At 46.8% G+C, this 71701-nt stretch overlaps 2 protein-coding genes, 1 long non-coding RNA gene and 2 other non-coding genes across 6 annotated transcripts in view; 4 read left to right on the forward strand and 1 right to left on the reverse strand.

Moving 5' to 3' along the window:
- The first annotated feature begins 6151 nt into the window (after positions 1-6151).
- On the forward strand, positions 6152-23578 carry stx11 (syntaxin 11). Its single transcript, XM_033025081.1, has 2 exons — positions 6152-6489; positions 22432-23578. The coding sequence occupies exon 2, from the start codon at positions 22437-22439 to the stop codon at positions 23292-23294; it is 858 nt and encodes a 285-aa protein (XP_032880972.1). The 5' UTR covers positions 6152-6489; positions 22432-22436; the 3' UTR covers positions 23295-23578.
- Positions 23579-27576: 3998 nt separating this feature from the next.
- On the forward strand, positions 27577-38006 carry LOC116975828. Its single transcript, XR_004412792.1, has 3 exons — positions 27577-27698; positions 27837-27839; positions 37997-38006. It is a non-coding gene; the product is annotated as an uncharacterized LOC116975828 (long non-coding RNA).
- Positions 38007-40237: 2231 nt separating this feature from the next.
- On the forward strand, positions 40238-40320 carry trnal-uaa. Its single transcript has one exon. It is a non-coding gene; the product is annotated as a tRNA-Leu (tRNA).
- A 1928-nt stretch (positions 40321-42248) lies between these two features.
- trnal-uaa lies at positions 42249-42331 on the reverse strand. Its single transcript has one exon. It is a non-coding gene; the product is annotated as a tRNA-Leu (tRNA).
- A 27856-nt stretch (positions 42332-70187) lies between these two features.
- utrn (utrophin) overlaps positions 70188-71701 on the forward strand; it is a 395823-nt gene continuing 394309 nt past the window's right edge. Inside the window, exon 1 of one of the 2 annotated variants that reach the window (XM_033025073.1) lies at positions 70188-70356. The gene's annotated coding sequence lies outside the window, so the exon portion shown is untranslated. Of the gene's footprint in view, positions 70357-71017; positions 71245-71701 lie in introns of those variants that run through there. The other variant, XM_033025072.1, reaches the window with a different exon arrangement.

Raw genomic sequence — 71701 nt, forward strand, 5'->3', positions numbered from 1 at the left:
ATTTTCCTTAATCCGACTCACCAAAGACAACTCATGGCCCCTTTCGGCACAACTAATCCTGGAGTTCGCACCTACTCGCTTTATGTTCCTCATAAGTCCTGAATGATGCCACCTTCTGTAATCTAACACACGCTGCCTTTTGTGTAGGAAGGAACTGCAGATGCTGGTTTACACCAAAGATAGACACAAATGCTGGAGTAATTCAGGGGGTCAGGCAGCATCTCTGGAGAATTCCTTCCCATGCATTTTCTTTTTCTTCCTGGCTATGTTTACAACCTCCTTGGTGATCCAAGGCTCCCTTACATTGCCGTTCTTATCCCTCCTTAAAGTTCACTAAAGAAGCCTTGGCCCTCAGTGTCCCAACCCCCCTCCATCTCTTTAACTGGGAATCTATTCCTCCCTATGGGGAAAAATCTGATGTGAAAATATGTTGAAATTCATAAAACAATTCAAGAATAGCGCACGCTTGTATTTTTAATTCTAATTATTTTACAGACTCCCTCCTTCCCGCATGCTCAGGTCTTCTGATGCTGGCCTGTTATGGGCCTTTCCCACTTGGGCGATTTTTTTGTTGACTGCCGGCGGCTGTCATGCTCGTAGCAGGCCGCCGAAAAATCGGCGACTGGACCCCCCCTACGACAATGTCTACGACAACCTACCACCTAGTCGAAGTCCAGCTACGGCAAGCTACCGACAACCGGCGACCCATTAGGACGTCCACCTGCGACCACACCTACGACAACCAACGTCCAGCCGCGACAAGCTACGACAAGGTAAGACAATTCAGTCACAGGTACCTGTCGCCGGTTGACGTAGGTAGTCGCCAATGGAATTCATCGAAGTCAGCACCGGCGACAACCTACGTCATCCTGGCGACAACCTACGACAGCACCTACGTCAGGAGAAGTCAAGCTACGCTCATTGGCGTCAAGCCCACTGTCGCTGACAGTCGCCGAAAAGTTTCAAGCATTTCAAAATCCAGTGGCCACCAGAAAAACGCTACGATCCTTTGGGCGACAGAGGAGACGACTCACGACCATACAGGCAACACCCCGGCGACCATGTGGCGACAGCCTAGTCACCTGTAGTCGCCTGAAAAATCATCTAAGTGGGACAAGGGGCATTAGCCTCACAATGCTGCAGCAATAAGAAAATTGGTGAAGCAGCCTTTTTCAATGACGCCCCCAAGTTGTGGAATACCCTACCCAGGGCCATGAGAGACGGCCACTCAGTTGACATTTTTAAACGACTTATCTTTTTAATCAAGCTTTTAACTGATTTGACTCTGTATTTGACCTCGGTATTTTTGTTTTTTATACTTCATATTTTTAATATTTATATAAATCTGTGTATTTTTATGCTATTAACTGACTATGACCTTACCGTTTTAAATTGTATTTTACTTCTGTTTCGTTCTATTAATCTCTTTGATCTCATATTCTTTCTATGGCTCTCCCAATACATTGAATGCTTTATCTGTTATTTGTTCTGATACCCTTTGAAGGGGGCATGGTGGCGCAGCGGGTAGAGCTGCTGTCTTACAGCGCCAGAGCCCCGGGTTCGATCCTGACTACAGATGCTTGTCCGAACAGAGTTTGTACGTTCTCCCCGTGACCTGTGTGGGTTTTCTCCGAGATCTTCGGTTTCCTCCCACACTCCAAAAACTTACAGGTTTGTAAGTTAATTGTCTTGGTATAAATGTAAATTGTCCCTAGTGTGCGTAGGATAGTGTTAGTGTGGTCCGAAGGGCCTGTCTCCATGCTGTATCTCTAAACTAAACTAAACTAAACCCTCTCCTATACTATTTGGTTACACCATCTGATTCTTTGCCACATCCTATCTTTGACCTGTATTCTGGCCCATTTGCTCTCTGAAAACCTCGCTGCAAATCTCTAATACTCTGTTACCTGAGCAATTTCTGGCAGTCTTTCCGAACCTCATTTTATTACTTCCACTCATGCACTTACTGTTACCCAGCGCTGATTCTTACATGTTTTCATATGCTTCTAGTAATTCTGATACTCTCACTGACATTTGTAATCTCTGATTTTATGTTACTCTTGAATACTGTCACTAATATACTTGTCAAATACTCTGACATGACCCACCTGATCACCCGGTTGCCAAACACTTTAACTCACCCTCCCATTCCCACACTGACCTTTCTGTCCTGGGCCTCCTCCATTGTTGGAATGAGGCCCAGCGCAAATTGAAGAAACAGCACCTCATATTTCACTTGGGCAGCTTACACCCCAGCGGTATGATGATGATTTCTCGAACTTCAAGTATCCCTTGCTTCCCCTCTCTCTCCATCCCTCCTCCACCCAAGTTGTTGTACCATCTTCAAAGTCGTCTTGTTCAGTCTCATTGTCTGCAACTCGTTTTCACCGAGCCCACAGCTAACAATGGCCTGTTTCCTTTATCATCGATACTTTTTTGCGTATTTTTCATTCATTTGTTCTATATCTCTCTACATCACCATCTAAATCTCTTGTTTCCCTTTCCCCTGACTCTCAGTCTGACGAAGGGTCTCGACCCGAAACATCACTCGTTCCTTCTCTCCAAAGATGCTGTCTGACCCACTGAGTTAATCCCGCTCTTTGTATCTATCTTCTTATATTGTGTTGTTCTAGATGAATTGCTCTCTAATGCCCCTCCTGAGGGCCTTCCTGATATGCTGCCTAATACTCGGCCTACTATTTTCTCTCCAGATTAATGAGTCAATTATATTTTGTTGTCACATGTACCTAAGTATGGTGAAACACTTTGTAAACCAGTAAAACCATACAGCAGACCTCACCTAGGCAGTGGCCCCATAGCAGAAGCGTCCACATCGCGGGGCTGGAAACTGGAAGTATCCTGAGCTAATTCCGCTACCACCAACATCTACTGCAACAAGTGATGGCTCCCACTGATTGTCACCGTAAGCCTGCGTCCATTTCAGGACGGACAATGACAGCGATGTCAACCTTTGAAACATGGAAGGTGGACACGAAAGAAGAAGACCTAGTCAGTACACACAATTGGCCACGTTCCTGGTGCCATTAAAGTAGTGATAAGTGTTGGAAGGAACTGCGGATGCTGGTTTACACCGAAGATAGACACAACATGCTATATGAAAGATATGCAAAAAAAATGATGATAAAGGAAACAGGCAGCATCTCTGGTGAGGAATTGGTGATGTTTCGGGTCAATAGACAATAGACAATAGGTACAGGAGAAGGTCATTCGGCCCTTCGAGCCAGCACCGCCATTCACTGTGATCATGGCTGATCATCCCCAATCAGTACCCCGTTCCTGCCTTCTCCCCAGCTGTTGCTGGGCAAAAAATTGTTGGCCTGGCCAGTATCTCAAGAATCTATACTATTACTAAAACTCTCATCTTGACCACTTCCGGTCTGCGTTGTAATTAAATTTGCGCAAAAACGCTACCCTATATTGCTAGATTTTTTTTGCCACCTTCCTCACCGTTCTCCTCTAATCCAAGACACCAAGTTTTGGTCCAATTGGTGAAATATTAGAAAAGTTATGAAGGTTTAATAAATCGTGAGATCAGCAGATTGGTCTTCTCGCCCGTCAGTCACCATGAAGGTAACGCCCCTTCCGGCACCCACTGGAGAATAAAGTCTCAGAGGCAGGGCTGAGTAAACAAGCCGTGCTGATTGAGTCCGCAAGAGTGGAGCCGGGAAAGCTGATGTGTGTAGTCGGGAAAGCCACTGTGTGGAATCGGGCAAGATGCTGTGTGGAGTCTGGAGGCTGCCACGGCCGGTGGCTGCTGTGGAGTCCCTCCCCCCCCACACACCCGCACTCCCCCCCCCACACCCCCCCCCCTTCCCCCCTCCCTCCCAACCCATCCTCCCCACACACCCATACCCCCTTTACCCATCCCCGTTCCTCCCCCCACCCCCACACACCACCCCCCCCCCCCCCCCCCCCACACCAGCCCCTCCCCCACACCACCTCCTCTCCCACACCATGGTGGAATATTGCATTGGGGAAAGGGTTGCATTGGGGGACCAGGCCTGTGTGACTCCCTCCCTCACCCCTACTCCTCTACATGTTGCTCGGTGTTGTAAACTTTATTCCTGCCCGTCATCGATGTAGCAAGATTGGAAAGTCGTGTGTGAACATGCCCAAAATATTTTGGTTTCGCTGCTCCTTCCTCTACTGTTTTGCACAATTTTCACAAATTCAAGAACACGCTGGTTGTTGAGAAACGACATTGAATTTACATTATTCCTGGGAAATTTCTTAATTGATTGAAGCAATTGAACTAGTACAGCCTGGAATTTCAAGACACAGCGAACGGGATACTGGAGTTCCGATGTAAAATTCAGCAGCAAGACTACTGTATTCGTCGTTCAGTGTTGTGTAGGTTAAGGCAATAATAAATACATTTTAACATTTAACACCATCTGTCGAGAGAAGGAATTCTGAAGAAGGATCTCAACCTGAAACGTCGCCTATTCCTTTTCTCTAGAGATGCTGTCTAACCCACTGAGTTACTCCAGAGGGATGGGAGATTGCAACCTTCACGTGGTCCACCCTGTTTTGACTAATGCAATCAACCTGACGTGCACAAACAAATAGATTTAGTGTTTTGTTAGGCTGTGCACGCCATAAGCAAGAAAAGTTACTCCAGCTTTTTGTGTCTGTATTCTGAATAAACAAGGTTAATTTAATACAATGAGCTGCTTATCATGGGAGCTTCCCTTTCCCCTGCTAGTCGTCTCAAAGCACTCACAGGAAATGAAAAACATTCTGTATGTTGGTCTTATCATCTTCCCTGCCATCGGGAGCCTGAAAATTGTAACGTCCAGGTTCAGGAACAGCTTCTTCCCTACAGCCATCAATCTATTAAACACTACAACCTCCAATAAGCTCTGAACTACACAGACTATTGCTGTTATTGTGTAGGAAAGCACTGCAGATGCTGGTTTAAATCGAAAGTAGGCACATAAAGCTGGTGTAACTAGCAGGGGACTGGCAGCATCTCTACAGAGAAGGAATGGGTGATGTTTTGTCCGTCCGTCCGGCTGCCTTTCTGCCTTTTGATTCATTCCATCGTGTGATGTCACAATGCCCAAAGACATTGTTGCCATAGAGGGAGTACAGAGAAGGTTCATCAGACTGATTCCTGGGATGTCAGGAATTTCATATGAAGAAAGACTGGATAGACTCGGTTTGTACGCGCTAGAATTTAGAAGATTGAGGGGGGATCTTATAGAATCTTATGTTTCTATGTATCCCTCTCCTCACCCCTCTCCCTCTCCCACCCATCCCTCTCACCCCCCCATCCCTCTCTCCCCCATCCCCCTTCACTCTCCACCCCACCCCCTTCCCTCTCCCCCGCCCCTTCCCATCTGTCCCTCTTCCACCACTCCCCCTACCCCTCCCTCCCCACTCTTCCACTTCTCTCCCCCCTTCCCCCTCCACTCTCCCTCCCCACTCTTTCCCCTCTCTCCCCCCCCCCCTCTCCCCCCCCCCCCCCCCCCCCTCTCCCACCTCTCTCCACATCGTCTCTGCCCCATCCCCCTCTCTCACCCCCTACCCCCGCTCTCCTTTCCCTCCCAAATCTGTCCCGTTTCCTCCTCCTCCTCTCCCCCCCCCCCCCTCTTCTCCCCCCCCCCCCCCCCCCCCCTGTGTTTTTGGGGGGTGGTTAATGTGTGTGTGATGCCGCCCCCCCCCCCCCCCCCCCCCCCCCCCGCAAACGCCGTTGGGGAAACAGACCCAACGGGTCTGCACTTGGTCTAGTATATAGACCATGGTATATGGTATATGGACACTTTTATCTGTTTTGTAGTAAATGCCTACTATTTTCTGTGTGCTTAAGCAAAGCAAGAATTTCATTGTCCTATACAGGGACACATGACAATAAACTCACTTGAACTTGAACTATATATATATACACACACACACTAAACTTTTTTTACTGGTTCATTATACAGTTTACAATGTATTATGTTTACATATTCCGTTGTGCTGCTGCAAGTAAGAATGTCATTGTTCTATCTGAGACAGATGACAATAAATCACCATTGACAGTCTCTCTCTTGACACTTCCTGGAACGATGGTCAGAAAGAACAGAATCACATGGTGCTGCGAATAGCACCTTCCGATGTGGGGCGCAGCGTTCTTGTCACAGTGATTCGTGTTGATCGCAGCTTGTTCAACCCCTTCCTCTCCTCGGCTAAAACTTCCACAGAGACTTGTGACCATCACAGAGGGCTGTGACTGAACCGCGCTAGTGACTCGAGAGGCTGCACGGTTCTCCGCTGGTCTGGACGCCAAACGCGGAAGAAGCACCGGGGAGAGACAGTGAATGTGAATGTGAATGATACTCTGGATGTGAGCAGTTGTGGAGAAGCGAGCAAGGTGCCCCTAACTCTGCAGTAACTTGCTCAACCAACCCACTCTTCGTGGAGAGGCTCTGTTCCGGGAAGTCCACCTTGTTTTCTCGCCTCAACGAGCGCTTCTCGCTTATCTCGGTGAGTAACAAGTGTTTCCTGTTTATCGAAACTCGTTCGGAAGAAACTGATTATTGATAATGGAGTTTCGCCCCTAGCTAGAAATCGCTCTACACTTTAATTGTCGACTGGAAATGTCTATGCAATGTGGAGGGGAAAGCATACGAAATGAAATAATGGCCAACTACTTAAATCGTTGGTGCAAAAGATTATTTTTTCATGGGCAATAAAATGAAATGGATCCTTTTGAGTGTCATGGAAACATAGACAATAACCAGGTGCAGGAGGAGGCCATTCAGCCCTTCGAGCCAGCACCGCCATTCAATGTGATCATGGCTGATCATCCAGAATCAGTACCCCGTTCCTGCCTTCTCCCCATATCCCTAGATTCCGTTCAGAGTCAAGTGTTTAGTTATATGCACCCTAGAATGGAAACGCCCCCCAATTAAAATGTTTACTAACTGCCGCCCTCCAGGCCCATAAATACAACAATAACACAGCAGTTATTAATAATACAATGATATTAGGTAATCAGACCACAACAGTGCAACGCTGAAGTAGCAATGTCAGCTAAACAAAGCCCATGGTTGCTGATAGGGTTGTGGTTATAACATACAGAGAGGGTCAAGAGTTTAATGGTGCTGGGATGGTTGCAGGGAGGTCACAGTTCGTGAATCGGGAGGTCATAGTTCACAGTCTCCTGTATCTTTCTTCCCAACAGTAATATGAGTGTGGGTAGACAAAAGTGCTGGAGAAACTCAGCGGGTGCAGCAGCATCTATGGAGCGAAGGAAATAGGCAACGTTTCGGGCCGAACCCCTTCTTCAGACAACCCTTGAGACTGTGGCCTGGGTGGTGTGGAGGTTTGATATTAGCTGCCTTTTTGAGGCAACACTTTCTGTACGTCCCTTTAGTGGTGAGGTCAATATCCATGATGGAATCGACAGTGTCAACCATTTTCTGTAGCTTCCTTCATTCCTGGACGTTCAGTCTGTGGTCTGAAGAAGGGTCTCGACCCGAAACATTACCCATAACTTCTATCCAGAGATGCTGCCGGTCCCGCTGAGTTACTCTAGCTTTTTGTGTCTATCTTCGGTTTAAACCAGCATCTGCAGTTCCTTCCTACACGTGGTACAACTGTTCAGTGTGCTCTCGACTGTGCACCTGTAGACGTTTGATGGAGTATACGGTAGCTTGCCAGTAGCTGAACAGGATCGGTTTAACGAACTGAATCGGGGGTTAAGACGTCTGAGGATTGCCCGCTCAAGGATTCAGTTCTGTTTAGTTTACTGTCACGTGTACCAAGGTACAGTGAAAAGCTTTTGTTGTCAATCAGCAGAAAGACAATACATGATTACAATCGAGCCATTTACAGTGTACAGATACATGATACGGGAATCATGTTTAGTGCTAGATAAAGCCAGTAAGGCCAATCGAAGATAGTCCTAAGGTCACCAATGAGGTAGATAGTAGTTCAGCACTGCTCTCTGGTTGTGGTAGGATGATTCAGTTGCCTGATAACAGCTGGGAAGAAACTGTCCCTGAATCTGGAGGTGTGCGTTTTGACACTTCTACACCTTTTGCCTGATGGGAGAGGGGAGAAGAGTGAGTGACCAGGGTGCGACTCGCCTTGATTATGCTGCTGGCCTTGCCGAGGCAGCGTGAGGTGTAGAAGGAGTCAATGGAAGGGAGGTTGGTTTGTGTGATGGTCTGGGCTGCGTCCACAATTCACTGCAATTTCTTGCGGTCTTGGATGGAGCTGTTCCCAAACCAAGCTGTGATGCATCCTGATAAAATGCTTTCTATGGTGCATCTGTAGAAGTTGGTGAGAGTTGTTGGGGCCATGCCGACCTTCCTAAGCCTTCTAAGGAAGTAGAGGCGTGGTGTGCTTTCTTGATCGTTGCTTCTATATACAGTAGGTAGTCAAGGAGATGTTTTAGTAATATTTATGACTAGGAATGTGAAGCTTTCAATCATCTCTACTTCAGCACCGTCAATGCAAACCGGGGTGTGTGTACACTTCACTTCCTGAAGTCGATCACTATCTCTTTTGTCTTGTTGACATTGAGAGAAAGGTTGTTGTCTCCACACCAGGACATGAGGTTCTCAATCTCCTTGTGCAAGAAGGAACGGCAGATGCTGGTTTATACCGAAGATAGACACAAAATGCTGGAGTAATTCCAGCGGGGACAGTAATTCAACATCTGTGGAGAGAAGGAATGGGTGACAAATCTGCTTCCTGTACTCCGTCTCATCATTGTTTGATATCCGACCCACAACGCTGGTGTCGTCTGCAAATTTGTAAAGTGAATTAGATTTGTACATGGCCACACAGTCGTGGGTGTACAAGGAGTAAAGAAGGGGGCTGAGAACGCAGCTAAAATTCGAGAAGCCAACAATATCGGTGGCAGTTAAAACTATGAGGAAGCAGTAGGTCTTTCCACATTCTCGTGGTTGCAGTAAGACACGTTCACAGATTGAATTGAGGTGGGGCTTGTGGGCAAGGGTGAGTGGGATGCATTCACAGCCCATACTTAAGCCAGCGTCTTCAGTTTAAACCAGCATCTGCAGTTCCCTCCTGCACCCTTCATCCATAGATACCCTGGGTGATGATGGGATTTCTTCCATTAACCACTTTCATCAGAATGATCAATACAATACAAATTTATTGTCATTTGAGCCCCAGTGAGACTCAAACGAAATTTTGTTTCCACAGCCATACAAACAAAAACAATGTCCTACAGACATACACACAATTAAGTTCACACAGACATCCATCACAGTGAACCCACTGTGATGGAAGGCAAAGTCTTTTCTCTCCCCTGCTCTCAATTTCTCTCCCGATGTCCAAGCCCCAGGCGGGTGATGATAAGTCCCACGGCCATTTTAGGCCGCGCGGGGCGATTTACGGCCCCGCTCCCGGTCTGAAAGTACAAGGTCGGAGCCCCCGGCAGGCGCTGGAATGTCCCACGGCCATGAAGCCGTGCCGGGCGATGTATGACCCCGCTCCGGGTCGTTCCAACCCCGCGACACGGGCTGGAGAAGTCGCGTTGCGGGAGCTCCAGGAAGCGGTCTCTCTCTCCCCCCGGACCCGCGAGCTCCCGATGTCCCAGTCCACCGGACCTGCGGCTGCGTTGCTGGAGCCTCCGAGCCCCAGGAGTCGAGTCGCAGCAGCGAGTCACCACCGCTCCCCACGCTCCGAGGCCGGCCAGCCCCACGATGGTGAGTAGTCCGCAGCTCCGCAGTCTCCCGAGCCCCCGGGTCGTTCAGGTTGGAGACCGCTCCACGGTGCTAGGCCCCAACGACAACGGAGACCCGACAGGAAAAGGTCGGGTCTCCCGAACAGGGAAGAGATTTAAAACGGTTTCCCCCTCCCCCGCCCCCCACATATACACATTTAAAACCAAGCTTAAAAAAACACAAACACTACATTTAACTAGACAAAAATAAAAAAAAAGACAGACAGGCTGTAGGAGCCGCTGCAACGAGTCGCGCCGCCACCAGGAACCATAATGGTTTTAGGAGAATCATAATGGTTTTAGGAGAATTTTTATAATAAAGATTAAATACTGGGTTTGATCTAAGCCAACATGATGTGTGATACTGAGAAGATGCTGTCCCCTGAAATCACTTTGATTTTTTTTTTCAGTCAGCATTTAATTTATTTTATTCTCGCTCATTAATGGCATTCACGGATTATGTGATAGAATATTTGAGATAAGATTGTTATTTTTGAAACTGTTTCAATGATGACACCCTATAGGTTTCCATACAGTTAGTCATAGTGATACAGTGTGGAAACAGGCCCTTCGCCCAAACTTGCCCACACCGACCAACATGTCTCATCTACCTGCCTGCGTTTGACCCTCTAAGCCTGTCTTATCCATGTACCTGCCTAAATGTTTCTTAAACATTCTTGCTATTGAGGGAGTGCAGCGCAGGTTTACAAGGTTAATTCCCGGGATGGCGGGACGATCATATGCTGAGAGAATGGAGCAGCTGGGCTTGTACACTCTGGAATTTAGAAGGATGAGAGGGTATCTCATTGAAACATATAATATTGTTAAGGGTTTGGACACGCAAGAGGCAGGAAACATGTTCCCGACTTGGTGGAGTCCAGAACCAGGGGCCACAGTTTAAGATAAGAAGTAGGCCATTTAGAACGGAGACGAGGAAGCACTTTTTCTCACAGAGAGTTGTGAATCTATGGAATTCTCTGCCTCAGAGGGTGGTGGAGGAATGTTCTCTGGATGCTTTCAAGAGAGCTAGATAGGGCTCTTAAAAATAGCGGAGTCAGGGGATATGGGGAGAAGGCAGGAACGGGGTACTGATTGTGGATGATCAGCCATGATCACATTGAATGGCGGTGCTGGCTCGAAGGGCCAAATGGCCTACTCCTGCACCTATTGTCTATTGTTTAAACGTTGAAATAGTACCTGCCTCAACTACCTTCTCTGGAAGCTGGTTCCATACACCTACCACCGTTTGTGTGAAAAAGTTGCCCCTCGGGTTCCTATTAAATCTCCACTCCCCCCTCACCTTAAACCTATGTCCTCTGACTCTCTGGTAAAATATCTATTGACTCTGAGGCTCTATAAGGAGCTGGTCAGGCCGCATTTGTAATAATGTGAGGAATTTTGGGCACCATATCTGAGGAAGGATGTGCTGACCCTGGAGAGGGTCCAGAGGAGGTTTACAAGAATGATCCCAGGAATGAGTGGGTTAGCATATGATGAGCATTAGTCGACACTGGGCCTGTACTCACTGGAGTTTAGAAGGATGAGGGGGGGACCTCATTGAAACATACAGAATAGTGAAAGGCTTGGATAGAGTGGATGTGGAGAGGATGTTTCCACTAGTGGGAGAGTCTAGGACTAGAGGTCACAGCCTCAGAATTAAATAATTTCCTTTAGGAAGGGGATGAGGAGGAATTTCCCTAGTCAGAGGGTGGTGAATCTGTGGAATTATTTGCCACAGAAGGCTATGGAGGCCAGGTCAATGGATATTTTTAAGGCAGAGATAGAGATTCTTGATTAGTACGGGTGTCAGGGGTTATGGGGAGAAGGCAGGAGAATGGGGTTAGGAGGGAGAGATAGATCAGCCATGATTAAATGGTGTAGACTTGATAGACCAAATGGCCCAATTCTTCTCCTATCCCTTATAACCTTATGACTCTATTAATTCCGCTGAGTCCCTCGAGTCCTGGCAACATCCTTGTAAATCTTCACTATGCCCTTTCCAACATAACAACATCTTTCCTATAACATGGTGTCCAGAACAGGACACAATACTCTAAATGCGGCGAGGATTCTAGGATCACAAAGGTGGGTGTATGGAGTGAGCTGCCAGAGGAGGTAGTTGAGGCATCACAACATGTGAGAGGCATTTACACAGGTATGTGAACAGGATAGTTTTAGAGAGATATTGGCCAAACACAGGCCACAGACTAGTGTAAACATAGAAACAGAAAATAGGTGCAGGAGGAGGCCCTTTGAGCCTGCACCGCCATTCATTGTGATCATGGCTGATCATCCACAATCAGTATCCCATGCCTGCCTTCTCCCCATATCGCTTGACTGCGCTATCCCCTAGAGCTCTATCTAACTCTCTTTTAAATTAATCCAGTGAATTGGGCTCCACTGCCCTCTGTGGCAGAGAATTCCACAAATTCACAACTCTCTGGGTGAAAAAGTTTTTTCTCATCTCAGTTTTAATTGGCCTCCCCTTTATTCTTAGACTGTGGCCCCAGGTTCTGGATTACCCCATAATTGGTAAAATTTTTCCTGCATCTAGCTTGCCCAATCCTTTTATCATTTTATAATTTCTATAAGAATCCCTCTCATCCTTCTAAATTCCAGTGAATGCAAACCCACTCTTTCCAATCTTTCCTCATATGACAGTCCCGCCATCCTGGGAATTAACCCTGTGAACCTATGCTGCACTCCCTCAATAGCAAGAATGTCCTTCCTCAAATTAGGAGACCAAAACTGCCCACAATACTCCAGGTGCGGTCTCACCAGGGCCCTGTACAACTGCAGAAGGACCTCTTAAAGTTCAAGTTCTTAAAGTTCAGGTTCAAGTGAGTTTAGTGTCCCTGTATAGGACAATGATATTCTTGCTTTGCTCAGCATACAGAACATAGTAGGCATTTACTACAAAACAGATCAGTGTGTCCATATACCACAATATAAATATATACACACATAAACAAATAAACTGATGAAGTGCAAATAGCAGATAATGGGCCACCAATAATCAGAGTTTTGTACGAGCCAGGTTTAATAGCCTGATGGCTGTGGGGAAGTAGCTATTCCTGAACCTGGTTGTTGCAGTCTTTAGGCTCCTGTACCTTCTACCTGAAGGTAGCAGGGAGATGAGTGTGTGGCCAGGATGGTGTGGGTCTCTGATGATACTGCCAGCATTTTTGAGGCAGCAACTGCGATAAATCCCCTCGATGGAAGGAAGTTCAGAGCCGATGATGGACTGGGCGGTGTTTACTACTTTTTGTAGTCTTTTCCTCTCCAGGGCGCTCAAGTTGCCGAACTAAGCCACGATGCAACCGGTCAGCATGCTCTCTACTGTGCACCTGTAGAAGTTAGAGAGAGTCTTCCTTGACAAACTGACTCTCCGTAATCTTCTCAGGAAGTAGAGGCGCTGATGTGCTTTCTTGATAATTGCATTAGTGTTCTCGGACCAGGAAAGATCTTCAGAGATGTGCACGCCCAGGAATTTGAAGCTCTTGACCCTTTCAACCATCGACACGTTGATATAAACGGGACTGTGGGTCCCCATCCTACTCCTTCCAAAGTCCACAATCAGTTCCCTGGTTTTGCTGGTGTTGAGGGCCAGGTTATTGTGCTGGCACCATATGGACAGTTGCTCAATCTCTCTTCTATACTCTGACTCATCCCCATCAGTAATACGTCCCACAACAATGGTGTCGTCAGCGAACTTGATGATGGAGTTCGCACTATGACCGGCTACGCAGTCATGAGTATAGAGGGAGTACAGCAGGGGGCTGAGCACGCAGCCTTGTGGTGCTCCCGTGCGGATTGTTATCGAGGCTGACACATTTTCACCAATACGAACAGACCGTGGTCTGTGGATGAGGACGTCGAGGATCCAATTGCAGATGGATGCGCAGAGACCCAGTTCTGCGAGTTTGGTAACCAGTTTGGAGGGGATGATTGTGTTAAATGCTGAGCTGTAATCGATGAATTACAGCCTGACATATGAGTTTTTGTTGTCCAAGTGGTCCAGTGCGGAGTGGAGGGCCAGCGTGATCGCATCCACCGTTGATCTGTTGTGGCGGTAAGCGAACTGCAGTGGGTCCAGGTTTTTGTCGAGGTAGGAGTTGATTTGCTCCATGAGCAACCTCTCAAAGCACTTCATCACCACCGGCGTTAGTGCCACTGGTCGATAGTCATTGAGGCACGTCACCTTACTCTTCTTGGGCACTGGTATAATTGATGCCCTTTTAAAGCAGGTGGGGACCTCAGACCTCAGAAGTGAGAGGTTGAAAATGTCCGTAAAAACTCCAGCCAGTTGGTCCGCACAGATTTTTAGAACACGACCGGGTATACCATCAGGTCCAGGTGCTTTTCGGGGTTTCACCCCTCTGAAGGATTTCCTGACGTCAGCCTCTGTGACTGAGACTGAAATGCCATCACAGCGAATGGGGGCTCTTTCCTCCTATACTCAAATCCTCTCGTTATGAAGGCCAACATGCCATTAGCTTACTTCACTGCCTGCTGCACCTGCATGTTTAGATGGAACATGTTGGTCAGCATGGGTAATTTGGGCTGAAAGGCCTATTGGTGATGTTTTGTGTCGGAACAGTTCTCTATTCCAGGAGCATGGTATCGTCTCTCTTCAGAGAAAGAGAGCAGGAAGTGGAAAGAATTGAGGCATTACAGACCCACTTGCCAAATTGACTAAACCAAATATTGATTTAGACTGACTCCAAAAGACTATAATAAACCAAATGGAAAAAATTGTAATGTGACTTTAAATAAGTGCCACAAATGTCACTCAACTAAGATGACTTGAACGAGGGAATATAGCTATTTGTAACTCTAAATTATAATTGCGAGGAAAATATAAAATGCTAATACTATCTCGAGTCATAGAGTGATAACAGCATGGAAACAGGCTCTTCGACCCAACTTGCCCACACCTGCCAACATGTCCCAGCTACACCAGTCCATCTGCCTGTGATTAGTCCATATCCCGACAAACCTATCCTATCCATGTACCTGTCTAACTGTTTCTTGAATGTTGGGATAGTCCCAGCCTCAACTACCTCCTCTGGCAGCTTGTTCCATACACCCTGTGTGCGTGAAAGAGTTACTCCTCAGATTCCTATCCTATAAGCACAAATGGGATTGTTATCCAAAGATAGACACAAAAAGCTGGAGTAACTCATCAGGTCCGACAGCGTCTCTGGAGAAAAGGAATGGGTGACGTTTCGGGTTGAGACCCTTCTTCATCCCTTCTCTCACTAACTGCCGTGCTAACTGGCAACCTAACCCAAATGCAGGAAGGGGGAACTTACAACAGTTGGGTGGAAAGATTACTCAATTGATGCATCAGTTGTTCAAATGCAATAAAATGAGTAGGGCTAATGTGGAAGGAAGGCATTACTGAGTGAAAGAGAGGTCAATGAGTCATTCTGAAATCGCTGCTTGGAAAATGACTTCAACTTTTTTAAACGTATCTTCCCTTACCCTTGCCCCTGCCCCCACCTTCTTTTGACAACCCTGGTCCTTGGTACTGAATGGGAAGCTGTTGCAAAAGTTAAAAACCACACGGGGGTTGAATTTAGTTTAGTTTAGAGATACAACGTGGAAACAGGCCTTCAGCCCACCGAGTCTGCACCAACCAGCGATTCCCGCACACTAACACTATCCTACACACACTAGGGACAATTTATATTAATACCACACCAATTAACCTACAAACCTGTAAGTATTTGGAGTGTGGGAGGAAACCAAAGAAAATCGACAATAGACAATAGGTGCAGTAGTAGGCCATTCGGCCCTTCAAGCCAGCAACACCATTCAATATGATCATGGTTGATCATCCACAATCAGTACCCCGTTCCTGCCTTCTCCCCATATCCCCTGACTCCGCGATATTCAAGAGCCCTATCTAGCTCTCTCGTGAAATTATCCAGGGAACCGGCCTCCACCGCCCTCAGCAGAGAATTCCACAGACTCACCACTCTCTGGGAAAGTTTCCTCATCTCCGTTCTAAATGGTTTACCCCTTATTCTTAAACTGTGGCCCCTGGTTCTGGACTCCCCCAACATCGGGAACATGTTTCCTGCCTCTAGCGTGTCTAAACCCTTAATAATCTTATATGTTTCAATACGATCCCCTCTCATCCTTCTAAACACCAGAGTGTACAAGCCCAGCCGCGCCATTCTCTCAGCATATGACAGTCCCGCCATCCTGGGAATTAAGCTCGTGAACCTACGCTGCACTCCCTCAATAGCAAGAATGTCGGAGATAGAAAGATTTTGAAGAAAACCCACGTGGTCACGGGGAGAAGGTACAAACTCCTTACAGACAGCACCCATAGTCGGGATGGAACCCGGATCTCCGACGCTGCATTCGCTGTCAGGCAGCAACTCTACCGTTGAGCCACCGTGGTTGTGCGTGGGTTTTACAGCAGGAGCCCTGTCTTCCGAATTGCAAACGCAAGCAAATGAGATGAGGGTGCAAGAAAAGTGTGGCGAAAGTAGTGCAAATGCTGGTGAAGTGACCATATTGTGATCAGCATGAGAATCCTACTGGAGGGGAAAGAGACGAGACGATCAAAGGAAATGCATTGGTCCTGCAGGAGTGATCAGGTTTTAAAGGTACCTCAGTGCTTTGGATAAGATTTTAAAGCAAAGAACTTTCCAGAATAATGGGAAGTGTGTGTGAGTGTGAGTGCGAGAGCAAGTGTGTGATAGTCAGTGAGTGAACAAGGCAGGCAACTCCAGAAGATGCCATTTAGTTTAATTTGTGGAGACAGCATTTGGCAGGGCGGGTCACTGTTTCATTCCACCGTTCTATGCCTTGGGCAATCTTTGGGAAGAATTGAGATCAGGCTCTGCAAAACAACACTGGCATTGAGTCATGGAAGACTACAGCAGGGAAACTTCGGCTTTGACCTAACCTATCCATGCTGACAAAGGTGCATTCCTAGACCAGTCTGCAGAAGCGTCTCGACCTGAAACGTCACCCATTCCTTCTTCCAGAAATGCTGCCTGCCCCGCTGAGTTACTACAGCTTTTTGTTTCTATCTTCAGTTTAAACCAGCATCTGCAGTTCCTTACTGCACTAGTAAACCATTTGCCTGTATTTGTCCCATCTTCCTCCAAACCCTTCATATCCACAAACCTGGACATCGAAATGTCCTTTAAACATTGCAATCGTAACCACCTCCACCACTGGCAGCTCACTCCATATACCCACCACCCTCGAAATGAAAAGTTGCCCATTAAATCTTTCTCCTTCAACCTAGTTTTAGACTTCCCCATCCTGAGATAAATACTGCGTGCCTGGCCAACTTGTCTATGAGCTCTGCTCCTTCGTCCCAGAAAAAGAAGTCCCAGCCTTTCCATTCTCTCCACATACTCAAGCCACCCAGTTGCAGTAACATCCTTGGGAATCTTTTCTGCACCCTTTCATAATCACATGACTGACTTGGATTTTTCCACCAAAATTATGCATGCTCAAGCAGGACAATGCAAACTACACCCCAGTGGTATGAATATTGACTCCTCTAACTTCAAGTAACCCTTGCTTTCACTCTCTCTCCATCCTTCCCCTCTCCCTCTCTCCCCATCCCTCCCCTTTCCCAATTCTCCGACCAGTCTGACTGTCCCCCTGATTAAAGTTACCTCTATTTGCTTCGTTGTCACCTTCTCCTAGTTAACAATGATCTATTCTACATTTTCCTCGATCCCCATCACTTTCGATGTCACGTTTTCACACCTTACCCTTCCTTATCTCTGTGGCTCCCTCTGCCCTGATTCTCAGTCTGAAGAAGGGCGTCAACCCGAGACCCACTCCTTCTCGCCAGAGATGCTGCCTGTCCCGCTGAGTTACTCCAGCAATTTGTGTCTATCTTCGGTGAAAACCAGCATCTGCAGTTCCTTCCTACACACGATGTTCCAGGTGGTGGTCTCATCAATGTCTCATCAATGTCTTGTACAGCTGTAGCATGACATCACTCAATAAACGGCCACCCCATCAATGAAGGCAAGTGTGCTTAGTTCAGTTTAGTTCAGAGATACAGCACAGAAACAGGCCCTTCGGCCCACCGGGCCCGCACCAACTAGCGATCCCCACACATGAACACTGTTCTACTCACACTAGGGACAATTTTCACATTTACCAATTAACCTACAAACCTGTACGTTTTTGGAGTGTGGGAGGAAACCGAAGATCTCGGAGAAAACCCACGCAAGTCACGGGGAGAACGTACAAACTCCGTACAGACGGCACCCGTAGTTGGGATTGAACCCGGGTCTCCGGCGCTGCAAGCGCTGTAAGGCAGCAACACTACCGCTGCGCCACCGTGACTGCTTCGTGAAAAACATGCATTTAAATTACTGATGTAGCAGTTCCAACTGTTCATTTAATGTCCAAGCAAACACAGTTGGAATGTGACTGTACTAGCAGTTTCTATTCAGATGTAAAATTCATTTAACCATCTGACTGAAGTAAAGTTTTCTGGATAGGGCAATGTGTCAGTCAAAATATTCAGAGGGGGCTCAGTCTGATCGTCGTTTGGAGAACTTGGCGTAGTGGAGAGTGTGAATCCTTGCCACTTTTTGAACTCAATCCTTCACTCCATCCTTCAGTCTGAAGAAGGGTCTCGACCCGAAACGTCACCCATTCCTTCTCTCAAGAGATGCTGCCTCACCCGCTGAGTTACTCCAGCATTTTGTGTCTACCTCCATCCTCCCATCTCACTCCGTAATCTGGACACACGCAAAATGCTGGAGTAACTCAGCGGGACAGGCAGCGAGTGAAGGAATGGGTGACGTTTCGTGTCGGGCCTCGGAATTAAAGATCGCTCTTTTAGAAAGGAGGTGAGGAGGAACCTCTTTAGTCAGGGTAGTTAATCTGTGGAACTCATTGCCACAGGGGCTGTGGAGGTCAAGTCAGTGGATATTTTTAAGGCAGAGATAGACAAATTGTTGATTAGAACGAGTGTCAGGGGTTATGGGGAGAAGGCAGGACAATGGGATTAGGAGGCAGAGATCAGCCATGATTGAATGGTGGAGTAGACTCGATGGGCCGAATGGCCTCATTCTACTCCTATAACTTGTGAATGTGAAGAAGGGTCTCCTTCTACCCAGAGATGCTGCCTGTCCCGAATTACTCCAGCATTTTCTGCTATCTCAATGTAAACCAACATCTGCAGTTCCTTCCTATTCGCTACCACTCTATCCGTTCACACCCTCTCCCCTCGCTCTCGCCCGATCCTTTTACATCTTCCACTTTTTCCTCCACTCTTTACTGGAACTCCACACCTGGAGCAGCGGATTCAGTAGATGAGGTTGGAGGAGGTGCAATTGAACCTCTGCCTCACCTGAAAGGACTGTCGGGGTGATTGGACGGAGTCAAGGGAGGAGGTCTAGGGACAGGTGTTGCATCTCCTGTGGTTGCAGGGGAAAGTACCAGACCTTTATGCAGTCCAGTGCACAATGCTTTTCACGCACAGCCACCTCATGGCAGACCTGCATCAGTTTACATGCCATTTTCACCCCTCTTCTTCCCGACTGTACCCGATTTTATGCTTTTTTTTGCAACTTCTCTCCACCGTAAATTCGAAGAACCGTAAATTGTAAGGACCACCGTAAATTGGAGGAACAGCACCTCATATTTCGCTTGGGCAGTTTGCCCCACAGCGGTATGAACATTGACTTCTCTAATTTCAGGTAGTTCCTGCTTTGTCTTCCCCTTCTCAGCTCTCCCTCCGCCAAATGGCTCCGCCTCTTCCTTTCTTCTTCCCGCCCACCCCACCCTCACATCAGTCTGAAGAAGGGTCTCGACCTGAAACGTCACCTATTTCCTTCGCTCCATAGATGCTGCCTCACCCGCTGAGTTTCTCCAGCATTTTTGTATACCTACTATTTTCTTTCTCGCACTTCTCATTTTCTTGCTGCTGAATTACCTCAGCAAACAACCACATATATTACCCAATTTTCCCCAGAAATTCCACCATGGACTATGTGTGATGGCTTAAATCCCATCTTTTCCCCTCTATTGGTGAGTCTATGTGGTCTTGGTGAGACCACACCTGGAGTATTGCGTACAGTTTTGGTCTCCTAATCTGAGGAAAGACATTCTTGCCATAGAGGGAGTACAGAGAAGGTTCACCAGACTGATTCCTGGGATGTCAGGACTTTCATATGAAGAAAGACTGGATAGACTCGGCTTGTACTCGCTAGAATTTAGAAGATTGAGGGGGGATCTTATAGAAACTTACAAAATTCTTAAGGGGTTGGACAGGCTAGATGCAGGAAGATTGTTCCTGATGTTGGGGAAGTCCAGAACAATGGGTCACAGTTTAAGGATAAGGGGGAAATCTTTTAGGACCGAGATGAGGAAAACATTTTTCACACAGAGAGTGGTGAATCTCTGGAATTCTCTGCCACAGAAGGTAGTTGAGGCCAGTTCATTGGCAATATTTAAGAGGGGGTTAGATGTGGCCCTTGTGGCTAAAGTGATCAGGGGGTATGGAGAGAAGGCAGGTACAGGATACTGAGTTGGATGATCAGCCATGATCATATTGAATGGTGGTGCAGGCTCGAAGGGCCAAATGGCCTACTCCTGCACCTATTTTCTATGTTTCTATGTCTATTGGAAGTCTGAAGGGCCTGTTTCCATGCTGTATGAATCTGACTCTATCCAGCTGCCATCTCAAGCCAATTCTGAGGAAACTTTGCACTGTTTTATTTAAGTAAAAAAAATTAAGCAATTATAAGCAATAATACAATAAAACAAATCAGAACCCACCACCATAATACAAGACAATGAACTCGTGTACAACTATATTAGAATCCCCATCGAGGATGACTTCCACCCCCCGCAGTGCCCAGCGGTCCCGGAAATCCCCCAGGGTGCCCGTGAACAGAGCGTAGTCCCTCTCTAACACCACCCGGGCACGGACGTAACCCCGGGAAAGGGGCGGGTGGGCAGCCGGCTCGGGCAGAGCCCTCTTCTGCCTGGCGCCGTGACTCGCGGATGGCCAGCTTGGCCAGGCCCAGGAGCAACCCAACCAGGACATCTTCAGCCCCAAACCCTCTCCCCTACGCACAGGGTGTCCAAAGATGAGGATGGTCCCAGGGTGTGAAGTGCAGCCAGAAGACGAGGAGCAGCCCCTTTAGATATTGGAACAGTGGCTGCAGCCTCACACACTCCATGTAGACGTGGTACACAGGAGTGTTCCTTCCAGCCCGCAACAGTGGCAGGCGGCTGGCGAGTCTGTGAACCTCGAGAGAAACAGGTTGCAGGGGGATACAGGGATCCCCACTGCGGCCAAAAGGCAACCGTGCCCTATACCTTGTGTCTGCAGTGGGGCAGGACCTGGGAAGCATTGGACTGCTGGAGAAAGTTGGTGCGGAAGGTGCAGTGGCACAGTGTTAGAGTTGCTGCCTCGCAGCGCCAGAGAACCGGGTTCGATCCTGACTACGAGAGCTGTCTGTACGGAGTTTGTACCTTCTCCCCGTGACCTACGTGGGTTTTCCTCAAGATCTTTGTTTTCAAGAGCCAAGAGTATTTTATTGTCATGTGTCCCAGATAGAACAATTAACAATTCTTACTTGACAACAGAATATGTAATCACAATAAATAATATAACAAAAACTCAGAAAAAACCCAAACAATAACAGTGCAATAATAATAATAGTCTATTGTAGTTCATAGCTTATGAGGTTGTAGTGTTTAATAACCTGATGGTTGTAGGGAAGAAGCTGTTCCTGAACCTGAACTTTACAGTTCTCAGGCTCCTGTACCTCTTCCCGATGGCAGTGGTGAGATGAGTGTGTGGCCAGGATGGTGTGGGCCTTTGATGATGTTGGCTGCCTTTTTGAGGCAGCGGCCACGATAGATCCCTTCGATGGTGGGGAGGTCAGAGCCGCTGATGTGCCTTTTTGACTGTGGAGTCGATGGTAGCCCCCCACTTAATGTTCTTGGAGATGATGGTTCCCAGGAACTTAAAAGACTCCACAGATGTGACTGTGGTGTTGTTGATGGTGAGTGGGGTGAGAGGAGGGGGGGTCTGAAGAAGGGTTTCGGGCCGAAACGTCGCCTATTTCCTTCGCTCCATAGATGCTGCTGCACCCGCTGAGTTTCCCCAGCAATTTTGTGTACCCGCTCTCCTAATTTAACTGTGCAATAATAGGTCACCAAAATTCCAACATTACAATGGGAGTTGGGTGTAGAGCATTTTGGTGTTTCCCGAGCTCAAAGTATCCTTTATTGTCATTCAGACTTTTCAGTCTGAACGAAATTTCGTACTTTGCAGTCATAACATAGAATAAAATAACAAAACACACAATGAACACAGATTTGACATCCACCACAGTGAGTCTGCCAGGCACCTCCTCACTGTGATGGAAGGCAGAAGTCTTAAAGTCCTTGTCTCTTCCCTCCTTGTTCTCCCTCTGCGTTGAGGCGATCCAGGCTTCTGATGTTGTGTGATGGTAAGTCCCGCGGCCGAATCCGAGCTCCGCGAACGGGCCGGTTCAAACTCCGCTGCCCGGGGCAGACGAAGCTATCACCCTCCAGTCCAGCGGACGAAGCTGTTGTTGCGGGAGTGGAAAACATGCCATTTATATTCATGTTTTTTTTTATAATTGGCTATTGTAAACTTAGTTATTAAGAAGTATGGAAGTTTGTTAATAATTTGTTCTTGGTAACAGCGTTATTTTACTATTTGCCTTCTTCTGTTCTTTCAGAAACAATGAAGGACAGGCTTGAAGAATTGATCGGACTTTCAAAACTGTATCAGCTGTCGACAGAGGCTGAAGATAAGCCCGATTCCCATCAAGAGAGCTTTGTGTTTGAATGCGACTTCATTTTACAGGTTCTTTATAAGACGGTGCACCAGATTTGGGAGGAAAATGGACGTCTGAAGGTGGACATCAGGCGCCTGGGCAAACAGAACAATCGCTTTCTGACCTCAATGCGACGTTTCAGCAGCATCAAGCGGGATTCAAGTTCTATCGCTAAAGCCATAAAGGGGCAAGGTGAGAAGATTCAACAGAGGCTGCAGAACCTGAGCAACTACACAGAAGAGATCACGGGCACACACGGGCCCAATGCTGCCATTGTCCGCATTGCCAAGGCACAGCATTACACTCTTCTCCATGCCTTCCACGACGCCATGGTGGACTATAACATGGAGGAGATGAGGCAGCGGGAAAACTGCAAGAGCCGGATCCAGCGGCAACTGGAGATCATGGGGAAGGATGTGTCGGGCAACGAAATGGAGGAGATAATAGAACTGGGGAAATGGGATGTGTTTTCAGAGAACCTGCTGAGCGAGGTGCGGGGAGCGCGATCGGCTCTGTCGGAGATTGAACTGCGGCACCAGGAGCTGTTGAAGCTGGAGTCCAGAGTACGAGAGATCCATGACCTGTTCTTGCAAATGGCCTTGCTGGTGGAGCAACAGTCTGACACTCTCAACAACGTCGAGGTGAATGTGCAGAAGGTTCAAGATTACGTTGGTGTTGCCAGGACTCAGCTGGCAAAGGCCGTGGAGCTGAAAAGGAAAAACATCTGTCGACAGATCTTCTGCTGTTGCAGTTGCTGCCCTTGACATCCTCGTCCGCACGTTGTCGCTCTCTGTGCCTTAATACAACTTCATAATCTCACAGCAAAAGTAACAACACCCTCTCTGAGCAAATGGATGGGACAGCAATGATATTCTCCTTTTGAAGATGATATTCTATATGCCTGCAGCATCTCCAGGTTACAACAAAGGATTTTAATTGTGTAGGAAGAAATTGTAAATGCTGGTTTAAACCGTAGACACGAAAAGCTCGAGTAACTTAGCAAGTCACACAATATCTCCAGAGAAAAGGAATTGGTGACATTTCGAGTCGACGCCCTTCTTCAGACTGACGTTTCAGGTCGAGATCCTTCTTCAGACTAAGGGTCTTGACCCGAAACGCCACCTATTCCTTTTCAATAGACAATAGGTGCAGGAGGAGGCTATTCGGCCCTTCTGGCCAGCACCTCCATTCACTGTGATCATGGCTGATCATCCATAATCAGTACACCGTTCCTGCCTTCTCCCCATATCCCCTGACTCCACTATCTCTCTCTTGAAAGCATCCAGAGAATTGGCCTCCACTGCCTTCTGAGGCAGAGAATTCCACAAATTCACAACTCTTTGGGTGAAAAGGTTTTTTCTCATCTCAGCTTTAAATGGCCTCCTCTTTATTCTTAGACTGTGACCCCTGGTTCTGGACTGCCCCATCATTGGGAACATTTTTCCTGCATCTCGCTTGTCCAGTCCTTTTATAATTTTACACGCTTCTATAAGATACCCTCTCATCCTTCTAAATTCCAGTGAATACAAGCCCAGTCTTTCCGATCTTTCCTCATATGACAGTGCCGCCATCCCAGGGATTAACCTCGTGAACCTACGCTGCACTGCCTCAATAGCAAGGATGTCCTTCCTCAAATTAGGAGACCAAAACTGCACACCGAACTGCAAATGCTGGTTTAAACCGTAGACACGAAAACCTGGAGTAACTCAGCAAGTGACACAGTATCTCTAGAGAAATGGAATAGGTGACATTTCGGGTCAAGGCCCTTCTTCAGACTGACGTTTCAGGTCGAAACCCTTCTTCAGACCAAGGGTCTTGACCCGAAACGTCACCTATTCCTTTTCTCCAGAGGTGCTGTCTGATCCGCTGAGGTACTTGTTTGCTTTGTTTGCTTTGCTCCCATACCGCAATCAGTACCCCGTTCCTGCCTTCTCCCCATATCCCCTGACTCCGCTATCTTTAAGAGCCCTATCCAGCTCTCTCTTGAAAGTATCCAGAGAACCGGCCTCCTAAGGCAGAGAATTCCACAGACTCACCACTCTCTGTGTGTAAAAGTGTTTCCTCCTCTCCGTTCTAAATGGCTTACTCCTTATTCTTAAACTGGGGCCCCTGGTACTGGACTCCCCCAACATTGGGAACATGTTTCCTGCCTCCAGCGTGTCCAAACCCTTAATAATCTTATATGTTTCAATAAGTTCCCCTATCCTTCTAAATTCCACAGTATACAAGCCCATCCGCTCCATTCTCTCAGCATATGACAGTTCCGCCATCCCGGGAATTAACCTGGTGAACCTACGCTGCACTCCCTCATTGAATGGGACCGTCCATATGTTAAGAAATGGGTTGTCTTGGATTCTGGTTTCCTCTGTGTGGGAAGGAACTGCAAATGCTGGTTTACACCGAAGATAGACACAAAATACTGGAGTAACTCAGCGGGATAGGCAGCATCACTGGAGAGAAGGGATGGTTGACGTTTTGGTCTGAAGAAGGGTCTTGACCCGAAACATCACCCATTCCTTCTGTCCAGAGATACCGCCTGTCCCACTGAGTTAATCCAGCATTTTGTGTCTATCTTCTGTTTCCTTTACAGTTTTTCCCACTCTGGGCTACCACGGTGGGAAAAACAATCTACATATGTTGAGTTCCAAACCAGGATAGACCCAAAGGTCAACTTTTTAGAGTCAAATAAATGCACTAAAGAAATGGTTTGGGAAGGAACTGCAGATGCTGGTTTACACTGAAAATAGACACAAAATGCTGGAGTAACACAGCAGGGCAGGCAGCATCTCTGGAGAAAATGAATAGGTGATGTTTCGGGTCAAGATCCTTCTTCAGACTTCTTCTGAATAAGGGTCTCAACTGAAACGTCACCCGTTCCTTCTGTCTGGAGATGCTGGCTGTCCCGCTGAGTTACTCCAGCATTTTGTGTCTCACTAAGAAATGGTACCTATTTGTGTGTTTTCTGAGCTTCGAGTGGTACATTATATTTTTTTTTAAAGGTTTCAAGTGCTGTTGAAGTCCATCCCATCATGAAATTTGACAGTACACACCCTCTCACAGGTGTCATTTTCGATCATCTTTTATTCTCGCTGCTGTGCCCATAACTTTCTTAGCAACCGTGAATGAATCAAGAGATCATGACTTAAGACGTACATTGAAAATTCATAGTTCAACAAAGAGTAAACTGTGCTGAAATTAGACAAAGCTGTGTGATTTGAAGTTTTACCTTTAGGACATTGCTTTGATATGTTATAAATACTGTGTAGAGACCCAAGTATTATCATCCCTTTTATCTAGAGACAAGCAGCAATAGGTCTGGGCCTGGAGCCACAGAGCAGCCAAATAACCCACCTGGGCCTAAGCAGACCGTGCTATACCGCCTGGTGCTCAGATGGGGCACTGTGCCTTCTCCAATTTAATCCATCTCTCATCGATTTCTCCCCCTCCAACTAAATTTCCTGCCCCCACCTTTCCCACCGTCCACTCTTATTCTCTCACATTGCGATTACGATACCAATTTATTTATCCCAGAGGGAAATTGGTCTGACACCAGTCAAAAGATACCGTTACAAGGCATTGACAAGTGTCACGTGCATTATAATAAGAATGACATTTAAATTGCACAAACATTAAATTAAATAATCGAGTGGAAAAGGCCAGGGTGAGGAATGTGCAAAGATGGGGGATGGTGGGGGAGTCAGTCTACCCCACGACAGAAGTGGAAGGAGTTGCACAGTTTGATAGCCACAGGGAGAAAGCATCTCCTGTGGTGTTCTGTACTGCATCTTGGTTGCTGAAGGTGCTCCTCGGGTTGACCAGTGTGTCATGGAGGGGGTGAGATGTATTGTCCAAGATGCTCCGCAGTTTGAGGAGCATCCTCCTTTCTGAGACCACCTCCAATGAATCCAACTCCGCTCCCCAAGGATGGAGCCAGCCTTCTCGATGAGCTTGTTGATTCTGTTGGCGTCCACGGCCTTCGCCCTGTATGTGCCCAGTACCCTGTGATTCTGTCACTGCTAGATCCCTTCAACTGTGTTTTTGTTTTGGGTAGGTGGGTCTGGATTTGGTGTTGGGGCAAAGAATAGAGACAGTTCAACACTCCAAGAATGCGTGCAATCCAAGTTCAAGTTCAAGAAATGGAGCACTGCCTTAAGTCCCAGTTGCTCCTGTCAAACCAAACCCATCCAGCAATTGAGAGAATGACATTTGACTGCAGATACTGCAGTTGGAGGGAGAGTATGCGAGGGTGAAGGATGAGCTGGAGGCAGAGGAGGAAGAGTGAATGGGGGAAAGAGAATACAGAAAGCAAGAGGGAATAGGGTTATGGACGAAGAGGGTTCTGATGTTGGCATATCTCATTGGCAGAGCTTTTGCATTTAGATGAAGAATTGGCTCCCTGACTCACTATCAGCAGATTTCTGCCAAGTTGGATATCTGGCCTGCAAAGATAGTGCCCCAGGCTGGGCCAGAGCAGGATGACTCGGGGACAATCCAAGCACAACAGCCGGGTTTCTGCGGTGAGTGGTGAGAGCTGATAATCTTGATGCCATCCTCGGAAATAAATTGAAACAACTTGGACGGATCTGTTCAATGGGAACCACTTGGAAAATGTGGAACTAGGATCCACGCTATTCCCTCGGCCGACCAGGGGGTGGGCAAATCAAACTTTTTTCACATTCCATGCAGCAGGTGAGAGGCGAGAAGGATCATGTGTCACAAGGACCTTCCCCACAGCTAGTTTTAAAGAATCTCCCAACACAAAATCTGGAGTTGTTTCTTCTGAATCCTCTTCCATCCAGTGTTATGGTCTGAAATGTCCAGTATTGTATTAGTTCCATGCTTTTTACCAGCTTGCAAGAAATTCCTCCTCAATTCCTTTCTAAAGGTACGTCCTTTAATTCTGAGGCTATGGCCACTGGAACTAGACTCTCCCACCAGTGGAAACATCCTCTCCACATCCACTCTATCCAGGCCTTTCACTATTCGGTAAGTTTCAATGAGGTCCGTCCCCCTCATCCTTCTAAACTCCAGCGAGTACAGGCCCAGTGCCGTCAAACGCTCATCATATGTTAACCCACTCATTCCTGGGATCATTCTCATAAACCTCCTCTGGACCCTCCAATGCCAGCATATCCTTCCTCAGTTGTGGAGCCCAAAACTACTCACAAGTTTTAAAGAAGAGCTAGGGAGTTCAACTTGTGTCCTGCCTAATATTCAGCTCTCAATCAACATCACTCAAAGAATTCTAACAAGGAGAATGCAAAATTGGCTACCAATTGGTTACAGTAATAACTACATTTCAAAAGTACGTAAGTAGCCACAGTACTGAATGGGATTGAGGAGGTCTAATGTGAAGAAAGATTTTCTATAAGAGTCGCTACTCCTCTTCTTCAGGCATTACCTTATATACCTTTTTAAACAAAGCTTTCCTTCCCCCTTCTTATCCAATTACATTTCTGCCACATATTCCTTTACATCAGTCATCCATTAGCATGATGTCATCGGTCCTCTTCAAATATGGGGTTGTTTTTCACCCTTTGTTTGAGGTTGGTTATCAGCAAAATTGCTTAAAGTTGATCACCTCCAATTATGAAGTTGTTTGTTTTCCATTCTTTGCTAAAATCAGTTCTCTGCGGTTATTCTGCATGTCTGCAAGTTGTACAAGGGTAGTGGTTCTGCCATTTGTGTTAGTAGGCTTTTTGCACGTGCAAGCTCAAATCTTAAGGTTAGACATTTAATAGAATCAGTGGCATTGGCTCTCACATTTAATAGAATTAGTGACATTGGCTGACTCAATCTTTCCATAGCAGGAATGAACACAACTCCTCATATGGAAATGATATTAGATGGTATTAGGCAGGATCTTGCTCTTTATGGTAAAAGACAGGGAGTTACTAAAGTTGATGGGACTAGGATATTTGCGTGCAATGTTATGCCCATTGAATGGGATGATTATAGAAGAGTGACAGTGGGTGTTCAAGAATGCATGTTCTTGTTGGAGTGAAGGGCAAGGCAGCTGGGTATAAGAAAGCCTAGATGATGAGAGAAATTGAGGCTCTGATCAGGAAAATCATAATGGGATTAAGTAGAGTGAATGTTCAGTTTTTCTCCCAGACTTGGGATATCAAAAACCTGATAGACCAAGGTGAGAGGAGTAAGAATTATTAGGAATCTGAGGGCAACTCTTACACTCAGAAGGTGGTTGGAATTCTGGAATTAAATGCCAGAATAGGGAGTTGAGGCAGGTACTATAACAGCCCAGACTATCACGCACACCAACCTCTCTCCCATTGACTCCATCCAAGGCCACCAGCATAATCAAGGGCCAAGCTCACCTCAGTCACTCCCTCTTCTCTCCTCTCCCATCAGGCAAGAGGTACAGAAGTTTGAAATTGCATTCCTCCAGATTGGGGGACAGTTTCTTACCAGCTGTTATCAGGCTTCTGAACTATCCTTTCACCAGCCAGAGGGCGATCCTGACCTCTCATCTACCTCATTGGAGACCTTCAAACTATCTTTAACTGTAACTGCACACTTTGGATGACTTGATTGTAATCATGCATATTCTTAGCAGTGCTATCATGCAGGATAGCACGCAACAAAAAGCTTTTCACCAAACTAAAGTTCCTTGGACTGGTGGATGGATAGGAAAGGTTGAGTGGGTTATGGCACAAATGTGGGCAGATGGGACTAGCATAGGTGAGGCATCCTGGTTGGCATGGACAAGTTGGGCCGAAGGGCCTGTTTCCGTGCTATATGACTATATATCAATGAATGAGCTGAGTTTGTGAGAAGAAAGAGCTTCAGCATGGCCATATTTTACAATGCAAGCTGATTGTCTGGTAAAGTTACCAGTGAGTTTGTTATCATTCAGCGCAGTAATAGTTCAGGAAATACTCCAAGTATTTTGCAGCACTATGAGGCAAAAGGGCGGCACGGTGGCGCAGTGATAGAGATGCTGCCTCACAGTGCGAGACACCCGGGTTCGAACCTGACTACGGGTGCTGTCTGTACAGTTTTTACGTTCACCCTATTCATCCAAAGACGTACAGGTTTGTAGGTTAATAGGCTTCAGTGAAATTGTAAGTTATCCCTGGTGTGTAAAATAATGCTAGTGTACGGGGATCGCTGGCTGGAACGGACTTGGTGGTCCGAAGGGCATATTTCCCCGCTGTATCTCTAAAGTCTAAAATTTGTTGTCAACATTTTTTTATTTGAGTGTGCTATATTTTCTAATAAAGTTTTTTTTATTGAAACCTGAGATTCTTACCATTATTTCCCTTCTAACTTACCTATAGACATCTGTAAGGTTACCCCTAAACCTTGTATGCTTCTTGTGTGTAAGGAATTTGATAAAGACCCTCATGGTAGGCTGATACAGAAGATTAAAAAATCAAACTCGTGGTAAGTACGTAGAATGTACGTAGCGGGTACGTCGGAGCTCGTGGATGTCTCTTAGCGGTTCGTAATGCTAACGGCAGGTACTCGGGAAACGCGGTAACTCGTGAAGTTTTTTCAACAGTGAAAAATTTCCAAGAGTAAAAAAATACACGTGATGAAGTTCCACGAGTTTGATTTTTTTTTAAACCGGGGAGAGCTCTTGGGTAAACTCGCATCGTGGGACAGGGGCTTAAGTTTGCAGTCAACCAAAGTTGGTCAGTTAGCAAACAGTGTGGAAGGATGTCAAAGTATAAATGGGATATAGATCATCTGCAGAAATGGGTGGAGTAATGGCAGATGGTGGTGAAACTGGGCAAGTGTGAGGGGTTGCACTTTGAGAGGCAAATGTACGGGGAAAGTATATAGTCATTCCACCGGGTATCGCTGTCAGTGCTGGCAGCCTCGCCAACGGTTTGTCTGTTTTTTCGTATTTTTTGTTATTTGTAGTGTGTTTTAAAAGTATGTGTTAATGTTCGCTGGTTTGTTTTATGTGGGGGGGAGGGGGGAGGGGGAAACATTTTTTCAATCTCTTATCTTGCCGGAGATGCGATTGTTTTCCAAATCGTATCTCCAGTCGCTCTGCGGCCTAACGTCATGGAGCTGGCGGCCTTGCTCGGGACTGACTTTGAGCCCCACCGTGGGGACGTGGACTTTCCATTGGAGCCTGCGATCCCTTGCCTGGGATCGACGCTCCAACTGCAGCCGGATTCCAACATCGAGGAGCTCGCAGTCTCGGGTAGAGATCAATGTCGGGAAGATCCAGAGTCGAAGGTTTGACTAGCTCCGACCCGGAGTTGATCGCCCGGTGCGGGGGAGCTGAGATTCCCCCCCCCCCCCCCGATGCAGGAGCTCGATCTCCCCAACCCGGAGGGCCCGACCGCCGGTTACGGGAGTCAAGATCGTCCCGTCAACAGAGGGCTCGAAGCCCCCGACCGCGGGAGAACAAAGAAGGGAAGAGATTCAACTTTTATTCGCCTTCCATCACAGTGAGGAATGTGGAGGAGTCACTGTGGTGGATGTTTATGTTAAAATGTATTTGGTGTGTTCCGTTGCTTTTTATTAGTATGACTGTACGGCAAATCAAATTCCTCATATGTTGCAAACCATACTTGACTAATAAAGTAATTATGACTATGGTTATGATTATTGGCAAGACCTTTAACAGCATTGATGCTAGTGATGGTAGGAACGGGGTGATAAGGGAGCTGAATATGTGGCTGAGGAGTTGGTGCAGGGGGCAGGGATTTTAATTTCTAGACCACTGAGATTTCCTCTGTGGCAGGGGTGACGTGTATAAACGGGGCGGGTTGCACCTTTGCTGGAGGAGAACCAACATTCTGGCAGGAAGGTAGACAAAAATACTGGAGAAACTCAGCGGGTGAGGCAGCTTCTAGGATGGAGCCTTGTGGAACCCCGCGGCAAAGGCTTGCTGGGGAGGAGAAAGAGTTACCTATGTTTGTGGAGAAACTATTATCTTTGAGATAGGAGATGAACCAGCTCAGGGCACTGCCATCAATACCAACCCCGGACCGGAGAGGGCCAATTAGGATGGTGTGGTCGACTGTATCGAAGGCAGCGCTGAGGTCGAGAAGGAGCAGGGTTGCACAGTCGCCGGAGTCAATGGCGAGAAGCAGGTCGTTATGTACCTTCACGAGGTTGTCACACCAAAGGTCCAGGAAGAGCGAAGGGGGGTGACTACGAGGAAGGGAAGGGAATTGGACATGGAGAGCAGGTGACCCCAGTGGTCGTGCCTCTTCAAATCAGGTACACCCTCTTGGGTGCTGTCGAGGAGGACAATGCATCAAGGTTGAGCAGCAGTAGCAGGCAGGGCTGTGACACCAACCCTGGCACTGAGGCTCAGCGCTGAAGGGTGACATCAGTCAGAGCCATAGTGGTGGGCGAGTCTATAGTTAGGGGTGCAGATAGGAGATTCTGTGGCAGCGGTCGAGAATCTAGGATGATGTGCTGCCTCCCTGGTGCCAGGGTCCAGGACATCTCGGTGTAGCTTCATGACATCTTCAATAGGGAGGGGGAGCATCCAGAAGTTGTGCATGTTGGCACAAACGATATAGGTTGGAAGAGGTAGGAGGTTCTGCACTACGAGTATAGGGAGTTAGGTAAGAAACTGAAAATGAACACCTCCAGTGTTGTGATCTCTAGATATCTTCCAGTGCCACGTGCGATTGAAGGTAGGGGAGATGGCTGTGTGGCTGAGGAGTTGGTACAAGGGGCAGGGATTCAGATTTCTAAACCATTGCGATGTATTTTGGGGCAGGGGTGACCTGTACAAGAGAGATGGGTTGCACCTGAACTGGAGGGGGGTCAATATGAATCCAGGTAGGTTCATTACTGCTACACGGGTGGGTTTATACCAACTTGGCAGGGGGGTGGGATCTTATATACGACTGCGGCAAATTCGGCCCTTCGAGCCAGCACCGCCATTCACTGTGATCATGGCTGATCATCCACAATCAGTACCCCGTTCTTGCCTTCTCCCCATATCCCCTGACTCCGCTATCTTTAAGAGCTCTATCTAACTCTCTCTTGAAAGCATCCAGAGAACCGGCCTCCATTGCCTTCTTAGGCGGAGAATTCCACAGATTCACAACCCTCTGTGTGAAAAAGTGTTTCCTCGTCTCCGTTCTAAATGGCTTACCCCTTATTCTTAAACTGTGGCCCCTGGTTCTGGACTACCCCAACATCATAGAAACATAGAAATTAGGTGCAGGAGTAGGCCATTCGGCCCTTCGAGCCTGCACCGCCATTCAATATGATCATGGTTGATCATCCAACTCAGTATCCCGTACCTGCCTTCTCTCCATACCCTCTGATCCCCTTAGCCACAAGGGCCACATCTAACTCCCTCTTAAATATAGCCAATGAACTGGCCTCGACTACCCTCTGTGGCAGAGAGTTCCAGAGATTCACCACTCTCTGTGTGAAAAATGTTCTTCTCATCTCGGTTTTAAAGGATTTCCCCCTTAGGCTGTGACCCCTTGTCCTGGACTTCCCCAACATCGGGAGCAATCTTCCTGCATCTAGCCTGTCCTTCATAAGACAGTCCTGACATCCCAGGAATCAGTCTGGTGAACCTTCTCTGCACTCCCTCTATGGCAATAATGTCCTTCCTCAGATTTGGAGACCAAAACTGTACGCAATACTCCAGGTGTGGTCTCACCAAGACCCTGTACAACTGCAGTAGAACCTCCCTGCTCCTATACTCAAATCCTTTTGCTATGAAAGCTAACATACCATTCGCTTTCTTCACTGCCTGCTGCACCTGCATGCCTACTTTCAATGACTGGTGTACCATGACACCCAGGTCTCGCTGCATCTCCCCTTTTCCTAGTCGGCCACCATTTAGACAATAGTCTGCTTTCCTGTTTTTGCCACCAAAATGGATAACCTCACATTTATCCACATTATACTGCATCAGCCAAACATTTGCCCACTCACCCAGCCTATCCAAGTCACCTTGCAGTCTCCTAGCATCCTCCTCACAGCTAACCCTGCCCCCCAGCTTAGTGTCATCCGCAAACTTGGAGATATTGCCTTCAATTCCCTCATCCAGATCATTAATATATATTGTAAATAGCTGGGGTCCCAGCACTGAGCCTTGCGGTACCCCACTAGTCACTGCCTGCCATTGTGAAAAGGACCCGTTTACTCCTACTCTTTGCTTCCTGTTTGCCAGCCAGTTCTCTATCCACATCAATACTGAACCCCCAATGCCGTGTGCTTTAAGTTTGTATACTAATCTCTTATGTGGGACCTTGTCGAAAGCCTTCTGGAAGTCCAGATACACCACATCCACTGGTTCTCCCCTATCCACGCTACTAGTTACATCCTCGAAGAATTCTATAAGATTCGTCAGACATGATTTACCTTTTGTAAATCCATGCTGACTTTGTCCAATGATTTCACCACTTTCCAAATGTGCTGCTATCCCATCTTTAATAACTGATTCTAGCAGTTTCCCCAATACCGATGTTAGACTAACTGGTATGTAATTCCCCGTTTTCTCTCTCCCTCCCTTCTTAAAAAGTGGGGTTACGTTTGCTACCCGCCAATGCTCAGGAACTACTCCAGAATCTAAAGAGTTTTGAAAGATTATTACTAATGCATCCACTATTTCTGGAGCTACTTCCTTAAGTACTCTGGGATGCAGCCTATCTGGCCCTGGGGATTTATCGGCCTTTAATCCATTCAATTTACCCAACACCACTTCCCGGCTAACCTGGATTTCACTCAATTCCTCCAACTCCTTTGACCCACGGTCCCCTGCTATTTCCGGCAGATTATTTATGTCTTCCTTAGTGAAGACGGAACCAAAGTAGTTATTCAATTGGTCCGCCATATCCTTGTTCCCCATGATCAACTCACCTGTTTATCATGGGGAAGAGTTCCGAGCTTTCGACAAGGTCCCACATAAGAGATTAGTATACAAACTTAAAGCACATGGCATTGGGGGTTCAGTATTGATGTGGATAGAGAACTGGCTGGCAAACAGGAAGCAAAGAGTAGGAGTAAACGGGTCCTTTTCACAATGGCAGGCAGTGACTAGTGGGGTACCGCAAGGCTCAGTGCTGGGACCCCAGCTATTTACAATATATATTAATGATCTGGATGAGGGAATTGAAGGCAATATCTCCAAGTTTGCGGATGACACTAAGCTGGGGGGCAGTGTTATCTGTGAGGAGGATGCTAGGAGACTGCAAGGTGACTTGGATAGGCTGGGTGAGTGGGCAAATGTTTGGCAGATGCAGTATAATGTGGATAAATGTGAGGTTATCCATTTTGGTGGCAAAAACAGGAAAGCAGACTATTATCTAAATAGTGGCCGACTAGGAAAAGGGGAGATGCAGCGAGACCTGGGTGTCATGGTACACCAGTCATTGAAAGTGGGCATGCAGGTGCAGCAGGCAGTGAAGAAAGCGAATGGTATGTTAGCTTTCATAGCAAAAGGATTTGAGTATAGGAGCAGGGAGGTTCTACTGCAGTTGTACAGGGTCTTGGTGAGACCACACCTGGAGTATTGCGTACAGTTTTGGTCTCCAAATCTGAGGAAGGACATTATTGCCATAGAGGGAGTGCAGAGAAGGTTCACCAGACTGATTCCTGGGATGTCAGGACTGTCTTATGAAGAAAGACTGGATAGACTTGGTTTATACTCTCTAGAATTTAGGAGATTGAGAGGGGATGTTATAGAAACTTATAAAATTCTTAAGGGGTTGGACAGGCTAGATGCAGGAAGATTGCTCCCGATGTTGGGGAAGTCCAGGACAAGGGGTCACAGCTTAAGGATAAGGGGGAAATCCTTTAAAACCGAGATGAGAAGAACTTTTTTCACACAGAGAGTGGTGAATCTCTGGAACTCTCTGCCACAGAGGGTAGTCGAGGCCAGTTCATTGGCTATATTTAAGAGGGAGTTAGATGTGGCCCTTGTGGCTAAGGGGATCAGAGGGTATGGAGAGAAGGCAGGTACGGGATACTGAGTTGTTGAACAGGAAAACCTTAAAGATAGATTCCCTTATCTTGATAATATAACTATTGCAGGAAAAGACCAAGCTGAACATGATGAAAATGTACAACGGTTTTTAGATGTTGTACATTCTAAATATCTAACATTAAATGAGGCTAAGTCAATAACATCAGTATCATCAATTAATATTCATGGTTATTGGGTTGGAAATGATATAATCAAGCCTGATCCAGAAAGACTTCGCCCACTCCAAGAAATACCTGTTCCAGCAACATTAAACTCTCTACGAAGGGTTCTTGGGATGTTTGCATATTATGCTAAATGGATACCAAATTCTTCTGACAAAATTCAACCTTTGATTAGAGCAAAATCTTTCCCCCTTGACTCTACAGCAATTGGTGCCTTTACTTCTTTAAAGAAACAATTGGAATCTGCGACATTACACGCCATCGATGAGGATCTCCCCTTTGTTGTTGAATGTGATGCCTCGGATTTAGCAGTATCAGCAACATTAAATCAAGGAGGACGACCAGTGGCTTTCATGTCTCGTACTCTCCAAGGTAGTGAATTGCACTACCCACCCGTCGAAAAGAAAGCTACAGCAATTATTGAAGCAGTGAGGAAATGGAGTCATTTCCTTGCTCGCCAGCACTTCAGATAACAGATCAGCGTTCAGTAGCTTTTATGCTGGATAATCGGAAACGAATGGAAGATTGAATGGAAGATTGAATTATCTGCATATAGTTATTCAATTGAGTACCGCCCTGGTAAGGATAATGTTGCTCCGGACACATTAACTCGAGCATTTTGTGCCTCTGTTCATTCTTCTGCACTCACTGATCTTCACAATGGCCTGTGTCATCCTGGAGTCACTCGTTTGTTACACTATGTTCGTTCCAAAAATTTACCTTTCTCTACAGAAGATGTGAAGATGACGTGTGCTTCATGTAGAATCTGTGCTGAATTAAAACCAAGGTTCTTCCGTCCTGAAGAAGGAAGATTGATCAAAGCTACTCAACCTATGGAACATTTGAGTATTGACTTCAAAGGGCCTTTACCATCCTCCTCTCGAAATTTTTATATACTTACCTTAGTTGACGAATATTCAAGGTTTCCATTTGCCTTTCCTTGTCCAAATATGTCAGCTGCTACAGTTATCAAATGTTTAGATCAACTGTTTTCATTCTGTGGATTTCCAAGTTACATACATTCTGATAGGGGCACCTCATTCATGTCAAAAGATTTAAAGGACTACCTTTCTGAGAGAGGAATTGCAACAAGTAAAACAACACCATATCATCCTATTGGAAATGGTCAGGTTGAGAGGTATAACGGAATCATTTGGAAAGCAGTGAAACTGGCTTTAAAGTCAAATGATATACCAGATCAGCAGTGGGAATGTGTTCTACCAGATGCATTACACTCCATCAGATCGCTACTGTCAACTGCTACCAATACTACTCCACACGAGCGGTTCTTTAACTTCAAACGGTGTTCTTCTAGTGGTACTTCTCTGCCATCATGGTTGACTAGCCATGGGCCTGTGTTGCTTCGTCGTTATGTCCAATCAAATAAGAATGAACCTTTTGTTGATGAAGTTGAACTGACTGATGTTAACCCTTCTTATGCAACTATCAGGTATCAGGATGGACGTCAGTCAACTGTCTCACTTCGTGACCTTGCACCATGTCCGTCTTCTTCATCAGCTCCGTCACTTCCTGATAACACTAATCGAGAACTTCCTCCGTCAGCTCTGTCACTTCTTGATAACACTAATCGGGAACTTCCTCCAACACTTCCAGCATTCTCTATGGAAACTTCTACAAGAAATTCTAAAATTGAAAATCTAAATAACAATATGAGTGAAGTTGATGACCAAGCAATATATCTACCCCCAGCTATTGAAACACCATTATCTCCTGAGGCTCCAGTGCTGTGACGGTCATCAAGACGTATTAAACCTCCTGACCGTCTCAACTTATAAATAGGAGGGGAGAATGAAGTGGGCGCATGTGCGCATGTGCGGAGCTCTTCTAGAGTGTGCGCATGTGCAGGACATTTCCGGAGTGTGCGCATGTGCGAAGTATTTCGGGCGGGAAACGCCTGCGGAATCAGCCATGTTTGCCAGACGTTTCTGAGGTTTATGTATTAAAGAAATAAGTTGCTTAAAGCTTAAATAAAGTTAAATTAATTACGAGTAGTGAAAGTTTCATTTATCTCACAACAAATGCCCTGAGTGTAATTAGTGCCCTGAGTGTGATTAGTGCCCTGAGTGTGATTAGTGCCCTGTGATTAGGGCCCTGAGTGTGATTAGTGCCCTGAGTGTTTAGTGCCGAGTGTGATTAGTGCCCTGAGTGTGATTAATGCTCTGAGTGTGATTAATGCTCTGAGTGTGATTAGTGCTCTGAGTATGTTTAATACCCTGAGTGTGATTAGTGCTCAGAGTATGTTTAATACCCTGAGTGTGATTAGTGCTCCGAGTGTGATTAGTGCTCCGAGTGTGATTAGTGCTCTGAGTGTGATTAGTGCCCTGAGTGTGATTAGTGCTGATGTGATTAATGCTCTGAGTGTGATTAGTGCTCTGAGTGTGTTTAATACCCTGAGCGTGATTAGTGCTGTGAGTGTGATTAGTGCTGTGAGTGTAATTAGTGCTGTGAGTGTGATTAGTGCTGTGAGTGTGATTAGTGCTGTGAGTGTGATTAATGCTGAGTGTGATTAATGCTGTGAGTGTGATTAGTGTTGTGAGTGTGATTAGTGCTGTGAGTGTGTTTAATACCCTGAGTGTGATTAGTGCTCTGAGTGTGATTAGTGCCCTGAGTGTGATTAGTGCTGTGAGTGTGATTAATGCTCTGAGTGTGATTAGTGCTGAGTGTGATTAGTGCTGTGAGTGTGTTTAATACCCTGAGTGTGATTAGTGCTGTGAGTGTGTTTAATACCGAGTGTGATTAGTGCTGTGAGTGTGATTAGTGCCATGAGTGTGATTAGTGCTGTGAGTGTGATTAATGCTCTGAGTGTGATTAGTGCTGTGAGTGTGTTTAATACCCTGAGTGTGATTAGTGCTGTGAGTGTGTTTAATACCCTGAGTGTGATTAGTGCTGTGAGTGTGATTAGTGCCGTGAGTGTGATTAGTGCTGTGAGTGTGATTAATGCTCTGAGTGTGATTAGTGCTGTGAGTGTGTTTAATACCGAGTGTGATTAGTGCTGTGAGTGTAATTAATGCTCTGAGTGTGATTAGTGCTGTGAGTGTGATTAATGCTCTGAGTGTGATTAGTGCTGTGAGTGTGTTTAATACCTTGAGTGTGATTAGTGCTCTGTGTGATTAGTGCTCTGAGTGTGATTAGTGCCCTGAGTGTGATTAGTGCTGTGAGTGTGATTAGTGCTGTGAGTGTGATTAGTGCTGTGAGTGTGATTAATGCTCTGAGTGTGATTAGTGCTGTGAGTGTGTTTAATACCGAGTGATTAGTGCTGTGAGTGTGTTTAATACCGAGTGTGATTAGTGCTGTGAGTGTGTTTAATACCGAGTGTGATTAGTGCTGTGAGTGTGATTAGTGCTGTGAGTGTGATTAGTGCCCTGAGTGTGATTAGTGCCCTGCGTGTGATTAGTGCTGTGAGTGTGATTAATGCTCTGAGTGTGATTAGTGCTGTGAGTGTGATTAGTGCTGTGAGTGTGTTTAATACCGAGTGTGATTAGTGCTCTGAGTGTGATTAGTGCTGTGAGTGTGATTAATGCTGTGAGTGTGATTAATGCTCTGAGTGTGATTAGTGCTGTGAGTGTGATTAGTGCTGTGAGTGTGTTTAATACCGAGTGTGATTAGTGCTCTGAGTGTGATTAGTGCTGTGAGTGTGATTAATGCTGTGAGTGTGATTAATGCTGTGTGTGATTAGTGTTGAGTGTGATTAGTGCTGTGAGTGTGTTTAATACCCTGAGTGTGATTAGTGCTCTGAGTGTGATTAGTGCCCTGAGTGTGATTAGTGCTGTGAGTGTGATTAATGCTCTGAGTGTGATTAGTGCTGTGAGTGTGATTAGTGCTGTGTGTTTAATACCCTGAGTGTGATTAATGTTGTGAGTGTGTTTAATACCCTGAGTGTGATTAGTGCTGTGAGTGTGTTTAATACCCTGAGTGTGATTAGTGCTGTGAGTGTGATTAGTGCTGTGAGTGTGATTAGTGCCGTGAGTGTGATTAGTGCTGTGAGTGTGTTTAATACCCTGAGTGTGATTAGTGCTGAGTGTGATTAGTGCTGTGTGTGTGTGTGTTGGCCCTGCAGCAGCAGCGGCGTTGGATGGGCCTAGGCCCGGGGTGTGAGTGTGTTTGGCGCCTCTGGCGGCCGTGCAGCAGCAGCAGCTGTGGGGGGGGTGGGGGTGAGGCGCAGATAAGGGGCCGCCCCGGGGGGGGGGGGGGGTGAGGCGCAGATACGGGGCCGCCCCGGGGGGGGGGGGGGGGGTGAGGCGCAGATACGGGGCCGCCCCGGGGGTGAGGCGCAGATACGGGGCCGCCCCGGGGGGGGGGGTGATGGTGGGGGCGGATTCACCCCGACGCCGCACCTGGTGAACTGCCACTATGCGGCGCTCTCCCAGCGCCGATCCCGTCCGTGCCTCTTGAGTCGTGATCCATGGAAACATTGCCGGGGGAGCGGGCCCGGAACTCACTGACAGTGGAGCCGTGAGTGAGCCGTGAGCTGTGAGTGAGCTGTGCGTGAGCCGTGAGTGAGCCGTGAGCCGTGAGCGCGCGGCGCTTGTGGCAGCGAGCGTCTTGTGCCGATGTTTCACTATTGCTGCTATCTCGCACCAGGATGGCCGAGTGGTTAAGGCGTTGGACTTAAGATCCAATGGACATATGTCCGCGTGGGTTCGAACCCCACTCCTGGTATTAGATTTTTTGCAACAGCGGTGAATCACTTCATGAAATAAAAGCTTCAATTCACTGTACAGCTTATGGAAGATATTTCTGTATAGAAATTAGGCTTCATTTAAAACATCAATACAATGCGTTACAATACGTTTTTCTTAAATTAAATTACAATTACATCAATCCAATGTATTACATGCTTATATTAATTCTAAAATATAAAGTACAATGAGAATGTTTTCAAAAACATCAAAATTAACACTTGATTCAAAGATTTAATTTTACTTTATTTGGCCACAGTATAATGAAATGCTTTGTTTTGCCTACAACCTGGTAAAATTGTATTATGAGCCTTGATCAAATTGTATAAAATTAAAATTGAAACATTTAATATAAAATCGCAAATATTTGCTTTTTATGGAATGTAATCCCAAAAATATTTCACTTAAATTATTCATAATTTAAAATTATATTATATAAATTGGAATTATAACTTTAAGAGTATTATATAAAAGTTATTTTATTTTTATTAAGAAATGTATAGAGACAAGTATTGTTGGGGAAAATGTAGGTCTACATTTAGGATGTACAATAAATACATAGTTGTCTGGAACTGGAACACTATGAAAACTTTTAATGTTTTTTTTAAAAATTCAGGATTGCACTGTTAATATTCCCATATACAGCAATATCTTTGAATAAAACTTTAATAACATTCAAATGAATTGAATGGTATTCCTTGCAAATTACGGTAAATCTAGTGTTAGATACAGAATGCTGGAGTAACTCAGCGGGACAGGCAGCATCTCTGGATAGAAGGAATGGGTGACGTTTTGGGTCGAGACCCTCTTCTGTTTACAGTTTCACTTCACAGCAATGCCCTTGTTTCCTTGTCACAATAGAGGGCTGCACATAGCCGCAAGAGGGCAGGCAAGTCAAGATTCAAGATTCAAGAGAGTTTACTGTTATGTGTCCCAGATAGGATAATGAAATTCTTGCTTTGCTTCAGCACAACAGAATATAGTAGACATAAATAAATGCAGAACAGATCAGTGTGACCATATACCAATGAATATATATATATACACACATAAATAAACAGATAAAGTGCAATGGGCTCAGGGTTTTGTTTAAGTTGAGTTTAATAGCCTGATGGCTGTAGGGAAGTAGCTATTCCTGAACCTGGATGTTGCAGATTTCAGGCTCCTGTACCTTCTTCAAAGTAACCTGAAGGCAGCGGGGAGATGAATGAGTGGCCAGGGTGGTGTGGGTCTTTGATGATGCTGGCAGCCTTTTTGAGGCAGCGACTGCGATAGATCCACTCGATGGTAGGGAGGTCAGAGCCGATGATGGACTGGGCAGTGTTTATCACTTTTTGCCGTCAACTGCAACTATTTCTGTTTGTTAGGTGCCCAAGAAACTGTTAACTTTAGAAGAGGATGGCTGAGGATCCGCAAGCCCATCTTCATCAATGGTGATGGAGAGAGTCAACAACTTCAAGTTCATGCATGCATGCATATCTCTGAAGACCTGTGCTGGACCCAGCACATTGATGCAATCATAAAGAAAGCTCACCAACACTCAACTTCATTAGAAGATTGAGGAGATTTGGTATGTCACCAAATACTCTCTTAGATACTCAGTCTGCGGAAGGGTCTCGACCTGAAACGTCACCCATTCCTTCTCCCCAGAGATATTGCCTATATTTTGTGCCTTTCTTAAACTTCTACAGATTCAAGTGTATTAGCTACTGGGAGACATCGGACAGACTTTGATTGCTTTCGCTGAAATGCCGGTGGTTGCAGGGAGACCTGGTAGAAATATATAAAATTATGAGAGGCAGAGAAAGGGTAGAGAGTCATAAACTTTTTCCCAGGATGGAAACATCAAATACGAGAGGGGAAAATTTAAAGGAGAAGCATGGGGCAACATTTTAGCCCAGAACACATTACCAGGAGTGGGGTTCGAACCCACGCGGACATACATCCATTGGATCTTAAGTCCAACGCCTTAACCACTCGGCCATCCTGGTGCAAGATAGTCAAACTACGGCAGGACCTTCATAGTGAATGGTAGGGCCCTGGAGTGCATTGTAGAGCAGAGGGGTGTCTGAGTATTGGTACACAGTTCCCTGAAAGTGGTCCTGAGCTACAGGGAGAGACATGGCAAGCAGGGGCTTTATTACTTGGAGTGCAGAAGGCAAAGGGATTATCTTATAGACGTGTATAAAATCATGAGGGGAATTGATAGGGCGCATGCACAGTGTTTTACCCAGAGAAGGGGAATCAAGAGGTTTAAGGTGAGAGGGGAATGATTTAATAGGAATCTGAGAGGCAACGCTTTCACTTAGAGAATGGTGGACATATAGAATGAGCTGTGTAGGATGGAACTACAGATGCTGGTTTAAACCGAAGGTAGACACTAAAAGCTGGGTCAGCATCTCTGGAGAAAAGGAATAAGTGATGTTTCAAGTCAAGACCCTTCTTCAGACCAGGGAAATTGGCTGGCTGTGCTGTCGAGGAAGAAATGGAGGGCTTTGAGGCCTTCCTGGTGAGGGATGGAGGTGTAGAGTGACTGAGCGTCCATAGCGGAGATGAGGGAGTGGGGGCTCGGAAAGCGGAAGTCATTAAAGAGACGAAGGGCATGTAAGGTGTCCTGGACATAGTTCGGGAGGGATTGGACCAGGGGGGATAGGATGGAGTCGAGGTACGTGGAAATGATTTCAGTGGGACAGGAGCAGGCAGAAACAATGGGTCTGCCAGAGCAGTTGTGTTTATGGATCTTGGGGAGAAGGTAAAACCGGGCCGTGCTCTGGAGGGCAGACAGCTGGATGTGATAAATCAGAGATAGTCTGAAAAGTGATGGCCTGGTGCTCATCTGTCGAGTCATGGTCCAAGGGTAAGTAAGAGGAGGTGTCTGAGAGTTGGCACCTGGCCTCAGTGTGATGGAGGTCAGCTCGTCAGATGTGAATAAGGGTCTCAACCCAAATCGTCACCTATTCCCTTTCCCCAGAGATGCTGTCTGGCCCGCTGGATTACTCCAGCTTATTGTGGCTATCTATAGAATAAGCTGCCAGAGGAGGTAATTGAGGCAGGTACAAGAACAATATTTAAATGACATTTGGACAGGCACATGGAAATGAAATGCTGCGAGGAATATGAGCCAAATACGTGCAAATGGGACTTGCTTAGATGGGCCACCCGTAGGTACTCGGGGCATCAGGTAAGACGGGACGTTTTTTCAGCATGATGAAAAATGTCCACGAATAAAAAAATTGCCTCAGTACCTACGGCTGGCATAACGAGCCACTACGATATATCCACGGACTCCTACCGCCTCCTACGGACTCGTTACGAACATTCTACGAGTTTGAAAACTCGGGAGAATTCGTGAATAACTCGGGAGAATTTGTGAATAACTCGGGAAAGTGGGACAGCCCCTTTAATGTGCGGGGATCAGTGGTTGGTGCAGACTCGGTGGGCCGAGGGGCCTGTTTCCACGCTGTATCTCTAAATTAAACTAAAATATAGGTGCTCACTCACCTTCAACATCAGGCTCATGCTGTGTAGCTATTCCACCAAATATTCACCTAGGCAGGGGCAAAATAGGCCACTGCCTAGACTTTGGTTCAACATTGCCCATTTTAATTTAAAGGCATGGATCACACATTATTATTCTGTAAGGGTGACAGTCTCTAAGTAGAATTGTACAGTCAATTGACAATTTTAAAGAGGAGATTCATAGACTTTTGAAATCCAGACGATTAAGGGATATAGATCACAGCTATTTGTAGAAAGGAACTGCAGATGTGTTGGCAGGAACTGCAGATGTGTTGGAAGGAACTGCAGATGTGTTGGCAGGAACTGCAGGGTCTAAAGAATGGCCTCAAGCCAAAACGTCACCTGTTCCTTTTATCCAGAGATGCTGTCTGGCCCGCTGAGTTACTCCATCTTTTTGAGATATGGCGGGACTGACATATGATGAAAGAATGGGTCGACTGGGCTTGTATTCACTGGAATTTAGAAGGATGGGAGGATATCTTATAGAAAGATATAAAATTCTTAAGGGATTGGACAGGCTAGATGCAGGAAATATGTTTCCGATGTTGGGGGAGTCCAGAACCAGGGGTCACAGTTTAAGAATAAGGGGTAGGCCATTTAGGACTAAGATGAGGAAAAACTTTTTTAACCAGACAGTTGTGAATCTGTGGAATTCTCTGCCACAGAAGGCAGTGGAGGCCAATTCACTGGATGTTTTCAAGAGAGAGTTAGATTTAGCTCTTAGGGCTAACGGAATCAAGGGATGTGGGGGAAAAGTAGGAATGGGGTACTGATTTTGGATGATCATATTGAATGGCGGTGTTAGCTCGAAGAGTCGAATGGCCTATTCCTGCACCTATTTTCTATGTTTCTGTATGTTCTTTGAGTTATATCAGTCCTGACCTCACTGACAGCAGTAATAATAATAATAATAATAATAATAATAATAATAATGACAGCTAATGGAATGGTACAGGTGCTAAATGGCAGCCACCTCTTCCTATATTCCTTTGTTCCCTTGTTTCATTGTCAGCAAGAGACAAGAAGTGATATTTCAGGAGAGTTGTGACTGCTTGGATGTTTTTGCAGATCTGGATATTTTGCCAAGACAGTGTCATTGTCAGTTTATATATGTCATATCCTGAGGCTGTTGATGCATTTTCAAGTTTCCATAGAGCATCAGGCTTTTGCAACTAAAACTGGGGATCTTCGAGGGTGAATAACAAGGATATAATTTCATCGGAGAGCTTGGATGTCGTACAGTTGCAAAGTGTAGATTGTGATCAAATTACAGCTGACAACACCTGTCAGATTTTATTTAGTGTACATAAATACAAGCCTTTGTTCATTACCAATATTAGTCTTGCTTTCCTTCACCAACTCTATCCCCTCACCTTTCCCTAAGGGGTATTGACACTTTTTTGGGCCAACTTTCACCAGCACCTGTGCTTGATTCATCATGAAGGACCTTGCTTCTTCTGTTCCACATAGGCGACTTTTTAGGCGACTGCAGGAGACTATGCAGTCGCCACATGTTCGCGGGTGGCTGCCGGGGAGTCGCCTTCATGGTCGCGAGGAGTTCCCGCATTCTGGGAACTAGTCGCGGCCTCATTATGGTTGCCGTGAATCTTTCAAAATGTTGAAAAATTAGCGGTGACCAGAATGAAGCCGCCATGGAGAGTAGCGAGAATTCTCGTGCCGTAGGTGGGTCGCCAGGAGGTCGAAGGTTCTTGGAGGTTGTAGCTGGTGCTGACCAGTGAATTTCATTGGCTCATAGGGGAAAAAAAACCGTAAGCAGTAGTTTTCAGAACCAAGGATAACCGGCCGGTAATGTTAATGTCCGCCGAGCTTCACAGCCGTGTATCTCTGGCTTCTTAAAAGTTGCCTCCACTCCTTCTTCCTCCTTCTCCCCCATCTCCCCCCCCCCCCCTCTTTTAAAGGACTTACGTGACCCTTCCCGTACACTGTGCTTTGACCGTCTTAATTACAGCGCCAACCTTCCTGTTCATCGCGGTGTGTGTCTGTATCACATTGGCTTTGCACAGTGTGAATTTCACTCAGACAGCGCTCCCCCCGCTTGCCCTGTCCCCCGCCTGCATAACGGGCTGGTGAACGAAGCGATGTGTGTGTGTGTGTGTGTGTGTGTGTGTGTGTGTGTGTGTGTGTGTGTGTGTGTGTGTGTGTGTGTGTGTGTGTGTGTGTGTGTGTGTGTGTGTGTGTGTGTGTGTGTGTGTGTGTGTGTGTTCCACTCTGACAGTCGCCGTTCCAGTTGCCGGTTTTTCTGGCGACTGCTGGCAACTTGACAGCCGCCGGCAGTCCGCTGAAAAATCACTTAAGTGGGACAGGCCCATTCTGATGCCAAAAGGAAGTTGACACTTTTTTACCAGTGAGTGTTATAAGTGGAACTGGAGGAGTGTGTATGAAATCGGAGGAGACAGCGATTCAGTCTCTTGTCCCTGCTTTCCCTTCATTATTTGTTTTCCCTGAGTCATTTTCTTGCACTAATCCCAAATCCCTTAATTCCTTCTTTATCTCAGAATCTATCACTGTGTTTCAGTTTCAGTTTTGTTTATTGTCACGTGTACCGAGGTACAATGAAAAGCTTTTGTTGCGTGTTATCCAGTCAGCGGAAAGACAATACATGATTACAATCGAGCTATTTACAGTGTACAGATAGATGATAAGGGAATAACGTTGAGTGCAAGGTAAAGCCAGCAAAGTCCGATCAAGAATAGTCCGAGGGTCACCAAAGAGATAGATAGTACTTCAGCACTGCTCTCTGGTCATGGTAGGATGAATCTGTTGCCTGATAATATACCTTTTGTCGGATGGGAGAGGGTAGAAGAGGGAGTGGCCAGAGTGCGACTTGTCCTTGATTATGCTGCTAGCCTTGCCGAGGCAGCGTGAGGTATAAATGGAGTCAAAGGAAGGGAGGTTGGTTTGTGTGATGGTCTGGGCTGCGTCCACAATTCGCTGCAATATTTTGTGGTCTTGGATGGAGCTGTTCCCAAACCAAGCTGTGGTGCTTCCTGATAAAATGCATTCTCTGGCGCATCTGTAGAAGTTGGTGAGAGTTGTAGGGGAACATGCCAAACTTCCTAATCCCTCTAAGGAAGTAGAGGCGTCGTTGTGCTTTCTTGGTCGTTGTTTCAGTATGGGTGGTCCAGGCGAAGTTGTTGGTGATATTGACTCGTCGGAATTTCAAGTTTTCAACCATCTCTATTTCAGCGCGTCAATGCAAACTGGGGTATTTGTACCGCTTCACTTTCACTTCCACAACCTTATTGGGCAGAGAATTGCAAAGATTCACTACTTCCTGGATATCGGAAATTCTTCTCTCTGCCCTGATTGAGTGAGCCTTTGTGTTTAAGAAGGAACTGCAGATGCTGGAAAATCGAAGGTAGACAAAAGTGCAGGAGAAACTCAGCGGGTGCGGCAGCATCCATGGAGCGAAGGAAATAGGCAACATTTCGGGCCAAAACCCTTCTTCAGACTGATGTGATGGCAGGAGGAAGAAAGGAGAAAGGAAGAGGAGGAGCCCGAGGACTGAGGGAGAGCTGAGAATGGGAGGAGACAGCAGGGACTACCTGAAATTAGAGAAGTCAATGTTCATACCGCTGGGGTGCAAACTGCCCAAGGTATGAACAATATGAGGTGCTGCTCCTCCAATTTCCGGTGGTGCTCACTCTGGCCATGGAGGAGGCCCAGGACAGAAAGGTCGGATACGGAATGGGAGGGGGGAGTTGAATTGCTGAGCCACCGGGAGATCATTGGTTATTGTGAACCGAGCAGAGGTGTTCGACGAAACGATCGCCAAGCCCACGCTTGGTCTCACCGATTTAGAGCAGCTGACATCTAGAGCAGCGGATGCAATAGATGAGGTTGGAGGAGGTGCAGGTGAATCTCTGGCACACCTGGAACGACTGCTTGGGTCCTTGAATGGAGTCAACTGCTTGGGTCCTTGAATTTGAGTATAGGAGCAGGAAGGTTCTACTGCAGTTGTACAGGGTCTTGGTGAGACCACACCTGGAGTATTGCGTACAGTTTTGGTCTCCTAATCTGAGGAAGGACATTCTTGCCATAGAGGGAGTACAGAGAAGGTTCACCAGACTGATTCCTTGGATGTCAGGACTTTCATATGAAGAAAGACTGGATAGACTCGGCTTGTACTCGCTAGAATTTAGAAGATTGAGGGGAGATCTTATAGAAACTTACAAAATTCTTAAGGGGTTGGACAGGCTAGATGCAGGAAGATTGTTCCCGATGTTGGGGAAGTCTAGAACAAGGGGTCACAGTTTAAGGATAAGGGGGAAGTCTTTTAGGACTAAGATGAGAAAAACATTTTTCACACAGAGAGTGGTGAATCTGTGGAATTCTCTGTCACAGAAGGTAGTTGAGGCCAGTTCATTGGCTATATTTAAGAGGGAGTTAGATGTGGCCCTTGTGGCTAAAGGGATCAGGGGGTATGGAGAGAAGGCAGGGATGGGATACTGAGTTGGATGATCAGCCATGATCATATTGAATGGCGGTGCAGGCTCGAAGGGCCGAATGGCCTACTCCTGCACCTTTTTTCTATGTTTCTATGTTTCTATGTCAAGGGGGGAGGTAAAGCGAAAAGTGAAGCATTTCTTGCGGTTGCAATGGAAAGTGCCCGGAGATGAGGTGGTTCGGGTGGGAAGGGACGAATTGACCAGGGAGTTACGGAGGGAGTGGTCTTTGCGGAAAGCAGACAGGGGAAGAGATGGGAAGATGTGGCCAGGGTTGGGGTCCCGTTGGAGGTGGCGAAAATGTCGGAGGATTATCTGTTGTATGTGAGGGCTGGTTGGGTGGAAGGTGAGGACAAGGGGGACTCTATCCTTGCTACGTGTGGGGGGATGGGGAGTAGAGTCACGGGGTATAGAAGAGACCCTGGTGAGAGCCTCATCTATAGTTGAAGAGGGGAACCCCCGTTCCCTAAAGAATAAGGACATCTCCGATGTCCTGGTGTGGAACACCTCATCCTGGGTGCAGATGCAGCGTAGACGGAGGAATTGGGAGTAGGGGATGGAGTCCTTACAGGAAGCAGGGTGGGAAGAAGTGTAGTCCAGATAGCCATGGGAGTCAGTGGGTTTTTCGTGGATGTCGGTCAGTAGTCTATCACCTGTGATGGAGATAGTGAGGTCTAGAAATGGTAGGGAGATGTCGGAAATGGTCCAGGTGTCGGAATGGTTGCCTACTTCCTTCGCTCCTACTTCCAGCTGCCTCACCCGCTGAGTTTCTCCAGCATTTTTGTCTACCGTAAGAATTTCATTGTTACTATTTGGGACATATGACAATAAAACACTATTGACTCCTGACTCTTATACTCCAAAAGCAGTCATATCATATGCCTTCTTCACCACTCTATCTACTTGTGTTGCCACTTTCAGGGAGTTATGGACTTGGACCCCAAGATCCCTCCGTATATCAATGCTGATATGGGTCATGTCATTAATTGTATATTTTCCCCTCCCACCCTGGGCAGGTGGTATTAGCGTAGCTGGGACATGTTGGCCGGTGTGGGCAAGTTGGGCTGAAAGGCCTGTTTCCACACTGTATTACTCTATGACACTATTGGAACTCCCAAAGTGAGGTTGTCATTTGACCTTTTGGCGAGTCGAGACGTTAGGGTGTACAAAATTCTTTATTTTAAAACAAAAATAAAGTAGTCACCTGAGTCGAGATAGACAGACAAATTTTAAGGATGCTTCTTCTATTCGCGTGGCGCCAGAATGCACGGTTACAGAAAAAACTCGCGAAAAACTCCCGCGCTCATGTGACTGTGCCAGCCAATCGCGAGGGTTCGATATTAACAAGGCCACCACTAGGTGCCACTACAACCTCACATTTTTGTCAGATTAAACTACATCTACCATTTAGTTTAGTTTAGAGATACAGCATGGAAACAGGCCGCTCGGCCCACTGGGTCCGCACCAACCAGCGATCCCCGCACAATAACACTATCCTACACCCACTAGGGATAATTTTTACATTTTACCAAGCCAATTAACCTACACACTTTGGAGTGTGGAAGGAAACCGAACATCTTGGCGAAATCCCACGCAGGCCACAGGGAGAACGTACAAACTCCGTACAGACAGCACCTGTAGTCGGGATCGAACCCGGGTCTCCGGTGCTGCATTCGCTGTAAGGCAGCAACTCTACCGCTGCGCCACCGTGATCACCCAATTTCTCCACCCATTTCTGTTAATGATCTATATCCCGCAGTATACGTTGACAGCCTTCCTCACAGTCTGTGACCCCGGCAATCTTGGGGTCACGTGCAAATCTGTTGGGTGTTTTGAGGAGGTAACAAGCAGGATAGATGAAGGAGAGTCAGTTTACTTGGATTTTCAGAAGGCCTTTGACAAGGTGTTGCACGTAAGGCTACTAAAGAAGATAGGAGCCCATGGATTTAGAGGCAAGGTTCTAGCATGGATAGAAGATTAGCTGACTGGCAATAGCCAAAGAGTGGGAATAAAGGGAGCCTTTTCTGGTTGGCTGCCAGTGACTAGTGGTGTTCCCCAGGGGTCGGTGTTTGGTGCGCTACTTTTCACATTCCTGTAACGAAATATAACCAGGTTTCAAGGGTTTTGGACAATGAATGGAGAAAGAACATTATGGGGAGTACAAAGAACTAGGTTTATTACAATACACAATACACCAATACAAAACACCGTTTATTGTCATTTGAACCTCAAATGAGGTTCAAACAAAATTTGATTTCTTTTTTTTTTTTAATAAATTTTTATTTATTAGAAGCAAATGTACAAAAATAGAACCAACAGCATATGAAATAATACAGTTATTGCACAGCTTTAATTTTAACTTTTAGCTACGGTTGGAAGAAAAGAAAGGAGAGAAAGCAAGAAAGGAGAGAAAGCAAGAAAGAGAAAAAGTGAAATGTGCTAAGATAGAACCCCTAGACTACCAAAGTGGTGCAGCCAAAGAGTGAGTAAATGAAAGAAAGAAGAGAGGAATAGCAAAAATAAGAAAAATAAAAGGACAAAAAGAAAAAGGAAAAAAGTGGTGATATACAGTACCTGCCTCATATCCCTCCCCATCCACCTCACCCAATCCGTACTTAGATTTAAATCCAAAGTTGTGTTGTACCATACTATCCTTGTAATAAATCAATGAATGGTGTCCATGTGAAATTTGGTTTCTGCAGTGGGCCGAAGGGCCTGTTTCCGCGCTGTTAAAGACTACAAAGAAGAAAGTTCAAAGATCTTCATCAAGCTCCCACAAGCTTCTCTCTTGGCTCTCTCAATAAACTGGATCCCAACAGATCCTGGGGATTTATCCATCTACATACTCGTCAAGAGTTCCAACTCTTCCTCCTTCTGTATCTCAAATTGGCCTTACATATTAGTGTTTACCACACTGATCTCACTGTCCTCCATGTCCTTTTCATTCAGAAATCAGATGCAAAATGGCTGTTTAGAACCTCGCCTACATCCCCAGACTCCAGGCACAACTTCCTACCTTTATCCGTGAGCGGTCCTATCTTCTCACATGTTTCCACATTCTAGACTGGTGCATCATCTTTCCCATTGACGTAATGTGCCCATATCCTCTTGAAGACTTTCTCCACCCTTCTCACAGTCTACACTATCACCAAACGTTGTGTCATCTGAAGACTTCATTATCACGTAATTCCCTCGCCAATATATTGATATTGACATTGATCAGTTGCGCTCTACACTGATTCCTGTAGCTTCTGTGAATTATTGGCAAGATTGATGGCGAGGTTCATGTTCAGAAGTGATAGGAGCAGAATTAGGCCATTCATCCCATCGAGTCTACTCCACCATTCAATGTTGGCTGATGTATCTCTCCCTCCTAACCCCATTCACCTGCCTTCTCCCCACAACCTCTGACACCCATACTAATCAAGAATCGGAGAGATGAGAAAGCAGATGCGTTGCTAGGAGATAGATTATTTTGTAGGGTGTTGGCATTAGCAGCACTTAAACTGGAAGCATACAGGGCATACAAAATTGCTGGAGAAACTCAGCGGGTGCGGCAGCATCTATGGAGTGAAGGAAATAGGCAAGGTTTCCGGCCGAGACGTTGCCTATTTCCTTCACTCCATAGATGCTGCCGCACCCGCTGAGTTTCTCCAGCAATTTTGTCTACCTTCAATTCTCCAGCATCTGCAGTTCCTTCTTGAACAACATATAGGGCATTTATACAGCTGGATACACTCTGAAATTTATCATAATGAAACCAATGCTATAAGATTTCAAGTTGGAAGCACTGGCTTGTTTTGTTTTAAAGTGAGATGATTGAAGAATGATTTGAACGAGATGCATTTACCGGTACTTATAAAGGAGGGTATTGTTATTTCTTCCCGCTTTGGAATCCAAAAGAAAATAGACAGTTTTATAGTTAGAGCCAAGGCATTCAGGAATGAAATCAGGAAACACCTTTACAACAAAGAGAGTGGAATACTGCAATCCTCTCGCCGTTAATGCTGTGGATGTTGGGAACAATTGAAGCTTTCAAGAGTAAAATCAAATAGGAATACGGAATTAGGAGCCCGTGGCCGAAGGGGTCGAAGGAGCCCGCGGGCGATGGTGAGCCGGCGGAGAAGCCGAGGCCGGAGCCCGCGGCTGGCCCCTGGGTCGACAGAGCCCGTGGCCAATGGAGTCGATGGAGCCTGGGTCAATGGAGCCCACAGCTGGCCCCAGGGTCTACAGAGCCTAAGTTGATGGAGCCCGTGGCTGGGGCCTGGGTCGGCGCCATCCGGAGAGGACCCGGTGGAGATAGTGGAGAGGTTGCTGCAGCGGTCGATGGACCGACGGACGAGGACAGGCCATGTGGAAGCGAGGATGCCACTGCTGTGGGAAGGAACAAAGGACCCGGCTGTATCCCTAAACTAGAAAAAACTAAACGGAGACCAGGACGTTCTTACCGAATGACAGCACAAACTTGATGGGCAGAATGGCTACCTCTTATTCGCACGCTGTGACAGTAATTATGCGAAACAACTACCATTTTATGCATTCTTGTTAATATTTGAGAATGAGATGAAGTTGTTCTGTTCATAATTGTTTTTACCCTATTGGTCTAGCAAAAAACAATGATAGGATAGACATAGATAGGCAAAGAAGACGTGCTGAGGAACGCACTGAAGCTTGGTGCAGCCAACGCCAAGGCTCAGTGGGGGAGGGCCACAGTATAAGGTCCTTCTGCTGCTGGACATGGGGGGCAGGGATTCCACACCAGTGGGCCACATGAGTGGCAAGGGTGGGGGATAAATTTGTCAAGTCAAGTTTATTCGTCACATACTCATACGAGATTTGCAGTGAAATGAAAAGTGGCAATGCTCTCGGACTTAGTGCAAAAAACAAACAAACAAACAAACTACAAACAGAATCACATATTCTTTTACATATTATATATTGTGGGAGGAAGGAAAAGGAGAAAAAACAGCTATTTTAAAAAACAGTAGAATGGTCCAGTAAAGTTAGTCCCTGGTGAGATAAGAGTTTACAGTCCTGATGGCCTCTGGGAAGAAACTCCTTCTCAACCTCTCCGTTCTCACAGCATGGCAACGGAGGCGTTTGCCTGACCGTAGCAGCTGGAACAGTCCGCTGCAGGGGTGGAAGGGGTCTCCCATGATCTGTGTAATTTGTGTAAACGGTATTGAATGTATGTATCGCCTCTGAGAATGTCGGATTGAGTTTTGTAAGGATCATGTATTGTATATATTTATCTCTCGAATAAAGTATATTTTGAAATAAAAATAATTAAGAGGCCTTTATATAGGCAAATATTTTGGGATCCTATTCAAAGAATTTTCTCTAATAGTTTCCCTACCACTGACGTAAGGCTCAAACACTTTCTACTTCCTTTCTTCAACAATGGAATAACATTGGCTACTCTCCAGTTCTCCAGGACCGGAAGTGCCTGCTTCCACGCTGTATGACTCTATAGTTGCTGGAGAAACTCAACAGGCCAATCAGTATATGTGGAGGCAGGGGGATTGTTGACATCTTGAGTCGGGACACTTCACCAGACCTGATTGTGTAGTGGAGAGATAGCTTGCAGTGAGAGGCGAGAGGAAGGGGTAAGACGGGCTGGTCTGAGAGGGGAGGTGGAAAGTGATGGGCAGTTAGGGCCAAGTGGGAGAGAGGGGTGTACAGAGGCAGAGGCTGGTGGATGATGGGTGGAGGAGCTAACTGGGAAAGGGGAATGGGAGGGGCAGATCGGCTGCTCTGGAAGGTTAGAATGAATTGGGATCCAAGGAGAGATAGCTGAATTGGCTTCATGGAAGAAAGCAGTCGGTGATGGTGGATGCTTGCTTTACAGACTGGAGACATGTGACTAGTGGTGTGCCTCAGGTTTTGGTGCTGGCTCCATTGTTGTTTGTCATCAATCCAATGATTTGGACGAGAAGGTAACTGGCAATCATTAGAATGTTTGCTGAGTTCGCCCGTCTTGCCCGTCAGGCCCCTTGCAATAAAGTAAATGCTATTCAATAGGCCTTCCTCTCTCCAAAAATCCTCCTGCTTAATCTGTCCTTAGAATTTTCCTGCCACACCTGCCATGACTACCTGCAGCTCACCTGCCTTTATCATCCATTGGTTTGCCAGGACTTGAGGGCCTGAGCTATAGGGGAGGTTGAGCAGTCTACGATTCTATTCCATGGAGCACAGGAGAATGAGGGGTGATCTTATAGATGTGTATCAAATCGTGAGAGGAATAGATCGGGTAAACGTAGTCTTTGCCCAGAGTAAGGGAATCGAGAACCTGTAAAATATATGCATTCGGGAAAACAGAGTTAATCTTTCGTCAAATTCTGAGTGTTTTGTAATACAATGCTGCTGCAGTCATGCAATGTGGTACCAAGCTGTTTGAACTAAAAATGCCATAATTTTGATCCAGAATGCTTGTAGGCAAGGGAGGATCTGAATTACTGAAACGCCTGCTGGTGATCTTCTTCCAAACATTGGATGTATCCAGGGAATTATAGGTCAGTGAGCCTGATGGCAATGGGAGGGAAGTTACTGGAGCCAATTCTTCAAGATTTGATTTACTCGTCTGGTCTACTCCTTTTTTTACTCTCTCTACTCTTCTAGAAATGTGAGGCGTTGCACTTTTGGAAGTCTAACATGGGCAGGACCTACACAGTGAATGGTCGGGCTCTGAAGAGGTCCTTGAAGGTGGAGTCGCAGGCGGGCAAAAAGGCTTTTGGCAAATTGGCCTTCATCAGTCAGAGTATTGAGTATAGAAGTTGGGAGGTCATGTTGCAGTTGCATAAGACATTGGTGAGGCCACATTTATGAGAGTGATGGGTGATCTTATAGAGATGTATAAAATCATGAGAGGAATAGATCGGGTAGATGCACAGAGTCTCTTGCCCAGAGTAGGTGAATCGAGGACCAGAGGACATAGGTTTAAGGTGAAGGGGAAAAGATTTAATAGGAATCTGAGGGGTAACGTTTTCACACAGAAGCATTTTCCCAGGATAGAAGTAACAAATACATAGCTTTAAGTGAGAGGCACAAAGTTTAAAGAGATGTGCAGGACAGGTTTTTTACACAGAGTGGTGGGTGCCTGGAATGAGCTGCCGGTGGTGGTGGAGGCAGATGTGATTGTGGCATTTAAGAGGCTTTTGGATAGGCACATGAATATGCAGGGCACAGAGGAAAATTTGCAGGCAGATAAGATATGGTCTTGGCATCATGTTCAGCATAGACATTGGGGGTTGTAATCCTTGTCCTGTGCTGTATTGCTGTATATTCTAAATTGTGTTATTGTACCTGCCTTAACTACTTCCTCTGGCAGACCAAAGTTTTCCCTCTCATAGCAATTAAATCTTTTCCCTCTCACCTTAGACCACAAGACTGTAAGGAATAGGAGCCGAATAACACCATATCTACTCTGCCATTCAATCATGGCTGATCGATTTTCCCCCCTAAACCTAATTCGCCTGCCTTCTTCTTGTAACCTTTGAAACCTTTCCTAATCAGGAACCTCTAAACCCCGTTTTAAAAATACCCAATGTTTTGGCCTCCACAGCCATCGGTGGCGGTGAATTCCACAGATTCACCTTTTGATTCATCAGATTTGGCTAAAGAAATTCCTCCTCATCTCCATTCTAAAGGCACAGCATTTTATTCTGAGGCTGTGCTCTCTGATTCTGGACTCTCTCATTACGGGAAACATCCTTTCCACGACAAAGGTAGGCACAAAAAGCTGGAGTAGCCCAGCGGGACGGGCAGCATCTCTGGAGAGAAGGAATGGGCGACGTATCGGATCCAGACCCTTCTTCTGACCTTTCCACGTCATTTCTTTCTAGGTCTTTCATTATCCTCTCGGTTTCAATGAGATCCACTCTTGAACTTCTGAGCCATGGTTCTTGATTCCCTTACCCTGGGAAAAAGATTCTCAGCATTCACCCCATCTATTCCGCTCATGATTTTATGCACCTCCATAAGATCATGTTTCAGCCTCCTTTGCTGCAAGGAATGAAGTCCCAGCTTGCTCAACCTCTCAGGACAGACCCTCTAGTCCTGCAACATGGTGTTCAGAGTTAATATATTCACATGTACATTAAAATACTGCAAGGTAAAATACTGCTGTTTTGTCTCCATTACCACATTTATCAAACTGGAATTACAACAGAGTCCCTTTTGCCAGGATACACATTGAATTTTCCTATTTGTCTGGGCATTGTCTCTGGATGTTTGATCACACATTTTTACAGTCAGACTGGAAAGACTTGCGACATCACCATGAACATTAACATGCCGTTGAAACTTTGCCTGTCCTTACTCCATGAACAATAAGTAACTTAGTTCAATTTAATGTAGTTTAGAAATACAGCGTGGAAATAGGTCCTTCAGCCCACCGAGTCCACGCCGACCAATGATCTGAAGAAGGGTCTCAACCCGAAACGTCACCCATTGCTTCTCTCCAGAGATGCTGCCTGTCCTGCTGAGTTACTCCAGCTTTTTGTGTCTATTTTACTTCGGAGTCACGTGAATGACTACGTGAAGAAGCCCGTTCAGCCGCACGTGCGTCCTTACGTCAGACGCATTGGTGCAGGCGACCGGTTGGGGCAGCAGGAGCTCCCCAGCCCGGTAAGTTTTAAACTCAAGGTAAGCTTGGTTTTCTTACCTGTTTTATTCCTTGCAGAAACCTCTTGTTCCAGAGGCTTCCTGCCGGAGGATTCGCGAGGCCCGACGAGGGAACCAGCTATGGGCTGTGGGGAAACCCCGGTTCTTGCCGCCAAGAGCGGGTAGCTGGGTTGTCGGGTGTCGCGGAAGACGGTCGCTGACGGGGGATCAGTGGCGTCCAGGCGCTCCGGGTGCCGGGAGGGTTTCCCTCCAATAGGCACATAGACGCTGGGGTTCCCAGGGAGGGGACCTCCACTAGGCCGGGTGCCGGGAGGGGGTTTTCCCTCCGACAATAAAGATTTATGCGGGGGTGTCCCGGGGAAGGGGACCTCCAGGAGGCCGGGTGCCGGGAGGGCTTACCCCCCCCCCGATATGAATATGAATACTGGGGTTTCCCGGGGAGGGGACCTCCAGTAGACCGGGAGTCGGGGGGGGCTTCCCCCGATATAAATATATATGCCGGGCGTCGGGAGGATTTCCCCGATATACATATAGAGGCTGGGGTTCCCGGGTAGGGGAATCCAGTGATTATGCGGCTTTCAGACCGCAGGGGTCCCCAGGTAAGGGGTTAAACGGACCGGAACGGTCAGCCCTGATGCCGGTAGGGGTTTTCCCTCCGGTAATATATTAGGGTGCTGGGATGCCCAGGGGAGGGGAAATCCACCAGCTATGCGATGCCCAGACCACAGAGGTCCCCAAGATATGAGGTAAATCAACCCAAGTGGTCAGTCCTGGTGCCGGGAGGGTTCCTTCCGGGGAAAAAATTAATAATGTGGAATTGCCAGGATGGAGCCTTATTGAGGGGAGGATCAAGATAGATACACCCTAACATCAGGAGATATGGCAGTGTTGGGCAGATGGGAGAGCCATTGCCAGCAGCGCCTTGTAACAGGGCTGCAATATGGGGATGCCGAATCTATGGCAGTGCCGACCGTGTCAGCAGCGCCTTGTATAGGGCTGCTTAATGTATGGCAACAGCACCTGTAGAAGGGCTGCATGATGTCTCCCTCATGGAGGAGGTGAGCTTACCGGGGCATTTTCTGACCCTGGAGGGTGGGCCTGTTGGAGAGGCTGCATCAGCAGCGCCTTGTAGTAGGGCTGCTTAATGTCTCCCTTATGGAAGAGGAGAACATGCCGGGTCAGTGTAAATCTGATGCCGAGGCTGAGGGTATAGCGTGGAGCATACCTCAAGGGATGAAGGGTACATGTCAGAGGTACGATTCCTGGCAGCAAGGTTGCCATCCCAACACAATGCAGTGAACACCGCTATCAGGGGACGTTAGAGCCACCCGCCGAATCTTCTATTCAGGTAAGACCTATTCCACTGGCAAAACCTGAAGGACGAAGCATAAACTGTTGGACCAATTAGGCCAATGACGAGGAAGGATTCATAGTTTAGGGGAAAACGCACCCCACGGCTTAATCGGCAGGAAACGGTTCACTGAAGCTGGTAGCAGCATTAAGCTGACCAGAGTTACTCTACAACTAAGTGACCACGAACAAGTTGGTAAGATTTACAATTGGTTGGGCAATTCACAAATAATTGAGACATTGTCATCTACTCAGAGGCATTTTAACCAGGTAACTGGACAATACTAGTATTCCAAGAAGGTTGGAATTTGGCCAGAAGAGTGTTGAGCCAGGTCCAGTATTTTAGCCAGGTTGCCTTCGTGCCAGGCTCGGAGATATGGGAATTGTCTTTCAAGGCAAGGTCAGAATTATGGCAAGAGTTGTCTTGGGACATGTGAGAATTATCGGAACCGGGCCAGAGTTGCCGTTCAGAGCAGACTCGAAATGATGGCAGGCATGGCCTGTTCATTATGAAAGAAGGGTGATCAAACTGATTTCATAGGGTTTTCCATGTACAATGATCATCAGAGATATTTGAAGGCATTGTTATGATGAGGCAATTTAACAGTATGATAATAAATCATTCAAAGGACTACTCAGAGTTCAAAAACACGTGTGATGTATTGTCTGGATTATATTTTGACGCTGTATTTGGCTAAAATCCATTCAGTCTAAAGCTAATTGAGGAATTGTTCTCTCCTATCCAGTAAATTAGGTTGTTATCAAAGTTGGCCTGTGACTCCGCCCTGGGCAACAGATTGGAATCAATAGAAACCTGGAACAGCATTGTTGTTATAAAGCAGTTTCTATTCATTAGACTAACTGGCAATGTAATAGGTGTGATGCAGCTGTGCAAGTGGGAGAACTGACAGCATGCTTAATGGCAAACAATAAGGATCATGAAGGTCATTGATAATACAACTTGCTATTACTAGCTGAAGCTAATAAAGCCACTATGATGGACAAACAGTATTCAGCATTGCTACAGTAGTTGATCAATAAATATGTCATTATATTGCAAAAAAGATGCTATGGCTTAAGGTGGGAACATGCAAATGTCATCTCTAGTTGGAGGTGCAGGAGATTTGCATATTATATGGTTATTTTAAACGTAACTTGCTGATTCAGCCTGTGGCTTGAGAGATCAGCCGTTGCATGATAAAATCAATATATGTTCTACAGATTCTCAATAGACTGCTTACGGCTTGGGTTGTCACGCCTATTTTTGTATGTATTCACAGTGCTGGAATGATACCAAAAAGCGGTTCTTTGCTGCTTCAGGAGATGGGAAGCGTTTGTTTAATGCTCATGTTATATTTAAAATGGTACAGATTCTGAGTTATTGCAGTTCATTTAAATGGTCTTTGACAATATTGAATTATAGGGTCATTAACTGTGCCAAGGGGCTTTCCATCAGACTTACTGCAGCTAACGCGGTCCAAGTTGTTGGGTTCACCTCGGATATCGAGTTAGTAAAGGATATCTGGTACACAGGTTTCCCAGGACAAGTACAATGCAGTATGGGAGATTGACATTGTGTAACACTATTTTAACCAGGGGGTTCCAGCTACATTCTTAGCTTTGATCGGACCTCATTAGGTAGTTATCCTCCTGGCGCTGGTTAGCGCAAAAGGTCACTCACTACATTATTGTGACAGGAGAGGATGATTACATCTGCAAATATATGCATAGTATTTTATGCTATAATTAATTTAAGCAGAGCAGTAGGGGTGTCAGATCTCAAAATAGTTCAAGACATACCCAGGTACTTTTCGTTATGTGGGGACACACATATACAACAATACGTCAAGGTCACCAAGAGCCTTTGAGACTCTGAGTTAACTATGATTGTTAGTTACAAAAGACGTTATAAGAACCTATCTGCTCAGATCTTGCCAGGTGTTACAACAGAGTTGAGGTATGCAGGAGTAGATACTGATCTGGATCTCACTCCACCAGGGCTGCTATAACAGCAGCAGCAAGGGTTAATTACGTTCCGCTGGACCACATCCTAACGGTTGTAGTGTGGTTAAACGAACAATATTTCATAGGTGTTATAATAACCCGTTGCCAGACCAGAGGTATTTCTCAATTTATTTTATGTTCTGTTATAGGTTCCATCCGGATGAGAGATGTGACTATTGTTATTGCTTATTTAACAGCATCAGCATGTTTAAATCTATGTCTTGACTGTATGCATTATGAATGTTTTCCCTCATTTGTCAATGAGGCAGTTGTGGCTGTGTAGACTTGTTTTCACACGGCATGAAATCACAGAGCTTTGAAATCTTCACATAGTCACTCACGTGACTCCGAAGTAAAATAGTAAGATTAAATGAGAATTTACCAGTTTGAAGTTTGATCTTTATTTTATGAGGAGTTACGATGAGGGATTACGTGCCCTCCACTCCGAGCACTCATTAAGATCATCTGGTAGTTCTGGTCTTCTTTCATCTTACTAACATACTTCAGTCACTATTATTATCAGTGATTTCACACTGCCGCTTTGAAGATTGACGCACGTGCAGCTGAACGGGCTTCTTCTCGTAATCCCTCATCGTAACTCCTCATAAAATAAAGATCAAACTTCAAACTGGTAAGTTCTCATTTAATCTTACTATTTTCCGACCAATGATTACCCGTACACTAGTTCTATTCTACCCACTAGGGACAATATTTACTTTGGTACACAAAAGTGCTGGAGAAACTCAGCGGGTGCAGCAGCATCTATGGAGCGAAGGAAATAGGCAACGTTTCGGGCTGAAACCCTTCTTCAGACTGATATCTACTTAAGCTAATTAACCTCCAAGCCTGCATGTCTTTGGAGTGTGGGAGGAAGCCAGAACACCCGGAGAAACCCCACACAGATCACAGAGAGAACGTACAAAGCCCATACAGACAGCATCTGTAGTCAGGATCTAACCCGGGTCTCTGGTGCAGCTCTACCACTGCGCCGCCCCTCAGATGTATACCAGCACAGAGATCATCAAGAAATTGCAGAAATTTGCTTTATTTTCACAAATATGCTTCATTTCCCAAGACTGAAACAATTTTTTCCGAAATCGTTTGTTTCTCAAAGCAGAACTCCAACATTTCCTGCCAGCTTTCCTGTGGCTGTAGGATCACAATAAGGTGAGTCACGCATAATTGGCAACAGGTTTTAGTTTTTTTGATTTATTGTATTAACTTTAATTTGTCAAATCTCCTCTTGTAATTGTGTGAAGTTAATTGTTTTTGTCATAACAGGAAATAAAAGCCAACACTCAATGTTTCAGGTGCCTGGTATGATATGAATGAGATAAGGCATACACTCAAAGAATGATAATGATATTCATTTGTGCTCTATGCTGTAAATTTGGGAAGTAATGTTGGCTTTGGTCTTAGGATTTATTTCACTTGAGTCAACAGAACTCCTTTAGCTTATGATCTGAAAGTTCAGTGACACGGTGAAAGTCAGACAGCACGGAAACAATCCTTTAAGCCCAGCTCGCCCATGCTGATCACAATGCCCCATCTAAGCAGAAGATAGAACAAAATGCTGTCGGAACTCAGTGGGACAGGCAGCATCTCTGGAGAGAAGGAACGGGTGATGTTTCGAGTCGAGACCCTTCTTCAGATTTCGTACCCTGCCCCATCTAAGCAGGTCCCATTTTCCTTGTTTGGCCCATATTCATAAGGTCATAAAGGATAGAAGTAGAATCAGGCCATTCAGCCCATTAAGTCGACTCCGCTATTCAATCATGGCTGATCTATCTCTCCCTCCCAACCCCATTCTCCTGCCTTCTCACGATAACCTCTGACACCTGAACTAATCAAGAATCTATCTATCTCTGCCTTAAAAATATCAAAAAATAACCACTGATTTGGCCCCCACAGACTTCTGTGGCAAAGAATTCCACAGAACTCTTCCTCTCCATGTATTTGAAATGCTGTTATAGTACCTGCCTTGACTTACTTCTGGCCATGTTTCTGTTGCTGTAGTGTGTAGGAAGGAACTGCAGATGCTTGTTTAAACCAAAGATGGACACAAAAGGCTGGAGTGCCTATTCCTTTTCTCCAGAGATGCTTTGTGACCCACTTGAATTACTCCAGCTCTTTGTGTCTATTTTCTATTGCTCTATCTACTTGAAAGTACATGAGCAATTTCCAAGGTGTTTTTGATTCTGTTACAGCCATTGAGTGATGGCTGTAACAAAACCAATGTCAGTGTTGTCTCCTCTAGATCATATCCCCAGTATTGAGGTCCCAGCGTATTTGAACAATGACATTTCTAATTTCAGGTAAACCACAGGCCCACTGTTTCTTTCCCACTCCAACCAGTCCACTTAGGTTCTCTCTCCCTTTGTTCACCTTATCCATTTTACCACACCTCATAGAGTCCTACAGCATGCAAACAGGCCCTTCGGCCCAACTTGCCCACGTCGATCAACATGTCCAATCTACACGAGTCCCACCTGCCTGCATATCCCTCTAAACCTTTAAGATCCATGTATCTGTCTCAATGTTTATTACATGTTGCAATAGTATCTACCTAACCAACCTCCTCCGGCTGCTCGTTCCACACACCCACCAACCGTTGTGCAAAAATGAGCCCTCAGGTTCCTATGTTTCAGAAGGAACTGCAGATACTGGTCAGTCTGAAGAAGGGTCTCGACCCAAAACGTTGCCTATTTCCTTCGCTCCATAGATGCTGCCTCACCCGCTGAGTTTCTCCAGCATTTTTGTCAACCTCAGGTTCCTATTAAATCTTTCCCCCCCTCACCTTAAAGTTATGTCCTCTGGTTAAACCTATGTCCTCTGATTTCCTTCCTCTGGGCAAGAATATCTGTGCTTTTACCCGATCTATTCCTCTCACGAATTTGTAAACCTTTATAAGATCAATCCTCATTCTCCTGCGCTCCAAGTCCGAGCCTGCTCAAACTCTCCCTATAGCTCTGGCCTTCAAATCCTGGCAGCATCCTCGTAAATCTTCTCTGCACCCTTTTAACTTTTCCAATATAAACTAGGACTGTAATAATGCCTTAGATGGGGTGGAATTTGTCAAACGTATTCAGGAACATTTCTGCGAGTAATATGTAGACGGATTAACAAGGGAGAGAGCAAAGCTTGATCGACTCTTTTGAAATTGGGAAGGGCAAGTGACTGAAGTGTTAAATCAAATCAAATCAAATTTATTTATAAAGCACATTTAAAAAATAACCCATGCGCGTCAGTTTTTTCAACTTTTTTAAATTTTTTAGTATGTTTTAAAGTATGTGCTTAATGTTCCTTTGTGTGTTTTGTGTGGGGGGTGGCGTGGGGGGGGTGAGGGGGAAACCGCTTTCGGTCGCCTCCTCCATGGAGAGGCGACTTTTTCCAGGTCGCCTCCCCCGTGGCCTAACATCAAGGATCGGCGCGGCCTTTCCCGGAGACGCGCCCGGGACTTCAGCGGCAGGCGCAGCGTGGACTCTCGTTGTGGAGCGGGTGAGCCCTCGCTGGAGGGGAGCGCTCCGTTTCGCTGGCCCGGGGCAGCTGGCAGCCTGAAGCCGCGGTCTGAAGTCGCGGTCTGCAGAGCTCCAGCTGGTGCGGCGTCTACAGCCCGGGATCCCTCGTGGGGGACCCGGGGGAAGAAGAAGCCATCACTGCCGGCCCGCGGCCAACTTCTACCGCGGGGCCGGCATGGACTTACCATCACCCCTGGAGGGGAGCTTCGACCGCCGGCCCTGCAGTCTACGGTGCTTCTGACTGCGGCGGGGACTTTAAATCTCGACCGCCGGCCTGCGGCCTACAACAACTTAAAGCCACGGTCTCTGGTGAGGAAGAGCCGATCCTGGACTGACTCTGGACTCTGGTCCTGTCCATGGGGGGGGAAATGAAGGAGGACTGGCCAAATTTTTGTGCCTTCCACCACAGTGATGAATGCTGTGGTGGATGTTTGTGTTACATTTTTATTGTGGTTGTGTGTTCTTTATTATTGTATCGCTGCCGACAACCCAAAATTCCACCAGCCTGGCTGTGTGGTCATTAAAATACAATACAATGTTGACCAAAGTGCTGTGCAGACCAGAGCAATTTGAGTTACCATGCAGCACATAAATAAGATAAACACAACACTATAGAATTTAACATTAAACATAAAAACATCCCCCCACAGCAGAATCAACGTTTCCCACTGTGAGGGAAGGCAACAAAGTTCAGTCCACTTCCTCCATGTTCACCCGTGGTCGGGACCTATTGAGTTCTCCGCAATTGCCACAATGGCGGCCCGATGTTTCAGGCCCTCTCGCCGCATGATGGAACTCCGGCGTCGGAAGAACACACTCAGCGGCTTGGAGTTCCGAATCGGCCGCTTCCTACCGGAGACCGTGGCTCACGAAGTCCACAGGCCGAGCTGGGTGGAGCTCCAACACAACGATCCTCGGCAAAAGATCCCAGGGCCCCGCGATCTTAAAGTCAGCGCCGCCCGCGGCTGGAAGCTCCGCAGACGACAGCTCCACGGTGTCAAAGTCGGCAGTCACAGCACTCTGGAGCTCCACATGGCGATGGTACTTCAGTGCTGCGCCACTGCTGAAGCTGAAGCTCGGGCTGGTCTCCGGCAGGAAAGGCTGCGCCAATCCAGATGGTAGGCCACGAGGAGGGGGGCGAAGATGCGGCTCGGAGGAAAGAAGCATCCTCGACCAGGTAGTGACTCAGAAAAACAGTTTTCCCTTCCCCCTCCCCCCCCATCCCCCACATAAAAGATCACCAAAACAAAACTTTTTGACAGACTAAAAATAAAACAAATGGATGAAAGGACGAACAGCTGCAGGCGAGGCTGCCACACTCAACGGTGCAACCACTCGGTGTCCATGGGCGTGCCTTTTGGGACCAGCAACCAATGTTCTATTAGGTTTTAAATAGTTGTAGATGAACCTCTCCACATCCACTCGATTCAAGCCTTTCACTATTCGGGAGATCCCTCCTCATCCTTCTAAACTCCAGTGACTACAGGCCCAGTGCCGTCAAACGCTCATTACATGTTAACGCAATCATTCCTGGGATCATTCTCGTATATCTCCTCTGGACCTTCTGCACACCAGCACATTCTCCCTACATGCCTGTCGCATTGACCTCTGTTATCATGTAGACCCTTGAAGGACATGTGCTGGCCCAGCTGAAAAATATCACAAACCCCTTGCTGGACCGTCTGCAGTTTGCATACCGGGCCAATAGATCAGTGGATGACGCAGTCAACCTTGGCCTGCACTTCATCCTCCAGCATCCTCCGCCAGGGGACCTATGCAAGGATTTTGTTTGTGGATTTTAGCTCTGCATTCAACGCCATTGTGCCAGAGCTACTACACTCCAAACTCTCCCAGTTGACTGTGCCTGAACCCTTCTGTCGGTGGATCACCAACTTCCTGACAGGCAGGAAGCAGCATGTGAGGCTGGGAAAGCACATCTCGGACCCGCAGACCCTCAGCATAGGAGCATCGTAAAGCTGTGTACTCTTCCCTCTCCTTTACCAATGACTGCATCGCCACAGACTCCTCTGTCAAGCTTCTCGAGTTTGCGGATGACACAACCCTGATTGGACTGATCCAGGATGGGGAGGAATCTGCTGACGTCCTGGTGCCTTCGTAACAACCTGGAGCTCAATGCTATTAAGACAGTGGAATTGATAGTAAACTTTAGGAGAGCTCCCCCTCCCCTCCCCCCCCCACTCACCATCAGTCACATCTGTTCAATTCAATTCAATTCAATTCAATTCAACTTTAATGTCATTGCACAAATACTGAGTATGGGTACAACGAAATGCAGTTTTGCGTCAGTCCGTAGTAGTAGTGCATATAGAAATTAAAAAAAGAAAAAAAAGAAGATACAGAATAATCAAAAATACAGAATAATTAAACAATGGGGACGGAGGGACCGGAGAAATCTATCGGCGGGACTCCGAGTTCAGCAATGTGACGGTATAATTGTAGAAGCTGTTCCTCATCCTGCTGGTACGAGACCTGAGGCTCCTGTACCGTCTCCCTGATGGGAGGAGGGCAAACAGTCCATGGTTGGGGTGGGAGGGGTCTTTAATGATCTTCCCAGCCCGTCTCAGACACCGTTTTCGGTGGAGGGCATCCATGGCAGGGAGCGGGGCACCGATGATGTGCTGCGCGGTTTTCACCACCCGTTGTAGTGCCTTCCTGTCCGCAACAGTGCAGCTGCTGTACCGTACCGTGAAGCAGGTGGTCAGGATGCTCTCGATGGTACAGCGGTAGAAGTTGGTCAGTATCTGGGGGGACAGGTGGGCTTTCTTGAGCCTCCTCAGGAAGTAAAGGCGCTGCTGTGCCTTTTTGATCAGCTTGGAGGTGTTGAGGGACCAGGACAAATCCTCCGAGATATGTACCCCGAGGAATTTGTAGCTGGAGACGCGCTCCACCTCAGTCCCGTTTATATGGATGGGGGTATGACTGCCTCCTCTGACCTTCCTGAAGTCGACAATAATTTCCTTCGTCTTCTTGGAGTTGAGGACGAGGTTATTGTTGGCACACCAGGTTGTCAGGTGCTGGACCTCCTCTCTGTAGGCTGACTCATCGTTGTCACTGATCAGTCCTACCACCGTGGTGTCGTCAGCAAACTTAATGATGGCGTTGGATCCGTACTTAGGGATGCAGTCGTGGGTGAAGAGGGAGTAGAGGAGAGGGCTGGAGTGTTATAGTGGAGGAGGTGAGGTTGTTGACCCTAACAGACTGTGGTCTGTTGGTGAGGAAATCCAGTGTCCAGTTGCAGAGGGAGGTGGAGATGCCAAGTCCGCTGAGTTTGGTGATCAAGCTGGCGGGGATGACAGTGTTAAAGGCAGAGCTGAAATCAATGAACAGCAACCTGATGTAGGAGTTGTTGTTGTCCAGGTGGGTCAGGGCAGAGTGTAGAGCCGCCGATATGGCGTCCTCTGTAGACCTGTTGGCCCGGTAGGCAAACTGATGGGGGTCCAGTGTGGGGGGGAGGCTGGCTTTGAGGTGAGCCAAGATCAGCCGCTCAAAGCACTTAGCAATGACAGGGGTGAGTGCCACTGGGTGGAAATCGTTGAGACTCCCTGTGGCTGACTGTTTGGGCACTGGCACGATGGTTGATGTCTTGAGGCAAGTGGGGACAACACCCTGGGCCAGTGAGAGGTGGAGTTCTTTAAGTTCCTTGGAACCATCATCTCCAAGGACCTTAAATGGGTGGCCACCATCGACTCCACAGTCAAAATGTTACAACAGAGGATGTACTTCCTGCAGCAGCTGAGGAAACACAATCTGCCACAGGCAATGATGGTCCAATTCTATACGGCCATCGTAGAGTCTGTCTCCATCACGGTCTGGTTTGGCTCAGCCACCAAGCACAACATTTATAGGCTGCAGCGCATCGTTCGATCAGCTGAGAAGGTTATTGGCTGCAACCTTCCCTCCATTGATGAACTGTACACTGCAAGGGCCAGGAAGCGAGCGGGCAAGATCATCTCTGACCCCTCTCACCCTGGCCACAAACTCTTTGAAGCACTTCCCTCTGGAAGGCGACTCCGGACTGTCAAAGACGCTACAGCCAGACATAAAAGCAGCTTTTATCCACGAGTAGTTGCTCTACTCAACAGCCAAAAATCTGTAGCCTCCTTTTGATCTGATATTTTGTTGGTTCACATGCTTGATCAATGGTGTTTTATCATTAATGTTTTATTATTATTAATGTTTAGTGTTTTCTGAGTCATTTGTAACTGTCACTGTATGTCATGTTGTTACTTGTGGGTGGAGCTCAATAACCAAAAGTCAGTAGCCTCCTTTTGCTCTGGTATTTTATTTCATTCACATGTTTAAACTATGTTTTATTCCTAATGTTTTAATATTTTATTTTTAATGGTTTACTGTATGTCATGTTACTTGCGAGCAGAGCACCAAGGCAAATTCCTTGTATGTGTACATACTTGGCCAATAAATTTATAAACTTAAACATAAACTAAACTTAAATAGGGTCCAAAACTTCTCACAGTGCGACAAGTATGGTCTGACCTTTATAAAGCCTCACTTGTGGGCGGCGCGACTCTTGTCAGCAGCGGCCTCTGCAGTCCGTCTGTCTTTTTATTGTTTTCTGTCTTGTTTCTATGTAGTTTTTATTGTTTTTTTTTGTCGGGGTATGTGTGTGGGGGTGGGGTGGGGTGGGGTGGGGGAACTTTAAGGTCTTTCCCCTGCACGGGAGACCCGACCTTTTCTTTGTCGGGTCTCCGTTGTCGTTGGGGCTGCAACGTGGAGCGGCCTCCAACAGGAATGACCTGGGGCTCCAGTCGCGGAGCTGCGGATCTACTCACCATCACGGAGCTGGCCGAGTCCGGAGCGGGTGGAGCTGTGGTGGAGCGCTGCTGTGACCCGACACCCGGAGATTCGGAAGCTCCTACCGCAGGTCTGTGGACAGTAATACCGGGAGCCCGCGGGTCCCTGGTGGGAGACCGCTTTTCGGGGCTTCCGCAACGGCGACTTCTCCCGCCCGAGTTGCGGGGTTGAAGAGCACCTGGAGCGGGGCCTACATCACCGCCCCGCGCGGCTTGGAATGGCCGCGGGACTTTGTGAGCGCCCGCCGGGGCTCCAACACCAAGACCCGGTGCGTGGCCTTGCATCACCCGGCGTGGCTTTAATGGCTGCGGGACATTTAACATCGCCCGCCGGGGGCTTTGACTCTGTCTTTGACTCTGACATGGGGGGGAGAGGGGAGTGCAGGGGAGAGATATGTTTAAGTTTTGCCTTCCATCACAGTGAGGAGGACTCACTGTGATGGATGTTTATATGAATTGAATTGTGTTGGTGTGTGTCTTGGTTCTTTTTTTGTATGGCTGCAGAAACCAAATTTCGTTTGAACCTCATGTGAGGTTCAAATGACAAATAAAAGGTATTGTATTGTATTGTATTACATCCTTGTTTTTATATTCTAGTCCTCTCGAAATAAATGCTAGGATTGCATTTGCCTTCCTCACTACGTATTTGACTTGCAAATTGACTTGCAAACCTTTTGGAAATCCTGCACCAACATTCCCATGTCCCTTTGCACCTCCAATTTCTGAATTCTCTCCCCATTTAGAAAATAGTCGACGCCTTTATTCCTACCACCAAAATGCATGACTCCACACTTTGCTACACTGTGTTCCATCTGCCACATATCTGCCCACTCTCCCAACCTGTCCCAGTCCTTCTGCAGAGTCCCTGCTTTTTCTATGTTAGCTGCCCCTCCACCTATCTTCGTATCATCTGCAAAATTGCCCACTATGCCTTCAATTCTCTAATCCAAATCATTGATACACATAGTGAAGAGCATCGCCCCCAACACCGATCCCTGCAGAACACTGTGGGACAGTGGCAGCCAACCAGAAAAAGCTCCGTTTATTACTAATCTTTGTCTTCTGCCTGTTTCCTTGCTCTATGACTCTATGCTGCTCTTAAATCTGTCATCATCTATGGAGAGAAGCAAAGCTAACATTTTACTTTAGTGATCCATCATCAGATATGTTTCTTTCTCCAAAGGTACTTCGTATCCAGATGATATGAAAATAGGTGGTGGGGCAGGTAGTGTAGACTGTAGACTGCAGAAGGACTTGGACAGGTTGGGAGAGTTGGATTGGAAGACATTCTTGCTTGGTTTCCCAACAAAGCCGAACTGGTGGGGAGATAAGTCTGGAGAAGGGTCTGGACCCGAAACGTCGCCTATTCCATTTCTCCACAGATGCTGCCTGTCCCATTGAGTTACTCCAGCTTTTTGTGTCTATCTCTGGGAAGATAAGGTAAACCTGGTTTGTTTGACCTGGGTGGGAAGGGTGAGCTTTGATGGAGAAGGCGCCATCATGTGATGTGATGCCCGGCGCCATGTTGGGACCCGCGGGGGCGGGAGCTGGAGCTGTGGGTTTGCCTTTTTGTGGCCGGCGAGAGCGGAGTCACCAGAGGAGTCCCCGACAATCCGAGGGCGGGGCGACGAGACGAGGCTAGGCTTACTTTACACGTTGCCTCAACGGCCTGTGGTGGTGGTGGTGGTGCAGCAACAAGCAGCAGGTAAGCGCTGTTCACGGTGCATGGCTGCCTTTGCAGTAAAGGGTGCGGGCGGTCGCTCCGGTGGAGCCGAGTCCAGCAGGTCCCGAGTCCAGTCAAGCCGAGTCCAGTCAAGCCGAGTCCAGTCAAGCCGAGTCCAGTCAAGCCGAGTCCAGTCAAGCCGAGTCCAGCGGTCCCGAATCCAGCGGCCCCGAGTGTGCTGGAGCCGAGTCCAGTCAAGCCGAGTCCAGCGGCCCCGAGTCCAGTCAAGCCGAGTCCAGCAGGTCCCGAGTCCAGCGGTCCCGAGTCCAGCGGCCCCGAGTCCAGTCGAGCCGAGTCCAGCAGGTCCCGAGTCCAGCGGCCCCGAGTGTGCTGGAGCCGAGTCCAGCGGCCCCGAGTCCAGCGGCCCCGAGTCCAGCGGCCCCGAGTCCAGCGGCCCCGAATCCAGTCGAGCCGAGTCCAGTCGAGCCGAGTCCAGCGGCCCCGAGTCCAGTCAAGCCGAGTCCAGCAGGTCCCGAGTCCAGCGGTCCCGAGTCCAGCGGCCCCGAGTCCAGTCGAGCCGAGTCCAGCAGGTCCCGAGTCCAGCGGTCCCGAGTGTGCTGGAGCCGAGTCCAGCGGCCCCGAGTCCAGCGGCCCCGAGCCCAGTCGAGCCGAGTCCAGCGGCCCCGAGTCCAGTCGAGCCGAGTCCAGCGGCCCCGAGTGCGCTGGAGCCGAGTCGAGTCCGTTGGAGCTGAGGCTGCAGCTTGTGGCCTGCGGTCAGTCGCGGCCACTGGATTAACCGGACGTTTGCCCCTTGCCCCGGCCTCTCTTCGCCACCTCTTTTCACCCTCCCCTCCCCTCAACCGCGAAGTGGACAGGAATGAAAGTGGATTCCGTAGGCTTGAAGTCTGGAGTAGACAGTGAAATTGTTGGGTAAGAGAGAAAGAGAGAGCTACGTTTCACTTGGGATATACGTTTTTCGGGATAAGGTTCTTTGTTATCTTGCCTCTGTGGTTTAGTATTTTCTGCACTGATTTACCAGAAGCCACACGAGTGGAAGAAGATCTGGTAGAATTGTCAGTGGGTAGAAAAGTTGTGACTTTTGTTCAAAGTGTCAAGATTGTTCAGTCTAAACTTTTTTCTGCTAGACTATAAAACAACCATCTGGGGTTGACTCATCCTTTAGTGTTCCCTTGCTGTTGTATAATTGTGTGCTGGTTTATTTCACGTCAAGAGAGTGTTTTGTTGTCATATGTCCCAGATAGAACAATGGCATTCTTACTTGCAGCAGCACAATAGAATATGTAAACATAGTACACTGTAAACATGTGTGTGTATATAGGAATGTGTATATGTGTGTGTATATAGGAAAGAACTGCAGATGCTGGTT

Source organism: Amblyraja radiata, chromosome 8, assembly GCF_010909765.2.
Source record: "Amblyraja radiata isolate CabotCenter1 chromosome 8, sAmbRad1.1.pri, whole genome shotgun sequence".
Taxonomy (NCBI): Eukaryota; Metazoa; Chordata; class Chondrichthyes; order Rajiformes; family Rajidae; genus Amblyraja; species Amblyraja radiata.

Bases quoted from the DNA above. Each gene is read 5' to 3' on its own strand.
- stx11 (XM_033025081.1), top strand. From the start codon at position 22,437: ATGAAGGACAGGCTTGAAGAATTGATCGGACTTTCAAAACTGTATCAG.